General features: G+C 43.1%; 1 protein-coding gene across 1 annotated transcript; it reads right to left on the bottom strand.

Moving 5' to 3' along the window:
• Positions 1 to 29332: 29332 nt before the first annotated feature.
• thbs2a (thrombospondin 2a) lies at positions 29333 to 63116 on the bottom strand. Its single transcript, XM_042333190.1, has 22 exons — positions 62943 to 63116; positions 62472 to 62552; positions 61596 to 62149; positions 61265 to 61343; positions 57028 to 57224; positions 56776 to 56916; positions 53326 to 53419; positions 47145 to 47315; positions 45767 to 45943; positions 45463 to 45636; positions 44874 to 45001; positions 44635 to 44787; positions 43782 to 44000; positions 41341 to 41448; positions 41065 to 41224; positions 40261 to 40379; positions 38876 to 39110; positions 37311 to 37538; positions 36765 to 37036; positions 34718 to 34815; positions 33339 to 33478; positions 29333 to 30971 (listed from the first exon to the last, which is right to left on the bottom strand). The coding sequence occupies exons 2-22, from the start codon at positions 62545 to 62547 to the stop codon at positions 30964 to 30966; spliced, it is 3531 nt and encodes a 1176-aa protein (XP_042189124.1). The 5' UTR covers positions 62548 to 62552; positions 62943 to 63116; the 3' UTR covers positions 29333 to 30963.
• Positions 63117 to 72089: the final 8973 nt, after the last annotated feature.

Below are 72089 nucleotides of genomic sequence, written 5' to 3'. Positions count from 1 at the left end.
AGTTCCTCAAAGCCCTTAAATATGTACAAAATGGGCAACTTGTTAAAGACCATAGGACCCTCAAGAGGTCAGCTTGTCAGAGGTGTCCCATTGAATCCGGAAATCAGGCAGTTGTGTTAGATTAATTCTTCACATCACATTCCTCACAGTGACGAATGTGGAGAAATTCCAGATTCAATCTTGTTGGCTTAGAAATTGATAGCAGATGTAGAGGTCAGTAAAGCATGCAGGATGAAGTAACTAAAGGGATTACATGTCTGCAGGTCATCTAGGCCAGATGGGATCCACCCCAGCACCATCAGGAAATGAAGGAGGAAATGGACAGATCACTGTTTAGTATGTTTTACGAACTCTATAAATGCAAAGGTTACGACCAGAAGCTTAGTGAATGTGGGGCCAATGTTCAAAAGAAAATTGAGATAAGAATATGGAGATATAGACAAGTTAGTCTGAATGCATTAGTGGAGGAATGCTTAATATCATTCTACAATGATAACAATATTCTTCTAAAGAGCAAAGAGTTGATACAGAGATGTCAGTGTGCATGTAGAAGCAATAGGCCATGCCTCTAATATGGTGGAATTCTTTTGAGGAGGTAACGAGGGTCATCCTGGTGACAGCATGGCTCAGTGGGTTGCACTCTCGCCTCCAGGTTAGTAGGTCGTGACTGTGAGTTCAACTCCATGTCAGGAGTTTAAACGCATATCAAAGCTGGCAGTGCTAGAGGAGCACTGCATTGTCTGTGATGCAGTCTTCAGCTTGAGACATTAAACCGAGGTTCTGTCTGCCTGTTCAAATAGACGTTAAAGATCCAATGGCATGATTCAATAAGAGAAGGGAGTTCCTCTTCATGTCCTGGCCAACAATCCTCTGGATAAAATTGATCACTCACTTCATGGTTGTTGGTGGGACATTGCTATGCACAAATTGACTGCTGCATTCTTCTATAAAATAAAAATAATACAACACCACTACCAAAATTACATTTATATAGCCCTTTCACGTCAGGAGGATGTCCCAAGGAGCTGGACAAACAGAGTTTCAGACCCAAGCTAGGGTTCGGGGGTCAGAGCGGGTGGAGGGCAGGGGGGAAGCAGGGAGATCGAAAGCACGGTCAAAGAGGAGGGTCTTGAGATGGGTCTTGAAGGTGGCAAGGGAGGGGACGAGGCGGAAGAACTGTGGAATAGAGTTCCAGAGGGTGGGGGCAGAGTGGCAGAAGCCCGCCCATCAATGGTGGGGCGAGCGAGGTGGGGGAGGTGAAGCAGGCTGGAGCCCGTTGAGCAGAGGGAGCGAGCAGGATGGTAGGGAGTTAGGATATCGGAGAGGTGGGGATGAGCAAGACTATGGAGGGCTTTGAAGGTGAGGACCAGGATCTTGAACTGTATCCTTTCTGCAATGGGAAGCCAGTGTAGTTGGGCGAGGATGAGGATGATAGGGTCGCAGAGCCTAGTACGGGAGAGGACACGGGCTGCAGAGTTCTGGATGATCTGCAGTCTGTGGAGGGAGGAGTTGGGGAGGCCGACAAGCAGTGAGTTTGCATAGTCAAGCCATGATGTAATGAAGGCATATAAGAGGGTTTCGGCAGCCTGCGGTGTGAGACAGCGGTGGTGCCGGGCGATGTTGCGGAGGTGGGGGAGGGCAGAGCGGATCATGGTGCAGCGTGGGGTAGAAAGGATAGTTGAGAGTCAAACAAGACGCCAAGGTTCTGGACTGGCTTAGCAAGGTGGAGGGTGCAACCATAGATGATGCTGTCAGCGCCTGAGGTGAGGAGGCGTAGACAGGAGCCAATCAGGAGAGCCTCGGTCTTGTTGACGTTGAACTCATCCAGGACTTGATGTCCGACAGACATTCTGTCAAGACGGGATGTTCCTGGAGTCAAGGGTGGAGGCAGAGAGATAGAGTTGGGTGTCATCCGCATACATGTGGAAGTTGTCTGTGGATGATGTCACCAAAAGGGAGCATATAAATACTGAAGAGGAGGGAACCAAGGACAGAGCCCTGATGAATGCAGCACAAGACGGTGCAGGAGCTAAAGGAGAAGCCATTTGTGGAGATGAAGTTGAGGCGGTGTGAGAGGTAGGATCCGAACCAGTCAAAGACAGTTTGCGAATAGAGATGGATCCAGGGAGGATTTTTTAAGGATAGGAGTGATGACGGCTGTTTTTAATGGGGTGGGAACAGTACCAGAGGACAGGGAGAGATTTATGATGTCAGTGAGTAGAGTGGCAAGCAGGTGGAGATGGGAGGCAAGGAGAGTGGTAGGAATGGGGTTGAGGGATCAGGTGGTCAGTTTACCTACAGGTTACAGTGGTGATGAGAGAACGGGGAGACAGGTTCGAAGGTGTGGAGGGAGGGATGGGTAGGAGCCGGGGTGGGAGGGGGAGATGGTGGGCGGAGGAGCCGGTTTGTGATGGAGAAGAGGAGCTTAGGGTTGTCCTTAGCCTCCAAGATAATATTCTTTGCATTTGATATAGCACCTTTAACATTGGGAAGAATGGCTCAAAACACATCACATGACTTTACTGTGAAGCATAATGACTGAAAAAATCCTATAGAGGTATATATGATGCTAAATGGAATAGAGAAAATAAAACCAGAACAATACATTCAAATACATCAAAGCAATTGGAAAAAGGCCAATGGTACTGGGATCATGAAAGGCAACTTTAGAACAAAAACAAACAGCAGCAACAACTACTTGCGTTTATATAGTGCCTTTCATGCAGGATAGCATCTCGGAGTACCAGGAGGTATTAACAATTGGCACATGTTTCCACACGAAGGGTAGTTGAATCCAGAACATTGGACTCATTTTAAAAGCAGCTTAATTCTGTAGTGGAGAGAAAGTAGAGTGGGTATTGGGGAAGAATGAGATTAAATGTGCTGAAGGTTCTTCTTTGTATCTCTCTTGTGATCTCTTGATCTATATTCTATACCAATCTAGTGATTCTTTGTGATTTATTTATTCATTAGTGTACAGGAAAGCACAATGGTTTTCCATTGAGGCTCAGAGGGGGTTTGGTCCCTGAGGCTTTTCTCAGACTTCACTGGCTTCTGGGATTCGCAATTAATTGCGTTGTGAATCTCTCAAATCAAACAGATTCCATTACTCGGAATCCAGAAGTCACAATGAATGACACAAGCCCAATTTGTGAACATCACAAATTATACCCCACCGTCAATGTAATATGAAACAGAACCCAGAAACGCTGACCAAAAGAGGCTGTTTTGTGTCTTCATTTATAACAGGGGCTGATATAATCTGGATCCAAACAATCACATTAAAAAAGGATTCCCCTGTGAAAAAACATTAAGACTGCTTCATTTTTAGTTTGGAATTCCAGTCTGCTACTTATCCCTATTGCACATGCATTTTAGTAAAGGAGAATCCAAACAATAAAAAATAAACTAAGCATTTAATGAAAGTTGGCATTCACTTCTCTAACAATCTATCTATGTGTTCTTTTAAACAGAAAGATAAAACCATGAGCCAAGGGAGTATCATAACTGCCTGTTGTGCCACAAGTTTATTTGCCTATAAAAACTTTGCCTCAGTGAAGAAGAAGCACTTGGCTCCTCAATATGTGGGACCTGTTCCTAAATGTGCAACAAAGGAGAAATCAGAGCCAGCATCTCCCACCCACATCTCTCACCAACATCTCCCACCCACATCTCTCAGCAGCATCGCTAACCATGTTTCCAACCCACATCTTTCACGACATCACTCACCACATTTCTCAACACATTTCTGATCACATCTCCCCTACGTCTCTCACCAAATTTTCAACCTGCATTTCTCACCATATCTCTCACCAGGTCTCTGACCTACATTTCTTGCCACATCTCTCACCCCATTCCTCAACACGTTACTCAACACATCTCTCACCAGATCTCACAGGAATCTCTCACTAGTATCTCTCACCAGCATCACCAGTTGTTAGTTGAGGGGCGGATCAATTTTCCGGGGGGTAATAATCTCTTAAAAATAATAAAACAATAATAATTTGGTCACTCAAATCCATGACCGTTTGTGGGACACTGCTGTGCATAATTGACTGCCGCGTTTTGCCCATATAATATACAATCAAGTCACTTTACAGTATATTCTGTGAAGCGCTTTAAGACATCTAAAAGACATGATAAAGGCGCTATATCAAATGCAAGGATTATTTTTATTATTAATATCTATTCCCAGTAAAACATATGCAATCAGACATTTTAGGTATACTGTACAATGGAACCTTGAAAGTGAACACATTTTGAACACCATAAAAACATTTAATTTTTACAAGAAGATTCATTTAGACTCACACTGGAAACCTTTGGGTTTAATCTTGAAAATGTTTATTTTTTTTAAAGACCTTTGCAAGTCTCAACTCTTCCCCTCCACACAATAGCATGAGCAGGCGCACATGGTCCAGAGGAAGTGAGGATGGTATTATAGTGCTGTGCGGGTGAGTATTTGCATTTATGGGGAACCATATCACAGTCTTTGCCAGACCTGAAATTCAGCAAACTATTACAGTAATGTCAAAGACCAGCAGTATTGTGTGAGAATCAAACATTCTCAAATTAACCCAAATGCTGCAAACTCCATTCCGTTTGCAACAATGATAACAATTTTACATTTATCTACACCTTTCATGGCAGAAGGAGTCTGAGGAGCTGGGAGTGGGGGAGCTGAGGAAGTTGGGGGAAAAGGTCACCAAAAGCGAGGACCAAAAGTCTTACGTCGAGTCTTCTAGTTAGGTCTTGTATTTTGTTCACTGGGTAACCCTCGTCATTGTAGAACAACTCTTCTCTCAGATTCTCCTCTATGACACACAGCTAATATCTATTGATGTATGTGATACACTTGACACGGTCTGCCGGGAGCCAAGCAGGAGCGCCTCTGTCTTGCCAACATTGAACTGGGAAAGCTAGCTCTTGTCCAGGACTTGATATTAGTCAGACAATTAGCTAAGACATCAACGGTCCTGGAGTCGAGGGTGGAGGCAGCGAGATGGAGTTGGGTGTCATCCACATACATGTGGAAATTGACCCCATGCCTGCGGATGACATCACGGAGTGGGAGCGTGTATACATTGAAGAGGAGGGGACAGAGACTTTGGGGACGTCACATGTGACAGTGCGGGGGTGAGAGGAGAAGGCGTTGGTGGACACAAAGTGCAGACAATGGGAAAGGCAGGGTTGGAACCAGGCAAGGACAGAACCGTTGATGTACACCTGAACAGACTGACAAGACCTTGATTTAGTGTCTAATCCGAAGGATGGCACCTTTGACAATGCAACATACCCTCAGCACTGCACTGAAGTGTCAGCCTAGATGACATGAGTTCAAATCCTGACGGGGGTCTTGAACCCACAACCTTCTGACTCTGAGGATGCCAACTGAGTTAGGCTTAGTCTAGTACCAAGGTCTCTGTATTTGCCTTTTGCCTACAAAATATACTGTCAATTCACTTTACAGTATATTTTGTGAAGAGCTTTGAGACGTCTAGAAGACATGAAAAGCGCTATATCAAATGCAAGGATTATTATTATTATTATTATTATTATTTGATAAAGTGTCTTGTTGTTGAAACATCTCAAAGTGCTTTACAAGTTATTCTATAAAGTAGTGCGACTGTATGTTTTGTGTGCAATTTTCCTAGCTCAGGAACTGGACTACCAAGACAGCTACTGAGGCTCGGCTCATTTCTGACATTCCATTGCCAAGCATGTCAGCTTGGAGCCAGTTGAGCTCCAAGCAGAGACCTTGCTTACTCCCCCACCAAGGAGGATAGTTACTAATTGGTCATTTGATATTCGACAAACGCACGTTTGAATCCCCACTCGGTGGATGGCAGATACCAGGAACTCCTGACATCAAATGCAAAGAATACTACTATCATCAGTAACAAGGATGATACCAACAGGACAAGCAAAATCAGACTCTGACTATAGCACCACTCCTATTAAAACCATGAAGTAGTACAAACCATGATCTCCAGTTTTGTTGGAAATCTTTTACTTCCACAAGTACTTGGACATACAAGTCTGTGTATACTTCGTATTATTTTGCAAAGAAGACACGTTATATCAGGCGTTATATCAAATGCAAGGATTATTATTATTAACGTCTCATGGGGTGTTCCTCAGGGCTCTGTCCTTGGTCCCCTCCTCTTCAAAATCTATATGCCCCCCCCCGCCCCCCCCGGTGAAATCATCCGCAGACATGGGGTTAACTTCCACATGTATGTGGATGACACCCAACTCTATCTCTCTGCCTCCACCCTTCACTCCAGGAGCATTGCTGTCCTGACAGAATGTCTGTCAGACATCATGTCCTAAATGAGAGCTAACTTTCTTCAGTTGAACGTCAGCAAGACCGAGGATCTCCTGATTGGCTCCCATCAGTGCCTTCTCACCTCAGGCGCTGACAGCATCACCGTCCATGGTTGTACACTCCACCTTCCTAAGCCAGTCCGAACCTTGGGGTCTTGTTTGGCCCTCAACTATACTTTCTATCCCACATCTGCGCCATGACCCGCTCTGCCTTCCCCCACCTCCGCAACATCGCCCCGTCTCCGACACTGTTTCACACCGCAGGCCGCCAAACCCCTCATACGTGCCTTCATTACATCGAGGCTCAACTATGCAAACTCACTGCTTGTCGGCTTCCCCAACTCCTCCCTCCACAGGCTGCAGATCATCCAGCAGATCATGCAGCCCATATCCTCTCCTGCACTAGGCTCCACAACCCTATCACCCCCATCCTTGCCCAACTCCACTGGCTTCCCATCACACAGAGGACACAGTTCAAGATGCTGGTCCTCACCTCCAAAGCCCTCCACGGTCTTGCTCCCCCTACCTCTCTGTCCGCTCCCTCCGCTCAGTGGGCTCCGGCCTGCTTCGCTCGCCCCACTATCGGTGGGTGGGCCTTCTTCCACTCTGCATCCACTCTCTGGAACTCCATCCCACAGTCCCTCCGTCTTGCCCCCTCCCTCGCCACCTTCAAGACGCACCTCAAGATCCTCCTCTTCGACCGTTCTTTCGATCACCCTGCTTGCCCTGCTGCCCTCCCCCACCCCGACCCTCAGCTCGGGTCCGTATCTCTGTCTGTCCAGCTCCTTGGGATGTACTCCCGACATAAAAGACGCTATACAAATGTAATTTTGTTATTGTTGTTGTTTATTGGAGGAGCTACAATTTCAACTCCAACGGCAGCTGATTTAGTTTATTAGTAAAATGTTGCTTTTGTCTGACGTAGCTCCAACTGCCAAGTGAAACTTCTTCAAAAGAGGCATTGCACTGACTGTGATAATTTTAAGCGAATTTTAGTGGGTGGAACAGGGATGGAAGGCAACATGCATTAAACAGGGAGAACATTCAAACACACGGAGACAAGTAAAGTGGAACGGCTCATTAATGTTAAAGCCAGTGAAAGATGTAGTAAAGAATGAGTTAAAACATTCTGAATGGGAACAGAGACCAAACTGAAAAGTGGATAGAAGTAATGCAGTGATGTGAGAAAATGGAAAACATTGACGTAGAAATCACTTGTGCTTATTGGTAACCAGTGCTGCACGGTCTCTTAGAGACTCTTAAGCAGCTCCATTTATGTAGCTGCATTGTAAAGCGGCAAATGCTGAATAAAGCCTTTATGGTAGCGGTGCTGTGACTTCTCAATGTACACTGCAGTGACTGGAATCTTTGTGTGGTGAGGTAAAAGCTGGAGCATTATTTAAAGAGCAGGATGTGCTTGTTGGGTGCAATTGTCCTGTCTGTAATTACGTACATTGATTGCTCGGTTCCAGTTAAAGCAGATTCCAGATTTGATCAATGAGCTGTGCTTTTAAACACTTTATTCCTGTTAGAGAGAAGGCTTGTTAAAATTCCATCTAAGAAGGTGTTGATATCACATTGTAATCTGGAACATATTTGGTTGCTGGAAACTGCATCTGTTCCCAATATATGAGAGCTTGCCTTAGTCTGTATCCCTGAGCTGCCTGCCATCCAGATTATTGAATCAATGTTCCAGTTCTACAGTTCTCTTAACCTCCTCTCTACAGATACTAATTCAAGACTGTTTGTTTCCTCACCCGTGACAAGGAAGAGGGGAAGGGGGGTGAGGGGAGTTGAGGGAGCTGGAGTGGGGCTAGCTTGTTTCCACTGGGCACAATAATGTGAAATAATTTCACACAAAGGAGTTAATTTTGCACTGTTTTCTAGCAGTATTTTTTTGAAAAAGAAATTACGAATGAAGACTCTTTCCAATAGCCTGAAATATACCTTGTCATAACAACTCAAGGAAAGCCTGCTTTGAAAATAGGCTCAGGATGGAGAGTCAGTGGTGCCAGGCGAAGATGGGAGTAATAGGCTCAGAAGCCTAACTGCAGAGTTCAAGATTTTCTGATCTTGTGTCTGGTGAGCAAAGAGTCGACATAAAAGAATACTTTTTCTGGCAAGACATTAATTAGTTTGCCTGCGTACTCTGCCTCTCTGGAACCCTCTGTCCTAGACTTCCCTATTCTGGCACGAGTTTAGTACCATTCCACCACCTGATGGAACTAATTCAAAGTTAGCTCATCAATCACTGCCTGTAAAGTGTCACTTGTGTGGATTTTAGGTAGTAGGTGTTTGTGGACATTCTTAACCTATCCAGCACTTCTGGCATTAGATTTAAACAGAAAGTGCCCTTTTACACCCACAAAAAAGGATTTGAGATTAGATATTAATCACTCACTGAAGATTTCCAGGCAATGTAAAGCTGATGCCAGCCTAGTTGATCATACATTATGATCAAATTCAGATTTCCAGCATCTGCAGTATTTTGCGTTTTGATCATATATTACGCCGGACCTTTGGGGCGTTTGGCAATAAGTTGAAAGAAGTTATTTTAACCTTGACTAGATCATGAGGATAGATGCAGACAGAGAAATACAAATATTCAATTGGACACAGTGGGGGGGTGGGGGGGAAGCATTTATCAGGGAGGACCTGGTGGAGTAAAACATAATAATAAACTGTACATTTAATACAGACCTTTCGCATTCAGAGGAAGTCTCAAAGTGGTTCACAGGATTTACTGTAAAGTGAAGTGACTGTGTATTCTGTGGCAAATGCCCACAGATATTGGGACAATGAATGTCGTATATCAAGAATCTCTTTGTAAAAAGCTCCCTCATAAAGTAATGTTAAAATGTGCAGTGCTGGACCTTAAGAAGGAGGAAAAAAGGGAATCAGTCATTCTTTCTAGGTCTATGTGACTTTAATAAGCACATGCTGTGCTGTTCCAAGTTGCTCTGATGAATGTGGACAGCAAACATTATTATTTTGGACTGACACAGGCTTTCACAGGAATCCGGATGAAATTGGAGGATCAGAATGATTACTTTGGATCTTTGTACTTATTGCCCTTCCTCATGGTGCCCTGCAGAGTAGCAAAAGAGTTTCCAGATGGTTTCAATTATTTTCTACTTGTGGTGTTTTAACAATGTTACTTAAAAATTGTACTTCCACATGTTACTGTCATTACCTCTTGTGCGATAATGCAGGCCCATTGCCCTGGGACTGACCGACTAGCATTTACCTGGAGCTTCAGCAAGACACATCCAGGAATGCATATTTGTAACTTGAACCTGCCACTCAAAGCATTGCCTTTGTTTTCCAATATGACCTGAATCAAAATAGTGTTTCCCAATCACTTTTAAAATCATCCCAAGCACTCATAGCACGTCATGCATAAGAGCACAGGTCTAGAAACGCTTCCTACAGCAGGTAGCGAATATATGCTAGGATTCATCTCATACGTTGATACTAAATAGATCTTTGGTGTTAGTTGTAGATATTGACTAGTTCCCCCACCCCCACCCCCTGATCCACACCTCCAATTCTTGTATATTTCATGCACACCTTGTGCTTTTTCAATATGGTCATCACTCCAGAACTGAGTGACACAAACATCCTGAAGTGTTATTAACCAAAAGGTGGTCGCACAATTCAAGAGGAACAATGTCTCAGTGGGAATATTTCTGCTGCTGCTTTTTGAATATCAGAACCACAGTCTCTGTCAGTTCAATTTAACTCTCAATTCTTGGAAGCCTACTATCACGTACTGCCCAATTGAGTCATTTTAATCAAATCTGTTTGTGACTTCCTACAAATGGAATGACTGGACAAAAGTTACAGATTCGCTGTTTATTTATCATATTTTAAACAAATAATGTTTCTGGTTTCCATCCAAATTTCTCAGCACGTGCACAGCATTTGTTGAGCAGTTACAGTATTTGTAAGACTCATTCAGTAATAGAATTTCATAACAAATAGATGAACCCAGGAATAATAGTCCTTACATTTGATATAGCGCCTTTCACATCAGGAGGACGTCTCAAAGTGCTTCACAGGGTATACTGTAAACTATAATGACTGTTATTATAGGCCATATGCAATATGTTGCTCTTTCCAAATCACTTTACAACATGGCAGGATTCTTTGGGTTATATCCATCTTCAGAGCATAAATAACACTAGGGCTTTTGCCATCAATGCTGTTTGCTATGGTTTGCAAAGCGTCTGTGCCTTTTAACCAAATGTAAACCATTTCACAAGTTATAATGATAAATGTCCCACAAAATTCAAGAGAGGCTTCATTCCTATCTCCTTGGATGCCAACTCTATATTTATTTTCATAGCATAAGTGCAGGAAATAAATCATATTACTGTATTGAAGTGAACTTGCAGACGTAAATCCCCATCATCGGAGAGAAATACTATTGTTTGGAACGATTGGATTAAGCAATCATCCCATCATACCCATTACTTGAGAGTTGTTTATTTTCATACATCCTTCACTTGAGAGTTGTTTATCTTCATTTATTCACAAAACACAGTCACTGTACTTTATAACAAATTCTAGGAAATGCTTTGCGATGTCCTTTTGACTTGAAAAGTGCCATAGCAAATGCGAGAATTATTATTATTATTTTTATTATTTTTAAAAGGGATATTTTGAGGGTGTCAGTGAATGGTGGGGAGCATTGACAGACCTAAAACACCAAATGCGGTTCTCTTTTTCCAGAAAGGTAACCGAGCCATAGGCAGCAACTACAGACCCATTAACTTGACCTCAATAAATGAGAGGTTAATGGAATAAAAAAAAATTAATTTGGTCACTCAATCCACCACTGTTTGTAAAACTTTGCTGTGCACAATTGGTTGCCGTGTTTCTCCTACAAATATAAAGTCAATTCACTTTACAGTATATTCTGTGAAGCACTTTGAGATGTTGCAACGATGTGATAAAGTGCTAAAGCAAATGCAAGGGACTGTGGAATCAGACAAGGAAGTTTATAAGGAGTGATACAACATAAAAACAGGCCATGCTGGTGCTTATACTCTTGTTCATATATTTTACAGAGAGATGGATACAAAGGATACATACTTGGGTTGATCACTGACAAATGCAGTTCAATAAAAATACATAAAAGGTATTACACATAAGAAGTAAAAATAGGAGGCACGTGTATTCCAATGGATGGTACAGAATGTGAGAAGAAGGAAATTGAAAGCTATCTAGTGATGTTAGTTGACTCATTGCTCAACATTTTAAAAAGCGGCAAAAATAAATAGGGCAACAGGATGCTGGGCTACATTGCCAAATAAATTGAGTTGATGGGTTTGACAAATGGGATGATTTAACCTCTGCCAAGACATCACAATTGCTTGAGTTGTAATGATCCAACAAGAATCTATAAAATAAAAAACAGTCTAAGGTTACGTTGTATTTGAATTGCAATTCCATTTTTTTCTAACTAGTGATACAACTGTCATTACTTTCATGGAAACTATTCATGAAAGGAGGGAGGGAGGAGCAGACCACAGTACTGTAGTGTTGATTAGTTGTAAAATTGAAATTAATTCGCTTTTTATTAATATTTAATGCAATTCTTTCTTGCCTGGAAAGTCAATGTCTCAAGCTCTGCTTCGCATTCATTGAAATTCCTGAAGGGCATTGGGAAACCTGGTGTTTTTGATTACAAATCTTTGCTTGGAAAATATTACAGTGTGGAGCAATGAGAAAGAGCTCTCCACTCTTTCTCAATAACCTAAGGCAGCACAGTACGTTTCACAGCACCAATTGTAATTTAACTTCTAGAGATCAAGCAAACACATCTCCTCACTCTATCAATCCTAACAGTCCCAGACTCTTTCCATTCCATTCTGAGCATTGACGATCTCCTACCTCCTACCTCTCCCAACTGTATATTTTGTGGGTGAAACGCAGCAGCCAATTGTGTACAGCAATGTCCAACAAACAGTTGTGGATTGAGTGATGAAATTCTCATTACTATTTTTTTTGAAGGGATATATAAATATAAAAATATATAAAAATATAATATAACCCCCAGAAAAGCAATCCACCAAACGACTAACAACTAGGTTCCTACTTACTGCTAGGTAAACAGAAGCACGTGGAGTAAAGAAACTTGCCGAACATTTCCTAGGCAGCGCGATAATCCCTTAAAAAAAATAATTTGGTCACTCACTGCGGTGCGCAATTGTCTGCCACCTTTCACTCACTGTGAAGTGTTTTGAGATCCCCTGAAGACTTGATAAGGTGCTATATCAAATGCAAGGATTAATATTACTTAACCAACATTTCTATATGATAATCAAATTGGGTGCAATAAAATAGACCTAAAATATATTGCACCTAATGCTTCAATGCAAAGCTTTAAACATATATATTGACTTCATTGACTTATGTGCTTTACAAATGTAATTTTGTTGTTGTTGTTGTTGTATACTTCACTGAACTGAAGTCGGGAGTGGAGACAGGAGAGCGCGGGGTGGAGCCAAGACCTAACTGCGGGTATAAAGCCCAGCCAGGTGAGGAGCCACTCAGTCAGGAGCGGAGTCAGGAGAGCGCGGGGAGAGGTACGTGACGGGGCGGCGCAATTCACAAGGTGACGTCGGCGTGACGTCACAGATTTTAAAAAAAGCAACAACAACAACAATGGCCTGGCAGCCACTGTCACTGCCATCCTGGCCATGACCGTCCTGCTGATGGCTCGCTCCCGGTCTCTGTGTGCGCATTTTGGCTGCCGCCCGACCCGAGCCTCCCCCTCCACTCTAAACGTCTCCCCTCCCACCCCCCTCTATCTGCTACTCAGCCTTTGTCCTTCTTTCCCACCGCCCTCCCTGCCTTCTCTTTCTCCTCGACCCCATCATCACTTCCCTCTGTTCCAGCCCAGGCATCCTCCGCCGGGCCCATCGTGGCTCCCGGCACTGGCTGTCCCAGAGCAGCAACCCCACGTAAACAATCATTCACTGCCTCCGCTCAAACCGTCTCCTTAAGGCAAACCCAACTCCCCCTTCCCTCATACGTACCCTTCCCAACTCTCCACACACACCACTCTCCACAACCATCTCTCCTGTACACCCCAAAATCCTCTACACATCACTCTCTCCTCCCTCCCCTCCCTCCAGCAAACCCACCCGCATTTCCCTCCAAAATGTCTGTTCCCTCTCAAACAAAGCCCTCACTATCCATGACCTCATCCTGGACGAGCACCTTGACATTCTTGGGCTCAGCGAAACCTGGCTCTCCCCTAATGACCCCGTCCGCCTTAGTTGAAGCCTCCCCTCCAGGCTACACCTTCCACCACACCTCCCATCCAAACCAACGCCTCCCCTCCTTCCACACAGACATCTCTACCCTCCTCTCTTCCCTGTCCCTCTGCTCCGAAAGCCTGTTCATAATGGGCGATTTCAACCTTTACCTAAACTCCCCCTGCACCACTTCTGCCGACTTCACTGCCCTCCTCTCCTCCTTAAACCACTCCCTTCACATAAATTCAGCAACCCACAACCGTGCTCATGCACTTGACCTTGTTATCACCCACGGCCTTGACATTTCCGACCTCAGCATAGTGGACAAGGCCATCTCGGACCACTTCCTCATCTCCTTCTCTCACATCCCTCTCTCCTCCACCAAGCGCTCAACCATCCTCTACTGCCCTTGGAAAAGGCTATCCCCTGAGACCCTCACAAAGGCCCTAACATCATCAAACATCCTATTTCTCTGGCCTTCCACCCATGGAGATCCTGAAGCAGCCGTCCAGCTGCTCCATGATCGCCTCTCCTCCACCTTCATCTCCCTCGTCTCCCTGAAATCTAGGACCATCTCCAAACCCACCCGATCCCCTGGTACAACAACCATCTCCGCCGCCTAAAAACCCAAACCCAGCTGCTCAAGTGCAGATGGCGGAAAACTGGCCTGACAGTTCACTGCCAACTGTGGCTCGAGCATCTCCACAGCTACCGCCGTTCTTTGACTCCTGCACAAACGGCTTTCTACTCCAACATCATCTTGGAGGCTAAACACAACCCAAAAATCTTTTTTTCCACCACCCACTGCCTCCTCCGTGTCCCCCCCTCAGGCCTCCTCAATCTTCATATCAAATGCCAAGTGCGAGGAGGTCATGGACTTCTTTTCAATCTAAAATACACAACATCCGCCAGGCAGCCTCATTCACCTGCCTCTTGTCACCCACCACCATGCCCTCTCTGTCCCCCTCATCCTCCCCATCATCTGCTCCTACCACCACCCCCATCCTACATTCCTTCCTCCCCATCTCTCCCTCCTCACTCTCACCCACCATCACCTCCATGAAACCCACCACCTGCTGCCTCGAACCCCTCCCCACCAACTTGCTGGTCATACAGCTCCCCCTCCTCTGCCCACTACTGGCTGACATCATCAACCAGTTCCTCTCCTCCAGATCAAGTTCCTGCCTCCCTCAAAACTGCTGTCACCACCCCTTCCTCAAAAAATCTTCCCTGGATCCCTCAAACCCCAACCACTACCGCCCTATTTCTAACCTGTCCTTCCTCGCAAAAGTCCTAGAATGCGTTGTTGCCAATCAACTCCTCACACACCTCTCCTCCCACTCTTTCTTCAAACCCCTCCAGTCCGGTTTCCGCCCACAGTACAGAGACTGCGCTTGTGAAAATCACAAACGACATCCTCTCTATCTGTGACCAGGGCTCCCTCTGCCTCCTTGTCCTCCTGGACCTCTCTGCCGAGTTCGACACAGTCGATCACGCCATCCTCCTCCACCGCCTTTCCTCCGTCATCCACCTCAGTGGGACCGCACTCGCCTGGTTCGAGTCCTACCTCACAAACTGCCAACAGTACATCTGCACAAACGGCTTCTCCTCCCACTCTCACCCGGTCACCTGTGGGGTACCCCATGGATCCATCCTTGGCCCCCTCCTCTTTCTGATCTACATGCTCCCTCTTGGGGATGTCATCCGCAGTACATTTCCACATGGATGCGGACGACACCCAACTCTATTTTTCCACCTCTCTTTGCGACCCCCAGTCCCCTGATGTTCTGTCAGCCTGCCTGTCAGACCTCAGGGGCTGGATGAACGCAAATTTCCTTCAGCTGAACGTTGACAAGATGGAAGCCATACTCTTTGGCTCTCGTCAACTTCTAAAATCTCATGGTTCTTACCTCCTCTACCTACCCGACCTCCCCTTAAAACTCTCCAAACCTGTACGCAACCTAGTTGTCAGGTTCAACGTCCAAACATCCTTCCTCCCCCACATCCAGTCCCTCACCAGTACCGCTTTCGTCCACCTCCGACGCATCACCTGTCTCCGCCAATACCTCTCTCCGAAAGCCTTTGAAAACCTGGTCCATGCCTTGGTCACCTCTCGGCTGGACTATTCAAATGCTCTCCTCACCGGTCTCCCCTCCACTACCATCCATAAAATCCAGATTATTCAAAACTCTGCCGCCCGCATTCTCACCCGCACCAAACTCCGCTGCCCGATTACCCCAGTCCTTGCCAGACTGCACTGGCTGCCTGTCCCAGAGAGGATCGATTTCAAAATCCTCACCCTTGTCGTCAAATCCCTCCACTCCTCCTACCTCTCTGACCTCCTCTCTCCTCAAAACAGTGCCCATTGACTTTGTTCCTCCGGGTCTAGCCTCCTCCTTGTCCCCCGAGTACTCCGCTCCACCCTCGGCGTCCGTGCCTTCAGCCACTATGCTCCGAGGCTCTGGAACTCCCTTCCTCACTCCATTCGCCTCGCCCCCTCTCTTCCTATTTTCAGGTCTCTGCTGGAGATCTTTCTTTTCGACCACGCCTTTGGTCACCTTCCTCCCCCTCCCCCTGGCTCGGCCCCAGGATCCGTTACTGTGAAATGCTCTGAGATGCCGTCCGGCATGGAGGGCGCTATATAAATCCAAGTTATTGTTGTTGTTGAACCTCCTTACTTCATCTCCTTTTATCCTGCAGCTGTGTGGAAAAGCAACTTCCACCACCAAACGCCCACCCCTCTTCCCCCCCACCCACCTCCAGCCCCCAGCAGGTAATTCCAACCCGTTGTCCTCGTTCAGGTTCTTGATCTAAGATTCTCTACGGTGCTTCTGATAGTTTTGAAACCCACCAGAGACAAACACTCACAGACCTCAATTTCCCTGCATTAACATTTTGTCCCAAACCCCAAATGCAGCATTACCATACAGACTCCTTTTCTGCAGCTTTGTGTCTATAACTTTCTTTTATAAGGCAATTTTGGTTTGAAATGTAGGATTACGCAGAACTGTGGAAGATGCTGATATTGAGTTTTTTTTCTCTATTTCTACATTTCTGAAAAACAACTGGCTTCTAAATGAAGAATATTCACTTCTTGTGTGCACCTCTAAATTCTAAGACAAAAATGGTCTCATAGACTTAAGTCTAAGTTGAATTTCGGGCCTCAGCTTCTTGAGTTAGAAACTGTCTTCTCCCTCAGCCTGACTAAACTGCTTTAACACTGAATGGCTCAGGGATTTTCTTGCTCCGCTTATCCCCTGAAGGTGCTGACCGCCGCTTCCTTCCCCAAATGTTCAAAAGGCTGTTCTTCATTTGTGACCCTGTGAGTCCTGGCCCAGATAAAATTTACCGTTCACTTCACGTCTGTTTGTGAGACACTGCTTGTGTGCAAATTAACTGCCTCATTCACCTACAAATACATAGTCATTGCATTTTACAATAAATCCTGTGAAGCACTCTGAGACATCTTGATGAACGTGATAAGGTGCTATATCAAATACAAGGATTATTATTATATGTGAACAGTGTAAGGAAACTTTGTATCTATTATTATTGAATTAATGATGAAATAATGTGTGCACAATTTGGATGTTAAACAATTGTTTCCTTCATTATATTACAGTTCCACAGTTGATGATTAGCAGTCAAAGAGCATTGTCAAAAAGTAATAACCCACCATTGCAAGACGTAATAATGGTATCAACCAGGTTATCAGAGAATTAATCATCAATCCTTTACCTATACCTGGGAGAGAAGCAGGCAGCTGGGTATCTGTATCTCTTTGTTCCTGACCGAACTTTTTTTTTGCTGATTGGTTATTATATAAAGCTAAGACCAATCAAATAGTACACACACCCTTTGTGGTTAAAGCTCATAGCCTGATACTGTAGGGCATGCTTACCAGCCAATGTTCAGACCGTCAGGTGTCCACATGATGGATGCCAACTAAAATATTTTCTTCCAAGTGTTCTCTGCACTTCTCCTTATCAGAAGGCACATTCCTGGCAAACAAAGTCAAGGCCTCGGTGTATTTTCTGCAGTTAACATTTTATGTTATCTCTCTACAGCCGTGAGTGTCTGCATACTATTTGATGTTGGGCGGGTGGCACATTTAACTGCGGGATCACAGATGTTCTCACTCGATGACCACACATGTGTGAACATCCAGCAAAGGGAGGAGGGATACCATCGGATAATGATCAGAAGCAGGAATCCTGGCTGATTCTCACCTGCCTAATCCTGGTATGCTGAGGCCAGTTGGGGCAGCCTAATGATTTTCCGCCATAGATCAGCTAACTCAGCAGTTCTGCTTTAGTTTTTCAGAAGCTGAATTTATGGGGAATGTTACTTTCGTTGTTTCCCTTTGTTGTCGTAGCCTTGAACATTTGCAGACCTTGACGTAATAAGAACAAATCAGTCAGGATTTAAAGGTACAGTTGCCTTACATATGGCTGATTTATTGACTAAGTGCTTTCATATCATCGCAGAGAGTTGTTGTGCCAAGTTAAATCATGTTGCTCTATAAGCAAAATACTGGATGAAAGATGTTAGCAATAAACTAATATATCACTTACTGTGTAATGTATCCAACACTATAGCTGATAACAGACTCAAAAGACTAGAACTAACCTTAGCCTGTAAAACGATTTTTTCTTAAAATTTAAGAATATGCAAAATTCTTCAATTAAGTCTTAATTTGAAAGCTTTTTTTAAATAACAACAGAAGTTCCAAGTGGAGATTGAATTGAAGAATTTCCTACAATCAGCTTTAAGATAAAGTGATCTTGCAGGGTAAGACTGGGTGGAATTTCAGGCATAAATTCAAGTGACACTTATTCCTCTTACCTGGAGTGACCCCTTGCTGTGGAGACCTTGCTTCCTAGCTGTTATTCTATATTGATGTGAAACCATTAATCAGCATTGCATTTTAGTGCTTCACATGATGGTCAACAGACGTATACTGGGAACTGAGACTCTTCTGACTCGGCTCCTGTTAATCCTACAAGATAAAGTTAGGGTGGTCCTAGCTGGAGGACGCAGCAGGAAGCTTACCGGTCTGTGTTTTCAAAGAGGCATGATTTTAGCAGGTTAGACTCCAGCAGTACCCCACCTCACACTCTGAGCTTCCCAAGCCTTAGTTCTCACCAAACTGTGCTCAGTACTTTCAGGAATTAGCTATGCAGGATCTCTTCCTCTGGGAAGAGAGGGCACATTTCATTATAGATACAGAAAGTGTTCATGTTTAGGAGGTACACGTGGAACTCTTAGTTTGGTTTGGATACTCATAAGCATGATATGTGTTTTTGGGTGGCTGAGCAGAAAAAATCAGCAGGTCACATTAGTGCTCAAGTCATTAACAGGCACTGAAGGAGCTGGAAGACTTTTGGCAACACTCTCTGTGTCTGTCGGGTAGCAATCACACAGCAGCGAACTCCTGCAAGATGGCAATCATTGTCAACAACTAAGGCTCTGAAGTTACACCGGGCACATCTCATGGGGGTGGGGGTTGGGGGTCTCGAAGAGCTTTATGCAGCTGGCTGGGCACCCAAGCCAGGGTCTGGGGTGGGGAGAGACATAGGAGAGATCAAAGAACCATGGAAGTGGGGAGGCAAACTCCTAAATTTCCAGCAAACTTTACATTTGATAGTGGTGACATTGGTAGTGAGTTTCTGAAGCCAGTAGTCATTTAGATGATTTTGCAAGCACTCCTGACTTCTCTCTTGCAATGATCATTGCCTTGACTCTCCCTCTTATTGTGATATAACCAGTATTAGAACCGGCACCACTGGACAGCAGCCTCAAGTGCTGAGTCTTAAAGAGAAAACTGTCTTGACAGGAGGTTTTGGCTACAGAAGCTTTGACAAAGGATGAAATACTTCTTTTAAAAAGATGCCAGCTTACTCCCTGCTGAACACTCGCAAAATTTAGAGAATTGAATGTCCTATAGACCAGCCAGACAGAGTGTGGTGGTTTTGTCTGATTTCATGCATTCCTGGGACCTATTGTTTACACCAATTCCCAGTGTCTCACCACTTCGCCATGATCTGGCAGAGCTGTAGAGTTATCCATATTATTCTGCAAGAACGCTGGAACAGTTTTTTTGTCGAAGGTTCAGCCAGGTGTCTGACACATGCAGAAACCCATCAACAACAGAACAACAAATTACATTTGAAAAAGGCCTTTCATGTCAGGAGGACATCCCAAGGCACTGGACAGCCAGGGATTTGGCCTCGAGCAGGGCATTTGGATCAGGAGGGGTGGAGGGTATAAGTAGGAGGGGACTGAAAGCATGGTCAAAGAGGACGGATCTTGAGACGTGCCTTGAGAGGGAACAAGGTGAAGTAACTGTTCTAAAGGGTGGAGGCAGAGAGTCTGAAGACCGGACCACCAATGGTGGGGCAGGCTGGGCGGGGGATGTGGACAAGGGACGGAGCTTGCTGGGCAGAGTGAGCGGACAGGTCTATATGGTATTAGCAGGTCACTGAGGTAGGAAGAAGCAAGGCCTTGGAAGGCTTTAAAGCCATATGCTTAAGAGTATCTAAACAAAATTGAGAATTACATGCATCCCGCCTACATGTGGAAATCCCAGAGATAGATTGTTGGAATGGAATGTACACTCTTTCCCTGGAGGGATGCATCCTGCTTACCTAATTGCGGAAAGTATTAGGCGCAGGTTGGCAAGAGCCACCCCAGAGTGTACATTGGGGGTACTGCTGAAGTCTAACCAACTAAACCCGCATAGCTTGCCATTGATAACGCTGTTTGGCAAGCTTTCCCGCTTCTTGTGCAGCTAGGACCATTCTACCCATTTGGCTTGCAGGTTTAGCAAGACCTGGGTGGGATGACTCCCCTACCCCCATGACTAGTCTGAAGAAAGAGAGAGAGAGAAAGAGAGAAGGAAAGAAAGAAGGTATTCAGTCAGGATGGAAAAAAATTGTTTTTTTATTTCAAGTCTGAATGTGTGACTGACAGAAATTATTCTGTGAGATGGGAAAGGTTTTAATTAATAGAGATCAAATACAGCAAAGGAACTGGCTATTCTCTTAATATATCACAATGTCATAAAGAGGCAGCAGTGAGTAAAGCCTCTCCAGACAGCAGCAAGTCTTAGTGGGTCCCTTAGGATGTAGTGGGCAGATGAATTTGTATGTGCATAGGGTAATTTAGAATTGAAAGGCTTGCATGTGCTGACATAAGCAAAAAGGACAATGGGTGCACTGTCACACAGGGAAAAAGGCAGCTATTTAATATTTGTAATTTCCACTAGTTTAATTGTAATGTACACTGATACAATTGGAGATCAAAGAAGTTGCTATTATTCTCGGAATGTGGGGCTGCTCCCCGAACGTCTGCTGTCAGGGCAACTGTGTGTGATGTGCACAAAAACCCTGAGAGCTGAGCTTTCACAGAATGTGCATCAGCTTAACTCAATCCAAAAAACAAATCAGAGTTAAGATGTTATCCCGCAAACTGACATTCCAATTGCTGTGGGTTGAAAGTACGATGGCAACACCTCGGTTTAATGTCTCATCTGAACGATGGCAGCACCTCTGACAATCTTGGGCTCCCTAGTACTGCACTGAAGTGTCAGCCTGGACTCAAGTCTCAGCATAGAGGCTTGAACCCAAATCCAGTAAGCGAGAGATTGTTTAGTTGCCAAGTACGTAAAAGCATGAACAACTATTTAAAGTACTTCAGAGATTCTGGCAATAAACAAAAATAATTCTTTGCTTTTTTTAAAATCTGGAATATTGTAAATGAATCCAGGGACCTTTTGTATACATGAGATAGTTAATGGAAGATTTCACTTCACACATACTTTTACGTATACTTTGATTATGAGTCAGTAATATACATTTGCAAATATAACTTGCGCAAAATAAAACTGGCTAAGAAATAGGTAATGCAAATTCCTTGCGTGGTAGTAAGTAAGCACTGTCTGTCACAGTGTAAATTATATGTGCTTTCATTATACCTTATGAACAGGGGATCAGACTGCTGCTCAACTGTTTTTCAATTCATACTTTTTTCCATTCTCACTTTCTGGCACAAGTGCAATCCCCTTCTGAGGAATGAGGATAAATCCTTCAGGAAAAAATGTGTCCCAGTAAGAGATATCCTTTCAAACTCCCTCAGATATCATTTATGGTTTTTGAAAGAGATCACGGAGATTTTACAGGGAGGAATGTCCAAACCCCGGATCATTCAGCAGGCGAGTTAAGAGGCCCCACAGCACTCCACAGGATACAAGCTACTGAGCGGGTGCTCACGTTTTCCACTAGGCTCTCCAGACTGTCCAGCTAGGTTTATACATTCAACTATGTGTAGCTTGGTCGGGCTAACTTATCAGAGGAGGTATTCTGTAAAACGACCTGGCACCAAAACTTTGGCACAAATTGTAATGTGCAAGGAATCATTTTCAGCTTAAAAAAACAAGTAAGTCATAATGGGACCACTTCTTTCTCTCTTGCTGAAGAAAAGAGAATCAGGATTCTCATTAATCAATCTATAGGGCTAGATATGGATCTATATACACAGATGTATGTACAGTTTAACAGAGTTAGATGTGTATTCGTATAATAAATACATGTACAATATAAGAGAATACATTCACAATGTACGTGATACATCTACAGTGTAACAGACAGAACTAGATATGGGTCCATACATATTGGGATATTGCACAACAGATTCATTGTGATAGAAAGATGCCTAAAACTGAACACAATACTCTCAGTGCAACCAAACAAATAATTTATGAATTTGCTTACAAAATACACAGTCACTGCACCATACAGTAAATCCAGGGAAGTGTTTTGATATGACAGGTACTATATAAATGTAAACAGCATTGTATATCATTACGATTACTTCCTTGCTCTCGGGATTCAGTATCCTGATTCTCTTCTCTTCAGTACCTAAAATTCCATTTCTTTTTTTCATGATCTTGTCCACTTGCACTCTGTGTATTTGTAGTCCTATGTGTCTCTGTACTGTCAACTTTATTACAAATATTTATATTTACCAATTGATACATCAGAAATTGAATGTAATAGTGATCAAATTGAAACTGTTATGAAACATTGGAATGAAATTAGCAGTGATTCCTAACTATTATAGCAAAGACATTATGAAATTATTCCAATTTCACCCCCACTGAAGTATAATATAACCAAATTCCTTTCGTATCCATTTCAATGTAAACTATCCATACCTAATAAATAATAATAAAGGACAGCCCAAAGAATTTCACTGAATACACCATAATAACTAATGGGCAAGTTGTTTGAGTGGCACAGTGATATTACGTATTGATCCCATGTCAGTGTTGGTCTAATTGTGCTATCCAGGGAGCTGCCAACTGGAAATAGGCTATGATTCGGCCATTGCCTCACCATGATTCCAACCCCCGGCTCGGGTCTAAATCCCTTACTGTCCAGTGCCTTGGGACGTCCTCTCGACGTGAAAGACGCTTTACAAACGTAATATGTTGTTGTTGTTGCCTCCCACCCTGGCACTGACCCACTCCTTGCTGTCTTAGTAGTGGAGGAACCTGGCCAAAGAAAGTATACATTTTCAAAATAAAAATATATGCACACATGTCCTTATGTTTATTTTTCGGAAAATAGTATGATTACTTCAGGCATTAACATCAACATCTTGAGGCTCTGTCATCTGTTCCAGCAAAATCAACTGTATGTGAAGTAATTTCATTCTAACAAAGATGATAATAAAATCAGCGGCAGTGGATGTCTCTGAGCCATCACTGGATAAATATTAATGTTTAATGAAGTGGAGATGACAGCGAGGATAGAAGACTTTTATTAAATACAGAGGAGGACTGCAACAAATTACAGCAAGACATTAATGAGCTTGCTGAGTGGGCATTTAAATGTAGAAAAGTGTGAGGTGGTACATTTTGGTAGAAGGAATAAGGAAGTCACGTACATCCTGGTAAATAAAAACCTGAATGAGGTAAATAGGGTACACATACACAATTCATTAAAAGTAGCAACACAGGTTAATAAGGCCATAAAAAAGGCAAACCAGGCATTGGGTTTCATTTCTTGAGGGATAGAAATGAAAAGCAGGAAAGTTACGGTAAACTTCTATACAACCGTGGTTAGCCCACACTTAGATTATTGTTTGCAGTTTTGGTCCCCACGTTATACAAGGGATGTAGAGGAACTGGAGAGGGTGCAAATGAGATTCACAAGGATGATCCCAGAACTGAGAGGTTATACTCATCAGGAAAGGCTGAACATACTTGGAATCTTCTCTTGAAAAGAGGAGGGTAAAGGGTGACCTGATAGAGGTCTTTAAAATGATGAAAGATTTTGATAAGGTAGACATAGGGAAGATGTTTCCACTTGTGGGGGAGACCCAAACCAGGGGCCATCAATATAAAATAGACACAAATAGATCAAATAGGGAAGTTAGAAGAAATGTCTTTACACAGAGAGTAGTGGGAATGTGGAACATGTTACCACAAGGAGTTGTTGAGGCAAATAGCATATATGTATTTAAGGGGAAGCTATATGGGTACACGAGGAAGAAAGGAATAGAAGGTTATGCTTGAAGGCTTAGTTGAAGAAGGGCAGGAGGCTCATGTGAAATATAAAGACCGGCATAAATCAGTTGGGCCGAATGGCCTGTTTCTGTGCTATATATTCTAATGTATTCTAAACCTGATGGACTGTTATGCAGAATGTCTCTCCACAAATAGCCACTGAAGCCGAGCTAAACTTCCTCCAAAAGGTAAAGGGTAAACGTTGGAAGAAGAATATTAAATATAGCATAGTAAGAATACTATGAATGATTTTCGTTTCATCTGAATTTTTGTTAGCACAGGGGAGAGCAGGAAAATTATATTAAAGAAGGTGGGGAGTAAGCTCCAGTCCAGACATGATGGCTGAATGGCTTTGTTCTGTGCAGTCTACTTTCTATGATTTTCTGTTCTGGGATGAGTTAGCTGTTCAAGCTTGGAGCAGCACTGAGAGAATTAAAATCAATCTCACTGTGCCATAGCTTGGGTGTGGTGGTGGTGTGGGATCAATCAGGGCATCCAATTACCATCCAATGGCCCCCACTGTAAAGTGTGGAGATCTGGACAGAATGGTTATAAATGTTGTCCCTTGGTTTTGGCTTACAAATGAAGACTGCCCATTTGGGAGGACAAGACAGTGGCTGTGATTTCCAGCATCAGTTTGCTCCTTCATGAAATGAGGTGGGAATTTCTCAATGGAAAAGGAAAGTAAGCCCACCAGTGAGATCCTTGTACATGTGCTTTTAGAGCCTTCAAACATGTACCTGTAGACAACCCAAAAATAAAATATAAGGGTGTTTCGTAGAGTAGTTGTCAGAGCACTCACCTTGCAAACAAGAGGACATGGGTTCGATTCCCCGCAAAATCTTAGGCAAGTTTCTTTACTCCACACGTCTCTGTTTACCTAGCAGTAAATAGTCAATTGATGGATCACTTTCCGGGGGTAATAACCCCTCAAAAAAAATGGAGTCACTCAATCCATGCCTGTTTGTGGGACATTGCTAAGTGCAATTGGCTGCTGCATTTTGTCCACAAAATACACAGTCAATTCACTTTACAATATATATTCTGTGAAGTGCTTTGAGTCATCTCAACGTGATAAGGTGGTATATCAAATACAAGGATTATTATTATAAATTTACATTGATGAAGCACCTGAGCTGGAGGTTGGGAGTCGGGGGAAGGTGGGGGTGGTGGGGGGTGGGGGGGTGGAGGAGGGGAAAGATGACTGAAAATTAAAATTAATTATAATTAAAATTGATGCCTAAAAATTAAGATGAAAATATTTTATAGCGGAGCATAATTGGGCCTGAATATATTGCTGGTGATTTGGAAACCTCACCATTGTTCTCTGGCTTACATTAAATACTGAGCAGCTAATCATAGTAACATGGGAAGAGGAGGAGGCCAGTCAGTCCATTGAGTCTTTTCCACCAGTTTATTAGATCTTGGTAGATCATTTAATCCCAATGCACCCCCTACCCCCCAAACCATACCCCTTGATATCTCTACTACCTCCCCGGACCTGGGTGGCCAGGCAATGTTGTTAAGCACTTTGGGACGTCCTCCCAATGTAAAAGGCATTATATAAATGCGTATTGTGTTGCAAACAACTTTCTGTCCATCTATCTTTAAACATTCCTATGGATTCCACCTTCTTCCACATGTACAGAAACCTTGGGAGAAGGACCTTATTTATTTTCTTTAAGAAATCCCTGTAACTCATTATAAAGCAGAGAAATAATTGCTATTATTAGTGACCTTGTTTGCTTTTAGAATGTTTAGTGGATCTTATGTTTCTTCCGCAGATCTTGTGTGTTTCGTCCGCTGTTTGTCCTCAAGTGATGACCACATAGACTCCCCACTTTGGTCTTTATGCGTTTTTGACTCTCAGACTTCGCCAGTGGCAAACGTACAGTTAAAGACGTTGCTGATAGTTTGGTGTTGGTGGCAGGATCATCAAGAAGAAATGGTCTCACATTCCAGTCTTCTCGCCTCAGAGCCTGAAGGTTGTGGGTTCAAGCCCCAGTCAGAATGTGGAACTCATTTGGTCTAGGCTGGCACTCGAATGCAGTGCTGGGGGTATGCTGCAATGTCGGAGGTGCTGTCCTTCAGATGAACTGAGGTCACACCTACCTTTCCAAGTGGATATTAAAGATCCCATGGCATTATTTCAAAAGAGAAGGGAGTTTCTCCTGGTGTCCTGGCCAAAAATCTCCCAAATAAAATGTATCACTCACTCCATGGTTGTTTGTGGGGCATTGCTGTGCATGCAATGGCTGCTGCGTTCACCCACAACATACACAATATCAAGCCATTTTACAGTATATCCTGTGAAGCGCTTTGACGTGTCTCAATGACGTGATAAGGCACTATATCAAATGCAAGGATTATTATATTTCTCTATTCTATTTAACAGGATTGACTGAAGGTCGGCACAGTGTCCATACACATACACACATGTTGGAGGTGCAAACATGCTACAGCAGTAGAGGAGATGACACCTATCATGCCTGCATTGATCTCAGACATACATTGGAAAGTGAACTGTGGAGAGCTTCTCCCATCTTGTAGCCACAAGTCTCAAAGAGCAGCGCTACTTCCTTTCTGGTCAGTTTTGACCACTGGTCTGGGGAGATGTAGAGAACGGATCAGGAAGATTGTATTTTTAAATGTTACGAACGTTGAAGACCTTTTGTATTGTCTGGTTATTGTTTTGTTCAGTGGCAGCTTTAAACTTGTATGAATGGAAAACAAAGGGTTAATGCACTCCTACATTATCCATATTGAGCTTCCATTCCTATGTGGTTTTGTAGCCGGTGAGTCAGGGCAGGTGGGGATTTCATCTAGTGTGAAAGAACCACTCTAGCATGTCTTAATGATTTTACAATCCAGTGCTATCCTTCTCTCCTCTCATCAATCATGTCTCAGACATGAGTTGGAGCAGGTTTTATTATTACTGGAGGCCAGCTTGGCTTTACAAGTATCTCCCACATTAGGATGTTGCCAGTCAGGAAAAACTGAACTGAGGTTTTTATTTTTGCTCGAGAGCTACCGATACAAAATGGAAGATGCTATACTGAAGCTTAGATCACTCTGATCTTATAGACACAAATAGGGGCCATGTTCCATACAAAGGCTGCTTGACATCCTTCCTCAGTGCCACTGAATGAAGCATAGCTTGGTATTGTCTATGTTACAGGGAATATTGGGAAAACCAAGCAGAACTCAAGCAACCATGGAGACTGGGTCCAATTTACCCTGAAATCTGAGGGAATTTCTATCTTGTAAAGTGAAGTTTGGCGGGAATGAGCACACAGGAAACTGTGAGAGTAAGGATCAACTGAGGCTTATGAGTTTTCTATAACATTGAGATCTAAATTGTGAGATATGTAATAGGATCACATTGAGACTGAGCTCACAGTGTATGCTGACACTCCAGTGCAGTGCTAGGTGGAGTGCTGCATTGTTGGATGCGCCATCCTTCAGAGGTAAGGTTAAAATGAAGTCCCACCTGACTGTTCAGGTGGCCATTAAAGATCCCAGGACACTGTTTGAAAAGAGAACAGAGGTTCCGTCCTGTGAAAAAATACTAGATAAAATTGGTGATTGATTTGTGGGACATTGCTGTGCACAATTTAGCTGCACTGGGCAACACAACGGCTAATTTGCAACAGCTAATTAGTGGAGTCCTGTAGTGGAGCTCAGTGGTTAGAGCACTCGCCTTGCAAGCGAGAGATCTGGGTTCGATTCCCGGCAGAGTGAAACCTTAACAAGTTTCCTTACTCCACACCCCTGATAATAATCCCTCAAGAAAAACAACAAAAAATTGGTCACTTCAATCCACGACTATCTGTGGGACACTGCTGTGCGCAACTGGCTGCCGTGCTTCACCCACATATATACAGTCAATTCACTTTACAGTATATTCTGTGAAGCGCTTTAAGATGTCTAGAAGATGTGAAAAGCGCTACATCAAATGCAATGATTATTATTATTATAATTTGCAGCGTTCCACCCAGCACTGCACTGGAGTGTCAGCATACACTATGAGCTCAGCTTAATCCCTGTGAAGTGCTGTAACTGCTTGGATGTTTCCGTGTCCAGGAATCTTTAATGGCCACCTTAACATTAAGTCATTTTAACTTCATTTTAACATTGCATCTGCGGCACTCTACCCAGCATTGCCCTGCAGTGTGAGCAAACGCTGCGAGCTCAGCTCAATTCCTTGGGAAGTGCTGTAAGGTCTTGGATGTTTCAACTTTGCAGGAATTATGTGAAACGTGAGGATTATTATTATTAAGGATTAACAAACAGCTAATATTGCACGCATCCAGATGTGACATTTTGCAACTTTATTCATTTGCCAATCTCTGTTTCAATTTCCAGATTAAGGCAGGGGCACACAGCAGGAGATCTGTACCTGAGCGTAGATCCAGATTTGCAAAACCCTTTGCAAATCATGCAATTTAGCGCATGCAGCAGAGCCTTCTGAGCCACACAAACCCAGCAACACTCAGCTTCAATCAGACAAGATGAATTCAGAGTCAATACGGAACCAAGCCAGAGTAAAACTACAATTAAGGAATAGCAGCATTGTTTCCGAATGGCCTTGGGACAGAGTACGCAAACTATAATCGATTCCAGCACTACGCGCCCCCCTAAAAGCTGTTTGAACTCATTCATAATGTTGTTTTTAAGATAACATTTCAAATACTCGTGTATCATCACAGATACAGATTATCAGGGTTTCATTTCTTCTTAATGACTGTTAGACAGAATAGTTTCCCAGTGAAATAATCGGAGCTTTAACAAAGAAACTGCAGTCTAGTGTGATTTTTTTTTACACTGAAAATGTGAATTTGCCACATGCTAACACTGAAGGGCTGGCCGCTGGCCAGAGCCTTTATGGGTTGTTAAGTGCATATTTACTGACCTGAAAATACTCTGTTTTATGATATTCTGTGAATTATTGCACGTTGACTGGTTTTATGAAAACAATGTATTAATGGTGAAAAATTACAAGAAGTGAGAAGCAATGATGATCTGTCTCAATATGGTTTGGGGATGTTTCCCTGGTCTAAACACACTTCTGCACATGAACCCTCCCCTCCTCCCCCTATCACGACCCACCGAGAGCCATAGATGCACGGGTCAAGAGATGTTTGTGCTTAAATCTAGTACAAGAATGTTAAAGCATAAATCTAAGCATTTTATTATACACTTCATGAACAGACTGCACCCTCTAGCTATGTACAGTTCATATATGGTGAGCTTGCATTTTAAAAGCGTGACAAAAATAATCAGCCTTGTGACCTGAAAAGGAGACAAATGATCCTGCAGCACTCGACAACAATGCAATGTGCACAGAAACGTGCAGCAACATTGCAACTCACGCATGACACGGTGACTTGATGGTCCTGCCGTTCCATTGGGGTACTCCTGTGAACTGACTGCAAACTGTTCAGGGCAACTGAAGGCTATTAATAATGGGATGATGGGAAAACTGGGAATTACCTGTTAACATATACCAGTGGTGTTTACTGAATGCTTTAGTTACGCAAAGGAAGCAACAGAGACCAAATCTATTATTCATCCAGATAACATGACGTACGCTTAGCTGTTAGGCTACAACATGAAACAAATTGTTTGAACTCACAGAACACTGTTTGAGCCTTTTTTTGATCATTTATTTTCCTATCATTAATCCAAAATGAAAACTAGGGTTTGATGGCTAAGATGCTCGTTCAATTCTGAAATTACTTCAGTGTAAACAAATAAATAAATTATTTACAATCCTTGGCTTCCCACAAACATTTTAGGAAAGAAAGAAAAACATAAATAAATTAAATAGGAAAAAATATACAGTCTAAATATTCACATCTTTTCCCCTCAACAAGTGTGTTGTTCTTTGAAAGATGTCCACATTCCTTGACGACTTGCATCTATTTGGAGCTCGCCCCGTTCAGCCGGGGATACAGGAAGGTCACAGGAATGAGTCTGCGGCTTCTCAAGTCAGAAAGAACTTCTTAAAACGTAACTAACACTGAAAGACTCTATAATGTGCATAAAAGCCAAAACAAGGTGTTTTCAAATGATATACTATAGAATATATATTCAGATTAAGCTGATACATTTTTTTTAGTTTCTTTGCCCCTTTACCAGTCCCAGCTTTTACCCAGTTAGTTGTCCCCAGCTGAGAAAAAGCAACCAGTACGTTGTCTGAGAGATTAACCACATGGTACATAAGAGAGTTTCTATTAGATTTGCATGGCGTAACTGTAGTAAATGTGCTATCTGGTATCCCACTAGCAAGGAAGCTTCTATTTACAGTGAAATGTAATAGAAAAAGTTATAAACAAAGTGGTTTTTAAACAGGGTTTGTAATTCATTGTGTTTCTCAGAAAATTAGATTTGTGTTAACATCAATAGTCAATTCAAAACAGTCTGATATTGAGTGTCCTTGAAAACATTCTGATAAGAATAGCAATGGCAGAATTATATCATAGTATGATCCTTTTGTTAAATGACGACTAATCCCTTTATCTGGATATAGTCGCAAGAGAAGACTTCCTGAGGTTCTCGATCAGCTCCCGCTGTGACCTTGGGCTGCTTCTCACATCTATCAGCGTTACAGTCCAGAGACAGCAGGAACTTGTGCATAGGACAAACCAAACCTCCACAGTCAGCTGAGGGCCCAGAGACTGGCCTCAGGAGAAAAGCAGGAAAGAGGGTGGACAGGGCCTGGGACTACCAGTCATACTCAGGTGACAAGCTGCACAGCAATGTACAGGGTTCTCAACTTCTGCTGCCACCCAGTGCTCAGTTGTCTGGAAAAAAACATCAGGCAGGGTTACTTCTGAAATCCTCTCCTGTAGGAACAAGCCTTTCTTCCAATTCATTTACCCTCAAAACATACAGTCACTACTCTTTACAGTAAATCCAGTCAAAGAGCTTTGAGACATCCTCCTGACATGAAAAATTCTGTATCAATTGCAAGGATTATTATTATTAATACTATTATTATTGTAAACACATCTTTTGTTTATGAAATAGCAGTTCCTTTTGCAAACGTGTCCATTGCACTTCCTGGAAGTGGGAGGGAGGAGGCGTGGGGTGGAACTGCATGTAATATTATTAAATGCGGCATATGATTTTATTACATCAATCAAACAATGCTACCACTGGTTATCCCTGGCTTTGGGGTGAAGCACCCCACACCTGGGATAGTGAGAACTGCAGTGGAAACTCAGTACAATGATGGTTCCCTTAGAGCCAATTATTATTATGGTGATAATTGAGGTGTGGTCCCCAATATTTCCCTACCACAAAATATGCACAGAAAGCTGCCCGCATGTTTCAAATTGCATTACCTGAGGGGAGAAGGAAGGGATTTTAGGAACTCCGTAATACTGTGGTGTTATCTTACTGTATCAACTGATTTGTACCGCATTTTGCAGTTGATGCGACAATTATCACTGGTGATAATATCACATGCCACATTCCTTACCCCCACCCACCCCCAGCACACCAGTTTGCTGTTTAACAGCTGTTTAACCTATCATTCAAACACAACCATCTGAACGGATAAAATCTACTTTCTTTCCACTGAGCACAGAAATGTGGTTTCTATTTTGGTTTTAATTTGCTGAGCAAGGGAGTGGGGCAGTGAGGAGGAATGGAGGCCAGGTTTGAATCATAAAGACGTGGGAGTGGATGGATATTCTGGAGACTTTACTTCTACTTCAAAAACTTTTGGGCTCAGGAAATATAAGCGAACCATAGAAACCAGAGAGGACATTTGGCCCTGTGGCTCACTGAAAGGCATACCTTCAACCATTCTGCCCCATGCTCTCTAGTTATTTAATCTTATTCTCCTGCCTTTCTAGTTTCCCCCCCTTACCCCCATCCCATATACTTTTATATTTCTGCATTTTAGACATTTATCTAATTCTCTCTTTAAGGAACCTTCTCAAACTCTACTGACCCAGCCTCCCCCTTCACTCAGCAGCACCAGCCAGCTTCATGTCCCCACCCTATCTACCCCATCTTCTATGAGTGGGCTTTCAGCCTTTTTGTCCCCATTCTCTGGAGCTCCATTCAACTCGCTCCTTCCCTCACATCTAATGTCGGTTTCATCTTTCCCCTCCCCACCCCACTTGGCTCCCAACCAGGCTCAAACGCCCAGAGAGTGCTTTGGGTCATCAAACCGATGCGAAAGGTGCTGTATAAATGTAAATTTTTATTGTACAATACTTTCACAGGAGTCTACAAATATGCTGCTTGAAAAGTAATTGCTATAGACCTGAGAATGGATGGGGTGATGTCTGTGACAGAATAGGTTTGAATGGATGTGAAATCAGTGGCTTGGATGAAATTGTCTGATCTGAACTTGCTCTAAAAAGGGTAACAACATCTTCTTCGCTTTATTTACCTCAGTTACTCTTTGTAGATCTGTCAAAACTATCATACTACAGCACTCAAGCAAACAGTATCCGCGATGTAAGGCAAGCACTACATACGCAAATGAGCAACTGGCTGCCGTGTGGAAGGATGGCTACAGTAAAGGATTTCCAGTGAAACAATACACTGACAGAGTGAAGTCTGAATCATCGGAGTTCCCAGATTGTGTTACTGGCTGAACGCAGTCCCAGTCAAGTGTGATTTAACAAACTTGTACCAGAAATTCAATCACTTAGGGACTTAATCACTCGTTAAACAGCTCCTACTCCCTCTGCCAAGTTTTCCAATAAGGAGCACATCACTTGAGACACAGGGACAATGTGCCAAACACTGTGGTGAGTCTCCTCTCTGACGTTGGGTATGTTATGGCTCCGTAGCCTCTCCCCACCCTATCTCTGCAGCCTCCTGAGTCGCCATTGTCCCGGCCACGCTCTCCAGACAGCAAACATCGGCCTGCTTCACGTGCCTCAACCACTCCACCCCACCATCAGTGGCCAAGCTTTTGGCCATTCTGCCCCACTTTGAAACTCAATCCAGCAGTCCATCAGCCTCGTCCCTTCCTCTTTACTTTCAAAACCCATTTTAAGACCCTATCTTGGATTGTGCTTTTGGACACCTTCCTTTTCCTCTCCCCCAGCTCTTCCCCCATGCACCCCTCCCACCCACTCCCTCCCCACATAGCTCCGGATCCAAGTCAGTTGTGCGAAGCGCTTTAAGACCTCCTCCAGACTTACCTCGACACTCATATTTCAGGTCAGAGAAGTAAACAGCTTCTTGGGAGAAGACAAAGAGCCCTAGTCGTCCACCAGCTAATGTCTTATCGTAGATAGGACCCGAGTCAGACATAATTTGTTTACCTTCATACACTACGACCCTGTGCAAACAGAACAACACTGATGTTTCTGCCATTTATTAACATTATATACATACTATATGATATCTGCAGCTATTGCTCACTCAGAAACATATAAGACTTACTTCAGTGTGCTGTTGATGTATAGAGACCCATAGTGCTAAAGCATGTTCACATATTTCTGTGTGTAACAAGCACCTTTGAAAATAAACTTATGAATTTGCATTTTTAGAGCCCCATTATGTCGAAGCAATATTCATGGGAATCACACACACCAGCATTTGCACTGAAGGATTGCTCTCCTATCAAAGGCACAGTTGTCACTGTTATTCACTTTACACCAGTCACCTCGCATGTTGCATCACTCAGGTTTTCTCCCTTCCACTTCCACTCAGAGTCTTTCAACTTTACACAAGATTGAATTCACTTGGGTTGATTCTCACTCTACATCACAGCTCAGTCTTGACATCCAGAGTGGCACACAGCTATAGAGGTGTTTTAGAATGCTGAAATGAGTTTCCATATCAAGGCTTCAATCACCCTAAAGCTTGGGCTCTGCATTAACCAATATCTAGGTGAGTTTCATAAAGCACCTCCTGTTGATTCTTGTACACTGGGGATCACTAATATTCTATTGATATTACTGGGATCCCTTCAAATGACTTCCAGTGTAATGTAATCCAGTGTGATTCCATATAAACAATGTTTATATTTCCTGCTCTGAAAGGGACTGGGAGAACCATCACACACTGCTTAGATGTTAAATATCGCCTTGGACTTTCCTCCTGATTTGAAAGGTGCTGTATAAATATAAATTTTGTATTGCATTATATATAATAATCGGTGCCATTCACCTGCAAAATACACAATCCCTATACTCTACAGTAAATCTGTGAAACTCTCACTTGGTAATTGATATGGAAGAGCTTTGAGATGTTTCACAAGTGTAACAGGGTTTTCTACAACTCTTAAAATTATTTACAAAAAGCTTCAAAATGAAGGCTGTATTTAAGAGAATTGCACTTCCACTGTATTTAAGAATTGGGCAGTTCTATTCTGTGTTGGGGGGGTGGGAGGGTCATTAGTTTCATTCCTACGTTGCTTGTGATGAAACCGCTGAGCTGTTTATGGGAAGGAATGCTAGCAACTATGCTGGATATTTGAGAATTTGTTTCAGTAACTGACTGCTACACGCCATCTCTCTGAGGTTTTAACAAACTCATGTTACAGTGTTACAGTATATGTTCCCGTGGTATTTACCTAATAAAACCTGTTTTGGGCCGATGAATCAGGTGCCACCTGTAAGCACTGTAGTCCTTCCATCCAATGTTCTTAGGGTCATGCCACAGGGTGCGAACCTGGAACAGAAGCACAGCAGGTCTGGTGACAAAAACATCATGCAAAAAAAAAAAAACCTTCAGTGATATAGACTTCCATAAAGTTACAGGTGCAAGCAGACGACCCTGACTTACTGACCCTAACCGTGGTTTAGGTGGAACTTTCACACCAATGTCACTGCACATTGTACAGAAGTACGCCAATTCATTCTAGCAAACAGCATCCTTTTCTTCTTGTCATCTGACAAGATTTATTCTCAGTTTTGCCTCATAATTTTAAAACCCATTGTCTGTCATATGATGCAAAATAAAACTTAGCAGCCATAAGGTCAGAGGGAAGAAAAATTAGCATGGTGTTAACTTAAGACTCAAAGTCCAGTGAGTGAATTTACTCAGGAAAGTGACCCAAAATGAAAAGAAACACAGAATAGTCTTATATCCAGGCACTGAATACAAGAGTAAGGAGGTAATGTTAAATTTGTTTAAGATATAGGGTTTGGCTGTAGCTGGAATGTTTTGTCCATTTCTGGGCAATTCATTACTGAGAGGGCAACACAGCCATGGTGTAGAGAGGGCACTGGGATGATAGTTATGTGGAAAGACTTAAAAAATTGGAACTGTCTATACAGGAACAGTGAAGGTGAAACAGCAATGACATAGAGATTTTCAAAATCATAGCAGGTTTTGATATGGGGAGGAGGTGTTGTGGCCTTGTGCCCCATTCTCACCAGTGTGCTATGCTCTTGAATAATATAAGTGCCAATTGCATTTGCTTCTCAAATACAAGGTTTGCAGCCAGTGAACTCTTTCTTCTTATGAAAAATAATTATTAAAATAATAATGCTTATTATTAAAAATAACAATATATTTGCCCTCAGTAAAACAATGGATTGCAAAAAAGTCCCAAATAGTTATCAGCGAAAAAGCAAATCCCTCGGTCATTATCGGTCCTGGATAAGTCACATTTTTCCTATTAACAGACATATATTAGCTGCAGGACGCAATTGCCTCTGGCTTCTAAATCATTTTTTTCCCCCACTGCAGCTAAAGCCACGGTAAAGCTGCTGTCTTCTGGGGTTAGCACGCACAGGCGTGTCTCTCTTCCAGTTCACTATGTCAAAAATTCTTTTGTAGAGTGTAGCCCCTTTAGGCAGCCTTTTGCCTGAACCAGCTGGTTTTGTTTTTCTCACAAATTTTTCAGCCAACTCCAACACTTGAGGCAGTGCATGCGTTTTGAGAGTGATTCCAATTGTGCTGAAATGCAGCCTGTTCACACTGCAGGCAGGTAGAGTCACCAGCCAGACTTCAATATCATACCATCCTAAACACAGCCAAAGGAAGGAGCATTGTGGAGTCCTGTAGCTCAGTGGTTAGAGCACTCGCTTTGCAAGTGAGAGACCTGAGTTCAATTCCAGGCAGGGCGAAACCTTGGGCAAGTTTCCTTACTCCACACAGAGCCTAATAATAATCCCTCCAAAACCAAAAACAATAATTAAATTGGTCATTTTCAATCTACGACTGTTTGTGGGACATTGCTGTGCGCAATTGGCTGCCGCGTTCGCCCACAAATATACAGTCAATTCACTTTACAGTGTATTCTGTGAAGCGCTTTGGGACGTCCTCCTGACGTGAAAAGCGCTATATCAAATGCAAGGATTATTATTATTATTATTATTATTATTATTTCCTTTATCTTCGCAGTAACCTGCCTAAACAGTAACACGACCTTGCAGCTGCACAGGGGAGGAATGAAGAGAAATCGAGCTCTCGGAGATCACACTATGAAAGGCAGGTAACTCAACAACAACAACAACAACAAGCATTTATGTAGCGCCCCTCATACAGGGTGGCGTCCCAGAACGTTTGACAGTGACGGGGCACAACGCCGTGCCTGGGGGAGGGGGTGCGTGACTGTAGGCATGTTCGAACAGGAAAGTCTCATTGCGATTTTGAGGGCTGCAATATCTTACTTGTCCTGGAGTGTCTCCAGTGTGCCACAGTGCATTCCTCAGGTGTTTTCCCCGCCCCGTGGTCGAGTTAGCCACTTTGAGAGAAACACCTGCGTAACCATGGGCTTTTGATGGCTTCTCCTCCCAGTACGTCTGGGTAACCTGCTTCCACATGACCACGTAGAAACGACTGCTGGACTGGTAGCCAAACACAAAGCCGGCATAGTCATCATCGCGATCCGTGTTCACGTAGAAAGTGCCGCTGAAGTCTATGGCGTTGAACTCATCAAAACCTACAGATCAGCAAAAGAGAAGTTCCCTCAGGTCAACTGTAACTTGGCTGCAAAACAGATTGTTTGAGAAAGGCTTTCTGTATCAGGTTCAAAAGGATGGATGATGGATGGTTTAAAACTTAATATAGTTCAGGAATTTAAGAAAAAAAAGAGCACCATGGTAAAATTGAACACAGTGTCTTTAGATGAAAACTAACAAAGGCGTCTGATCTATTTCATTCAGATTAGGAGGTTGTGAGAAGGAGAAACCAAATGCTGTGTCATTAGTACTTACCAACAGCCAGGCCTGGATCAGAGTTAGCAGTTTGCAACAGCTCCCTGCCCTGATTTCGCACCACCCAATTGGGATCAATCTGCGTTGTTCCCTTTGGATCCAAGTGGACCATCTGGAATTTCCTGAAATCTGTCTCGCTGATAGCATTGTTCTCGGGACACACGTCATAGATATCAGGGATACTGTCATTGTCAAAGTCATCCTTGCAAGCGTCTCCTCTACCATCACCTGTCAAGTACATTTAGATTTGTCATTACTTTCTCTTTCAGCAAATAAAAACAATAGAGCTATTGAGGTATACAATACTAAACCTAAATAATCTTTACATTTGACATAGCACTTTTCATGTCAGGAGGATTTCCCAAAGTCCTTCACTGGATTTAATGTAAACTGTAGTGACTGTAACTTCTTGAAGGCAAATGCAGCAGCCAATTTGCACACATCATGTCCACCAACAGCCATAGAGTGAGTGACTAATTCTATTTGGAGGATTGTTGGCCTGGACACCAGGAGAAACTCCCTTTTTTTTTTAATAATGCCATGGAATCTTTGAAGTCCACCTGAACAGGCAGATGGGAGCCTCATTTAACGTCTCATCTGAAGGACGGCATCCCCCACAATTCAGCGCACCCCTAGCACTGAAGTGTCAGCCTTGACTGTTAGCTCAAAAACCATTGCCTATTTGCCCATCCTCAGCAAAATACAAATAGGGGAGAATAGCAACAACAACTTTCATTTATATAGCACCCTTCAAGGGAGGTGGCATCCTGGAGCACTTCCCAGAGAAGTTGCAACGTGTGATAATTACTGGTGATAATTAACACATCACAGAACTTGTTGCCATTATTTATCAAATGGTGTGACCTCGATTCCCCCCAAAAAAACTGTGACATTGGTTGGGCCTGAAGCCAGTCCACAACCAGTTGTGACGAAAGGTCATAGACCTGAAACGTTAACTCATTTTTCTCTCTCCGTGGATGCTGCCTGACCTGCTGCATGTTCCCAGCGACTTCTGTGTTTATACCACAACCAGTAATGTACTTGCCAGACACAGTAAAGCAGCATTGGTAGTGACAGTTAGCGGGATATCAAATTCACTCAACAACAATAACAACAATAATAACTTGCATTTCAATAGCGCCTTTCACATGGCATCTTGTAGCACTGAACAATGGCATAGTTTGATGCTGAGCCAGGGAGAAAGAAGAAGTAAGAGGGTGGAGACTCATAATGGGGTATAAACGGTGACACAGACTAGTAGACACAAATGGCTTGTTTCTCTATGTAACTCTACACCAAAAGTTATCCATTATAATCCCAATTCCGTCTTTCCTTTTATATTGTTTTTCTTTGTATAAATATCCAATATCCTTTTAAATGTAATGGTTTGAGCTTCAAAAGCGACTTGTGGCAAAGCAATCCATGTTTTAATAGCTCTGTGTAAAAACATTTCTTCCAAACTCCCCTTTTGCCTTATCCAGTGGCAATCTTGAGCTTGTGCCACCCTTGCTACCAATTCACCAATAATTGTTCCTAAGATTTGAGTACTTTAGACATGGCCTCACCATCAGAGTCCAGCTGGTCAGGGTTTGGCACAAGGCGGCAGTTATCCTTATCATCAAGGATACCATCATTGTCATCATCAGGGTCACAAGCATCTCCTTTTCCATCCTTATCATGATCGGCCTGGTTTGAATTGGCGATGTATGGGCAGTTGTCCAGGTTATTCTGGTGACCGTCCTCATCAATGTCCTGGTTGTTGTCACACTGATCACCCACCAGGTCAGAGTCAAAGTCTGTCTGCAGAACAGGACAAGATATAACACAGGTCAATCATTATTAATAATAGTAATAATAATAATAATCCTTGGATTTGATTTAGCGGCTTATCACGTCTTCGAGATGTCTCAAAGCGGTTCACTGAATATACTGTAAAGTGAATTGACTTTATATTTTGTGGGCGAAACGTGACAGCCAATTGTGCACAGCAGTGTTCCATAAACAGTTGTAGATTGAAGTGACCAATTTATGATTTTTTTTTGAAGGAATTATTAACCCCGGAAAAGCGATCTGCCAATCGATTAACAATCGGGTTCCTACTTACTGCTAGGTAAACGGAGGTGTGTGGAGTAAGGAAACCCAACATTTCGCCCTGCCGGGAATTAAACCCAGGTCTCCCGCTTGTGAGGTGAGTGTTCGCACCATTGAGCTACAATTTATGAAGTGATTTATCACACTTTAAAATCCTGGATAAATGTGAGGGTCTGAAATGCTACTAAGTCAATAAGACCTTTTTGTTCATTTGTTTTGGTCAACTGGATGTCTGACTGGGTGCAGATACCTATCGCCATGCTTAAGAGTCTCCAAAACAGACTGCTTGGAACTCTAAGTCTGGTTTGGATACTCTTAATTTACCTGCGTTGCTGAGGGGTTTCCCTATGTGTCAGATACCCGATTGACCCCCAAAAAATCAGTTTGACTTAAATGTCAAGATCATACACAGTTATAATAATCTTGGTATTTGATTTAGCACCTTATCAAAACACAGAGACATCTCAAAGTGCTTCACAGGAATTACTATAAAGTGTACCGACTGTGTATTTGTAGGCAACAAATTGTGTGCCCAGCAATGTCCCACATGAAGTGAATGATGAATTGTAGAAAATTCATAAATTATGTCTTAATTTGAAAAATGGTTCTTTTTATAATTGTGGAAAACCAGCTGCAAGACTGAAATTGAAGATTTTAAACGTTAAAATTAAGAAAAGGGAGATTCTCCCAGTGTCCTGACCATTATTACCCCAGATAAAATTGATCATTCACTTCATGGCTGTCTGTGGGATATTGCTGGTGCAAATTAGGTGTCGCGTTTGCCAACAAAATCATTGTTAACCATATCTTGTTTGCTCCATTGCTACAGGATTAACAACAGAGTCTCATTGCTCCTTACCTGGTCAGGGTTATGCACAAGTGGGCAGTTGTCACACATATCTCCAACGCCATCCTGATCAGTGTCCCGCTGGTCAACGTTGTAAACGTAGGGACAGTTATCACTCTCATTGGGAATATCTGTTAACATAAGAGATCATTAGAAATCCTGACAATGATAGTACAAAACAGAAACATGTTACAAATGAATCAACTTCAGCTCCCAATGGGGTTGATGAAGCATCTGAATGATAAAACCTCCCTGTTCCTGGCATCTTAGGCCGAGAAACACATCTCACAAGGGAAATTGTGCTTTTTCAACCTAAGGAACCCTTGTACGGCACCCTCATTTCACAAGCTCTCGGCTTTGACCCAAGACCACCTTGGAGCTGAGGTGCTCTGAGTTGGAGCAATGTTTTGAACATAGATAATCTGTACTGTGCATGGTCACTGTCTCTGTCATTTTCACCCCCTAGAGTGCGCTGATCATGGCTGAAGCTCCATTGTAAAGATGGGGAAGCTCAGGCCACACTTGACAACAAAGAGTTTATTTGTGTGTACTCAATCAGTTCTTTACAATGGGCTGAGCAGGTGGGGAAAGAAGGCAGTATTTGAGTACTCCCCTATTATAAAGAATGCTCAAACCCTGCCCCAGTCCTCCTTATAGAGTCGTGCAGTTATCCTATTTTCAGTTGCACAAAAATGCCATTCTTTGCAATTGGAGACAACAAATGGAGCAGTGAGTGACATTTTTGGCCACAACCACTGTACAAAGTCGAGGTGGGGAGGTCTTTAGCACAATGGTGAGATTCTAAATTACACTCACCATCACCGTCAATATCAATCGAGCAGGCATCACCCTCACCATCACCATCAGTGTCAATCTGGACTGGGTTGTGGTCATAGGGACAATTATCGCAGCGATCGCCTACCTCGTCCTTGTCATAATCAAACTGATGTGGATTGAACAGCAAAGGGCAATTGTCCTGAAAGAAAAAGCACCCTATTTGATCCTCGGTGGCTCAAACACTTCAGTGGAAGTTTGCAGTCAATGTTAAAACACATTACAGTTCAAAGGATGAGGGATAGTTCCTATACTTACTCTCTCATCATTTCTGCCATCATTGTCATCGTCTTTATCACAAGCATCACCCTCTCCATCCTTGTCAAAGTCCTCTTGTCCAGAGTTGGGCAGAAGAGGGCAGTTATCCTGGCAAAGAATACGTTACTTAGATTAGAACTATGAGATTTCGGATGAATCTGCCTTATGAAGTGAACTTGCACATCGCAGAGGAAATTTGTTTGTAACGTACAACATATGAATACCCTTCAGCAATCTGAAACCACGATTCTTGGATGCATTGACTTTATGTTGTTCCATATTTTCTGTTAACTGCAGATTTTACACGAGGTCATAAGGATATACAGGAACGGAACAGATCACTTTGGTCCATCTGGCTGGTCCTTATTTATTATAATATTCCCTTTGATAATATTCTCCTCTTTCTTTCTCTCCTGAAGATGGAATGGAACTGATTTTATGGCACAAATTATTTATTAGCAAAATATTCTGCAGATTGTTTCCCTTTCAATATCAGTGTCTATTAGAGCAGTATTCCGGTTTGTGAATGCTGCAGTTTCAACCCCAGTATCGTATCAGTATCTACAGAATTGAAATTCCACCTTAGTCTCAGTCTGTCAAGTCAGTTTGTAACATGGAGCAGAATTGTGGAAACTAAATTCTTAATTGTGACTTAATTTGGAATACGGTTTTCTATAGTTCTTAAAAAGATCGCGGCTGTGAAATTAGGAATTTGGACACAATTCTTTGCAACCTAACCTCACTTTTTTTTCAACCAGTTCCATTAAAGTCAACAAAACAGTTAACAAAAACTGCCATATATGATTTTAATGTAACATTTCTGTACCATCACTCTTCACAACTGCAGGGAACTGGGTGCTGAATAAGTGCTGAAGTTCCACCTACTTTTAGCTTGTTTTTGTGCATAATCGCTAAATTCAGTCTTAATTTGAAATTGGGGTCTTTTTTAGGACCTACAGAAAAATGGTTCCAAATTAATTTGCAAACTGGAACTCTGCACCAACAGCCACTTCTAGTCTGTCACCAGAATTGTGAGATTTGCGACTGTATTCTCTGAAAAAATTCTAAAATAACAATTGTAGTCCATTTTGCTTTCGGACCTTTGGTGCGAATATTTGGCCCTTTTTGAAGCTGAGATTAGGTCTGAAGATATCCCAATCCCGGCTGCAATCCCAAACCAGTTCCAAGTGCAGCAATTTGGAATTTTCTTTCAACACTTTCAACATTATCTTCTCGGACCATAAAAGTTTATCTCAACCATGAACACTTACAGCACAGAGGGAGGCCATTCAGCCCATCATGATGTACTGGTTCTCTGCAACAGCTAATCTTTTGTTCCCATTCCCTTGTCCTTTCCCCATAACCCCACTGGAGAAAGCATGCATCTCCTCACAGAGCCGTGGCCCTCTGTCATATATCAGAATCGCAACTCTGAAAAGCAGCATAGATATCATTCATGAATGCGTTCCCATTCTTAAATGTGTCAGACAGTAGTGGTATATCACTGCTCCAGCAACAAAGCTCTTTATTGTTAACCTTTCAAACTCTCGATTTAAGGGCTTTCTCTATCATTTGTAAACCAATTGAATTCCAAATCCCTTCTTTTTGGCTACCAGGACACTCATTGGGCTGCATTATTTCAAAGTTCAAAGCATAAAGTGAAATTCTGAAGACATAGTAACAAGCTCTTGAAATGTCTTAACACTACACAGTGACAAGTCATCACAATGAAAGGCACTGGGAAGGTTTAAGTTAGCAGGATAGGACAGAATTGATGAAACATTAAATATTTTCCAAGTATAACTAATGTCTATGCCACTTGGCATCTGATAAAACTGAATTATGAGAACTATGTGGCTATTAGATTGAAAGAATCTGTTAGAATAGATTAAAAAAAAACTTCTCCTAGCTGCACAATTTAGCTCTTACGATACAGGCTCTGTGTATAGAGTTACTGCCTGCGGCAAGATTTGGAAGCTGCTTGTGAGAAACTCCAGCTATGTGGCTGAGGTCATGCATTTTCGTACAGATGCATGTTCATATCTTTCCCCTTCTAAATGCCAAAGTTATTATCAATGATTTCATTCCAAATTTTTAAAGGCTCAAACAAAGTGCATGCTTTTTTTTCAACACAATAAAAAGAATGGTCAAATGATTTACTTTAAAATGATTTACTTTTCCAGTGAGGTTCTTTTGACCGTGAAAAAAAATGTCTGAGTGTCTCAAAGTTAATGTTTTGCCCCCGAGCTTAAATTCTACATAACTCAAATCTGAAGCATGATATCGCCTCTCGTAATTCAGGCTAACCCCATAGAGGAAGATAAACTGCGAAGCAATGCCGATGAAAGCCTGTGTTGCAGCTCACAGGCTCAAGAGCAGGAGCTGAGAGTCACTTTGATTTTTGATGAACAAGTCCCCTTTTCCTTGGGACATTTCGTTACCTTCTTACAGTGATATGAGGCATTGGCCACACAGCGGAGGTTCTGGTTAGGCCAACCATCCAGATCGGAGTCTTCCCCACAGATGAGGCCGTCCCCAGCGTATCCTATTCTGCACTCGCACTTGTACATGGGCTCGCTGAACAGGCCCAGATAGATACACTTGGCAAACTTGTGGCAGTTGTGTGTGCCATCTTTGCACGGGTTGTGAGGCTCACAGACCTGCAGGAACAAGTAGCAATTTCTCATGACATTTCCTGATGCTGGTGAGTAATGATAGCAAAACAGCCAAAGAGACCTTATAGAGAACAAATAGTTGGACAGGAAATTGTAAGATGTAGAACACATAGTTGTCTTAATCTGTAACTTACTGACGATATTGCAGGTGAACAGGTTAGGAGTGTAATGATAGAAGTGTGAGGATAGGCAAACGCAAATTACACATGACACCAATGCACACATTGCAACAGTGAATAACAGTAACAACTTGCACTTATACAGCACGGTTCAAGTAGGATAATATCTGAGTGCTTCATAGAAATGTGCCGGACGCAGAAAAAAGAACAGGCAGAGGGAGGAAGGGGGCAATGACCACAGGCGTGGATGAAGAGGTAGGTTTAAAGATGGGATTTAATGACATAGAGAGGGGTAGAGGGAGGGAGTTCCAGAGGTGAGGGCTGAGCAAAGGGTCGATAGGATTTGAGGAGGTCAAACATACATATTACACATAACACACACATATTACATACAAATGCAAAAGTGCAAGTTGTTATTGATGTTGTTGAATGCTAGTTAGACACGATTAATCTACAAGAGGCAAAAAATAAGATCAACGTCATTGACATCTGAGCCTTACTTGCTTGTCTTTCTTGGCTGCTTCAATTCCAAGACCAAAAGGCTGGTTTCCTCTGTAGCGAGGTGGGCAAGGCAGACAGTGGAATCCCGGGTCTGTGTTTTCGCATCTCTGAACACCGTTCACCTTGTAGCACACGTCAGAAACCTCTTCACACTAGCAACAACCACACAATCAGCAGGTTAGCAAGTATCCTCGGGAACAGTACAGCAAAATCCAAACTCTGGAGCTCTGTCTCTTACCTCATCGATATCCTCACAAAACGTTCCATTGCCACGAGTACCAGCAGGGCATGGGCCACACTCCCAGGAGCCGTCAGGAGAGCTGTTGCACTCCACAGCAGCAAAGCATGGATTGGACAGGCAACCATCTAGTAAACAATACACACGCTTTTGCAATCAGAGGCGGGATCGACTGTACCAAGGACTCATAAGATCATAAGAGATTACAACTTGCACTTATGTAGCACCTTTCACATCGAAAAAACAGTAGGGACCATAAGCACAATGGAAGACAAGAGATAGGTGCGAGGTGTCCAAAGGTACAGTCAAAGAGAGAGAGTGTCTTAGATGGGTTTTATAAGTAGATTATGTGGTGTGTACGAGACAGAGGGTTCAGAGAAAAATCCAGAAAGCAGGGAGGGGGACAACCTCCTCATTCACAGACAGAGTAGCTGTGGGGTTGGAAACTCAGCACTGCCAGGCTCAAGACCACATAATCAGCAGTCACAGGTCTGGTTTACACCAATTGTCAAAAACGGTGACTTTTCCACACTTTGTCTTATTACAATCAGTACAACGTAAGCCCCAAATATTATATACTTCCACCTACCGATAGGACAGAGGTCTTTATTGCAAATCTCACTGACTTTGGCATCCCCCAGGCATTTCTTTCCTCCAAACTTGGGCACGGGATTGTTGCAGCTTCGCGTGCGTTGATGAAGTCCACTCCCACATGTGGCTGTGCAAGAAGACCATGGGGACCATGGGCTCCAGTTTCCATTGACTGGAAAAAGACCAAATAGTCAGTCTGACTTCGGTTCAGGGGTAGAATTACACTCAGAGAGACGTGGATTACTTCCCCTTACCAAAACCCGACAACTCAACAGCAGAGAAACCACACTTGAAGGACTTACTGGGACATGCAATCTTTATGCATTCTTTGGTCTCCCTTCCACTACCCTTGCAGTTTTTGCCCCCGAGCTGTGGCACCGGAGAGTTACAGAGACGAATGCGGGTAGTTATTCCTTCTCCACAGGTGACAGTGCACGGAGACCAAGGTGACCAATGACTCCAGCCTCCATTCTGACGGACTAAAGAGACAAGATATACATCAGGACTAATTGCACCATGGACCACAAGACATATCTGGGATGTGACAGGGAGAGGAACAGAAGCAGCACCAGACAGAAATAATTGGCCTGTGTTCCTCCACCAAGTTATCAATAAGATAAAAAAACACATTGTTCTACATAAAGCTTGAAGTCTATTTTTGTGACACTCAAATATGTGCATTAATGGTGAAAATGGGATTAAATTTAAATGTGTAGAGGATGAGTTTGTCTCCCCTTATAATGCAAATGCTTCATATACTCAGTACAGCAGCAAGCAGAATACATTTTGTTTGTAGTGTCCAAGGAGATGAAACAGGCTATGACTGGAGGAAGCACATGGAGGCACCTCCATGAATTTGAAGTCTAAGCTTCACACGCAACCTGTCAAAGAGATTGATGTTCAGAGCTTCAGAAGAGCAGGTTAGCTGCTGCCTCGACTGAAATGCTTGGACGATATGTTGCCTGGAGCCTTTCACACCCACTCCCAGGTCATTTCTGGTGTGCATTCTGATCAGCTGATTAAGATCTTCGAGCTGCCATCCCAACTAGCAGCTGAAGCCCGCCAGATCATTTGACTAGATTTGACGGGAAACTTTACAAAATACTAAAATAATAATTGCATTTGATACAGCATCTAAAACACTGAAAATGTCTCAAAGCCCTCCACAGAGTTGATTTTTTTCTGTAAAGTGGAGCAACTGTGTATCTGTAGGCGAACATGAAAGCCAAATTCGGTACATTAATGTCCCACAAACAGTTAAGTGAATGACCAGTATAAGTGGTAATTGTTGGCCAGGACACCAGGAGAAACTCCCTTCGCTTTATGAATAATGCAATGGGACCTTTAACCTGACCAAGCAGATGGAACCTCAACAACAACAACAATAAGATTCCATTTATTGAGCGCCTTTCACGTCGGGAGGACGTCCCAAGGTGCTGTACAGTTGGGTCAGGACCCGAGCAAGGGGGAAATGGTCAGGGTGAGGGGAGGGAAGGGAGGGAGCGAGGAGGGGGTAGAGAGTCGAGAGGGGAGCTGAAGGCACGGTCAAAGAGAAAGGTCTTGAGACCGGCCTTGAAGGAGGAAAGGGAGGAGGCGGCGAAGGCACTGGGGGATGGAGTTCCAGAGCCAATAAACCTCGGTTTATTGTCTCATTCATTTCAGCCAGAGTTCAAGACTTACTTCGTTTGTCACACTCGGACTTCTGGCAGGACTTGGTTTGGATCGATGGGCCTTCGCACCGGCTGCTGGTGGGATCACATGACCTTCCTCGCTGCTGTGTCCCAGTGCCACAAGTGGCAGAGCATTCTGTCCATTCAGACCAGGGGGACCAGCCATCTTCACTGTCCTTGACTGAAAAGAGAAACCAACTCCTAATGTACGACGACAGCAACAACAACTTACATTTATGTGGTGCCCGTCACACGAATAGCATCTCGGAGCACTCCGTACTCGCAATAATGTTAACAGTGTCTTACAGTGAACAGGAATTTAGATTTGTCATCTACCATCCATATTAAATGGTTCATACTGAAAAGTACTAAAGTGTAAACAATAGCCATTATTCCAGGGAAGAATCTGATTGCCCATTCAATACAACTTGCACGTATATAGTGCCTTTGACATAGTTAAATTTGTCACAGCTCTTTGCAGAGATGGAGTGCAAATCCAAGCAGGGTTTGAAATGGGGGTAACAGGCAAGAAGCAACCCGAAGCACAGTTAAAGAGATAGATTTGTAGAAGGGTTTTGAGAGCGAAGAGGGAGGGTGCAAGCTAGAAGCATTTAGAGAGAACGTTCCTGAGAGCACTGACTGAAGACTCCTAGTGGTGATTGGAGTGAGTGGATGGGGGAAATGAAGCAGTCCTGAGTTGGCAGAGTGGGTGCATTGGGTGAGGGAGTAAGACCACAGACGATCACAGAGATACAGCGGGGCAAAGGACTTCATTAGACTCATTACTACATCATTTAAGATTAATTTTATTCTCATTTTAGTTAACATTTCTAATCTGTTCCTTTCTTTTAATAGTTAGGAATTTGGCATTAATCCTAAAAATGCCAGTTTTTTCTGCTCTTTTATGTCCCCGATTTAAGAATTTGGAATTTGTTCTTGAATCTAATCATCTAAACCAGGAATTAATGAGTGCTGGTCAAGCAACTTGAGTCTCAGCGATGCACTAATCTTTTACTTTGTATTCACACGTGCATTCTCAGACTGTTTCAATCTCTCAGGAGGGGCATTATTAATGCAATCAGCTTCCTGATGATATCAAAGCCAATTTGACTGGGCTTTTATATGGATGGTGAGTAATATGTTTTATCACTGCTTAGTTTTTCTCAATATTAATACAGTCACCATAAACACCAACCTCAGTACTTTCTAATGTTCTCAGAAACCAGTGGAAGCCTCAACATTGTGACCATTTTGTGCTTGCCATCGTAACCCAAGCTTAACAATGACGACTTTATCAATGTGTTTCATTTGAGATTTGGTAATGTTGTTTCAAAATCTACATGTAATGTTTTGTATGCCTCATGGTTGTTCTTCTTAAAATGCTGGCTTTATCCACATTTGATTATCTAGTTTTATTGGGTACTTTCACCTGTTCTCAAAAGCACGTGTAAGTATGAAAGCCAGATTCACAAAGAAACTCTGAATAAAGGAGGGAAAGGCAGAAAGGCAGCAGGGATGAATGACACTGTTGGAAAAGCCACAAAGATGAAATAAAGCAGGGAGGGTTTAAAGCAAGGTAGCTTATTTTGCTAAAAAAAATGTCAAATGATCCCAAGGTTTGAAAGTTAAGCAAATTATCTCATTGGAGGTTCTATCTGCTTTCTCTGATTTTATGAAAGAGAGAGAGAGAGAAAATTAATTACAACATAATCTTTGGAGTCAGTTCGCAGCTAACTTCAGTGACCCTGAATCCCAATTCCAAAATAGTCAGTGCCTCCAGAAGAAGAGTCAAATATAACCTTTTAAAAGAAAAATCTAAAAGGCGAGTCTGAAACATAATTGAAATGATACAATAGAGAATTTTAGAAATCCAGCAAATTAAAGCAATAATTGTTACAAGCATATTCTAAACTCTAGAATTAAGATGCATGTTTTTAAAAGGTTTTACTCTACTGAAAATATTACAACAAGGGTACTCCCGCCTTCAGAGTGGATTTTTGACTGTAGTGTTAAGGACGTTTTTCCAGTGGTGTGAAAAATGCAATGCTTCATAGTAGAGTTGATGTGATAAATAGCACATCAAAGGCCCAATATTCTACCTAGTCTTTGAGATAGTGCAGAATTGTGGAAATTCTTCAATTCAGTTTAAAATCAGAAGCTGACTTTTAAGAACTACAGAAGACTGGTTTCCAAATTAAGTTTCTCACATTTCTGCACCAATTCAAGTTTGAAGACAAAATAATCTTACAGACAAAGTCTGTGTGGAATTTCAGGGCTTGAATCTGCTATGGAACATTATAATTTTCACCCCATTTTGTATTTTTTGATTTGAGTTGAAATCTTAGAAAGCTGAGCAGGCTGGGTTTGGGATCATCAAGGCTGCAAGTAATCAAAAGTTAAATTCCATCTGAAAACCATTTCGTTTTGCAGTTAGAGGTTCAAGCAGTTTAAATTTGTTATCCGAAAATGATAATTGATTTTTACTGACAGATCATTTTGCAGCTATTAATAGCAGTAATGAACGTGAAGGAATTCATAATAAAACAGCTGCAACTTACCAAGAATGTAGCCCGACTTCCTCTGTGCAAAATCAATCTGCCCCCAATTCAAATTTTAAGATAAAATACGGGCAAAGTGGAATTTCACAGCCCCAGATCTGCTATGCATCATTATAATTTTCACAAGCATTATTCATTGTTGTCTGTATTGCATGAGCTACCCAGGTATAAAATAGAATATCCTCAGACTAGAAACACAGGAGCAACAATTCACAACAGAGCAAAGACATCAGACTGAGGAATGAATACAGTTGGCTTGAATTGGCTTGTGAAGTAAGTGGGTAGAAATTCCACCTTACTCTATTTACCCTATTTATCAGCATTTCAGAGCTTTCAGAATTTTGCAAATTCTTAAATATAAAGCCTTAATATTGAAGTACAACTGGTTCTGGAGTCAGAGTGAAGTATACATAGTTTGGAGTCAGAATAAATTACATCTAGTCTGGATTACTTAATTAAGAAATCCTATTTGTAATTGTTGCATTTTACTCTTCATTGTTCACAATTCACAGATCAGGACTCTCTAAATCGTTATTACAATATATCGCATGTTACAGTCCTGCAGTATTATTACTACCACGTGTTATCAGGAACCGGTTAGATCACCAGATGTGGACCATTATCTAATGAAAAATGACAATTTCACCTCCACAGCAATGATGATGACACAACATCAATGGGATCCCGATGCTGTATGAACTCATCAGATATGAAGGGAAGACCTGTTCAGTCTTTATGTTTTACCTTGATTTGTACTATCACACGCGATTCTCAGACCATAACCTAGAACATACGATTTTAAGAATTGTAAAACGCTTGAATAACATCAAATTCACTTTTGTTTGTATTTTTACACACTTTCTTCCTCCTCTGTTGAGTATGTTACATTTGGTGAACATTTGGTGTTCGGCTCTCATTTGAGCCCTGCTTTCAAATGTCTTGGTCAAAGCTCAGAATAAGGTCTTACTTTATAGGCCAATTCTCTATCTTACGAGGGGAGGTTATGACAGAAGTTGATCTCATCTCAGAAAGCCTGTCTCTATGAGAAAACCTTTCTCATCCCAGAAAGCCTTTCTCAACAACCTTGCTCTATGTGAGGCAGTCACATTTGCAGGTGACACTATGGAATCAGAGGAGGCAGTAAAGGTCTTATGAAGAAAACTTGATACAGTAAATACATGGGATGATACCTGCAAATGAAGGTTAATGAAAATAAATACAAGGTATTACATATAGTAATTTAGAACAGGAATACAAAACTCAAGCATGCTATGGTTGGGATAGAACTGGCCAAGGGGGAAGCTGAAAGAGATCTAGGGGTATCCAATGACTCATTGGGTCAAAACAGTGTGAGGCAGCAATATACAAGGCAAATAAGATGCTGGATTTTATTGCCAAATATGTTGAATTCAGATCCTCAGACATCATATTCAAGCTACGCAGGGCTCTGCTCAGGGCAAACTTAGTGTACTGCATGCAGCTCTGGTCACCCATGACAAAAGGAGATTCCAGACCCTAGAAGCAGTGCAGAGGAGAGCAACAGGATGATCCCCAGTGTTAGATGAATGAGTTGTGAGCAACAATTAGCCAAACTAGGACTCTTCCATCTTGAAAGGCGATATATCAGAGGGGAATGGGATTTTAAATGGGATTGAAAAAGTAAACCCAGAACATACTTTAAGATATACCAAAACAGTAGAACGAGAGAACAACTTTAGGACGGACAGCAGCATGTTTTTCTTTACCCAAATGACTGAAACAGGTGGTCGGGAAGGGTAGTTGAGGGCAGGACACTGGATTAATTAAAAAAAAACAGTTGGTGCTAGGATTGTGGGATGGTGGGGTGAGTATTTTGGAATGAGGAGATCAGATGGACCGAATGGTTGGGCTTTTTTCATCCTTGTGATCTTGCGAAGTGACTTTTCAAACAGAGTTGACTATGATGGTTAAAGGGAATCAGATAAACACATGAAAAATAAATATATAAAAAGTGACTAGAAAAGAACGGGGAATAGGGATTAGAGTGGATAGCTCCAGTAGGGAGTTAGCAGGCAATGGACCAAATGACCTCCTTCTGAGCAGGAAGTTCCATGTTTCTAATATAGAACAGCAATGACATCAGTCAAGAGATAGCCCAGGATATCGCAGCCTACTGGCTGGAGGAGGATGATATGAGAAAGCATCAAAGAGATGCACAGGAAGAAGGAAACTGCAAATAACATTTTTTTAAGGAAAAACTACTGAAACAGAGGACTATTCTCAGTTTTCTGATGGTTTAGCAGACTGAATCTCTGAAATCTTCCTTCATTTCTGATCCCACTCTTCTATATATTGCCCATGGTATTCACAGCCTCTTGTGTCTATTCTCTGATCTGTTTCAACTTTGTTCAGCTTCCTCTGCTCTCATGGTCTTCTCTCCCACTTCCCTTCAGCTGTTTCCTGTCTAGCCCTCAGCGACTCACAAGTTGATGAAACGCAGGGAACACATCCAGCAAAAAACTGCTCCGTGATTCAAAGGATCCACACTTAGAGATGTAAAACTCTCCAAACTGCCAGCACAGCAATACTCTCAGTAGTCTGTCTGGACTTAACCTGATGTCCCCCTTTCTAAGCACACTGTAAATGAAGAATTCTCTCGGTACATAGCTATCCAGTACAGTACTCTATAGTAATGGGATTAGCCAGCGAAGAGCAATACAAGTCCACCACCTTCTGGAAAATGTAGTTTAAATGGGAGAGGCATGCAGACTGGTAATCTGAGGATCAGTTATGATTTGGGTCTCAAGCCCGAGTACAAAATAATTTACATTTATATAGTGCTTTTCAAGCTAGGAGGACATCCCACATCTCATAAAGTATGCAGTTTGATATGAAATAACCCAGATGCCTACCTTTGAAATATAATGGTGGATTACTAACTGAGCACATTAATGTGGGAGGATCTCTAGTTCCAATTTACAAGTAACACTCATGCACAAGTGCAGAATCCTCACAGGAACACTACCACCTCCTCCAAGTTACCCTCAAAGTCGCTCATAATCCTGATTTGGACATATATCGCAGTTTGTTCACTGTCAGCATTGCCCACATCCTGGGACAGAGTAAAATAAAAGAAGTGAGATGAGGAAGATTAGAGTCAGTGCCTGGTGACCAGAGCTAATCAAGAAGGGAAATTTGAGAGAGAGGATACTCAGAATCCATGACAGTGGCTGACATGACAGCCAGTACTATCTAGGGGTCCAGTAAATCTTTTTTCCTTTTCTTTGTTGGAAACCAAATGCAGCCTAAGTTGTATCATAACTCACAGTCAGCAGAGGAGCCTTTGATCTGTTAAATCTGAACTGTTGATTCTAATAACGGTCAAACCACTCTTAGGAAGGCTACTTTCATGATGAAGGCTTTATTCACAAAGGCAATGTTTCACATTACTTCATTTATATTAAACACATTTCTCTCTTTACCACTGTCCCAAACCCACTTAAATGGAAGCAACTGGTTTGCTTTCAACTTATTTTGTTTCAATAACTGCAGTACTGCGATGTGCAGCTCTTTACTGTGCTATGTATGGCACCACAACATGGAACAATCGACTGTAATGCAACCAGAAAACAAGTGCTCAGAATATATACTTACGGAGACATGAAGGGCAGCACTCTCCTTCAATGAAAGATGGATTGGCACATGATACTGGTGGGCAAGTAATTCGGCGGCAGATGATACTGAAGTCCTGCGTATTGAAATAAAATACTTTTCTGTCAATAAATATTTAAAAAACTATTTGCATTTGTTATGCACTTTTTTGTCAGGTTCCGCCACTGTTAAGCACTCTGAGACACTATCCTGCGTGGAGGGTGCTATGTAAGTGCAAGTTGTTGTTGTTGTCAAAATGTGTTTCATCTTATAAAACTGTTAGCAGTTGTTTGCATCCACTAATGAATAGATATTATAACTTTCTATGTTTGTATTTGCCACACCCTTAGTGTTTGCACACAAAAATATAGCTACACTTTACAGTATATTCTGTAAAGCGCTTTGAGACCTCTGCCCTTCTGAAATGAAATGTGCTATTCAAAAGCAAGGATAATAAGTATTATTATCAATCTAGTGATCAAAACTAAGGCAGTTATAACTGAGGTCAGGAAGCATTTTTTCACAGAGGGAGAGGGTTGTGAAGATATGGAATCCTTTGCCCCGGAAAGCTACATAGATGGAATCATTAACATTGTTTTAAAGTGAGATATACAAATACTTAATTAGTAGAGATATCAAGGGATATAGCAAAAGTGCAGGGACTAATATTAAAAGCACTGCCGATTTATAATAAACTGGGCTGAATAGCTTCCTCCTATGTCTGTTTGCCCATCTTTCTAAGATTAGTGCCACTTTAAACAGAAAATGTGGTCAGTTCCCATTGCTCATAAGGAAATTGCTTGTGGAGAGCTGTGCAAACATTTATTAAAATACTTATCTCGGTTTTACTTGACACTTGACAAAGACAAAGAAAATATTTCTACTTGTGAGGAATCGTGACAAATACAGTTTATAATCTTTGGCTCTGCTCTTAATAGGAGTGCAGCTCTTATGAATGGGGGAAGAGTACAAATTGTTTGCGGCACACTGGCCCCACTCTGCCATTGGCTTGTGCACGAGAAACAATAGAGGAGAGATGATTTACTTGCAATGCAGCCCTTTCCAGAGCAGCATTACTAATTAAACACAGATTCTGCCTTATGCCTTGATACCTAACACTGCCAAAAACTATTGAGTTTGGCTCTTAATAATCCAGCGCATTGTGTTTGAAATGTTTCAAAGATCTTAATCACACATTAACAGATCTTGTTCTAAGAGTTATTCATAATTGCTGCTGTTTTACTTTCCAATCTCAAAGTATTTATATGTTGATACCATCTAATTTCAGTTCTCGATAGTTCTTACGATCCAATTTGCTGATCATATGATATTAATTATTTATTTTTATTAAGTAAGGACTGAGAAGAAAAATATGCCAAGGAACCTTGTTGGAGCTGGAATTTCACTCAAGACAAAAGGATCTGCACAACCTCAAACTGAAACGAAATGGGACAGGAAATAAAGGGAAATATAAATGGAACTGAGACTTAAGGAATATTGCACAGGATGAAGAGTATAAAGCATCCAGAGAGTCTACAAGAATCTGAGACAATGCAAAGTGAGGATGATGCACAAATCATTGACTGTGATCCTTTAGTTGGACTTTTATGATTTTAGATCTAGAAATTGCTTGAGGCATCTGAATACTTTACCTTTGGGAAAGGCAAAGCAACCCATTTGTTGGCTCCGCTAAAGAAAAGAATGGTTATCCACCCAGCTTTCAGTGACATCCTGAATGCCATCTCCAGTTATTTGAGTGAGTGCCAGGGCTGAACTGAAGAGCCACGTCAGAATCAATAAGGGAAAACACAATTATGTGAGAAATTAAGTTACAATATTTTGTTCCAACCAGATTAAAGTGCTTTGATACACAGAAACTGGGGTTATCTATGCTTGGGCACAACATTTTGTTTGAATGGAGAGTGGGAAGAAGCTTCAATCCTGTTTAGCAATGCTCAAGTATATGCTCTATTAAGAGATGATAGGTTTATGAGAAAGGTGCACACCACAATATAATCTGTCTGAAGAACTTTTTCCTGTGGGTAAGTCTTGTATTGCCATTATGTAAAAATACATGTGAATCTCATTCTGTGTGTCCTATCAGTTACTGTTTCTAAATATCAGTGACAGGAGTACTTTACAGCCTTTAGATCAGGGCACTAGGCCATTCTTATTCTAACATAGTTTGTATTTGGCACCAGATAGTGGGTCCTGTCATATTCTGAAGGATCTGTAAGATACATTGTATTTAAGAGATATTCATTGTAGATTCCCTTTATTAGCATGTTAAAGGGCTGCTGTCCTCATGGAAAATGTTAAATAAACATTTTTCTGAAGTGCAACACGACTAGGCAAGTAACACCTTGTCAAATGCCTGTGGTGCCTTGGAGATAAAACACTACACAACTGCTAACTGTCTCTCCTCACAAATCAAAGAATGAAACATTTGCCAGATACTATTTTCATGAAGACAGTAAGCCATTAATGATGTGTTTATTTAATAAATTGACATAATCATTCGGTGCATTATAAGATGCTTGAGAATGACTGAATGACGGTTGTTAAAAAACGTTTATAAAACGCTTTCCTTTCCTAAAGACATTCTCACCTTTACTTGTGGTTACAAAGAAGAAACCTCCAGCTCGTGCAACTGAAGTGAAGACTTCACAAATATCACAAATGGGTTACAATGCTATCATGTGAAGCACAAGGGGAGCAATGACTTAGTCTATTTTCTTCGCAGTTCAGAGCGCAGAATTTGACAAATGCTAATTCAGTCTTAACTTTGAAACCGATTTCCTGTAAATTATTCAATAATAATAGAAAAATGGCTTCAAATTTAAGATTGAATTCAATATTCTGCCAAATTCTGCATGAACCACAAAGAAAATACAATAAATCTGGACCCGGGTGGTTTCTTCCTAAACGTGTGAAACTTAACCAGTGGAACTGAAAATCGTGGTTTCAAGACCCACATTGGGTCTTGGACTCACAGTGTAAGCTTATGCTCCAGTAGACTATCGGGAGGAGCACTGCATTGTCAGAGGTGCTATCCTTCTGTCCCTTGAGGTGGATGTCAATGAACACAGGACACTCACTGTTCAAACAGAGAAAGGAGTTTCTCCTGATGTCCTAGTCAACAACTGGCCATACTAATTGGTCACAATCATTCCCTTCACGGCTGTTCATTGAACTTTGCTATGTGCAAATTGGTCACACATTTTCCGATAAATTGCACAGTCACTATACTTAATAAAAATGACTGTAAATGTTTTGAGACATAGGTATTATATAAATTGATTTTTTCCTTCCTTAGTTTTTCCTTTCTAATGATTGTAACCTGCAAGTTAGCTTCCACATGTAACATCTGTGATATTATCAAGGGTTTCAGGGACAACTGAATAAGTCAATGGTGAAGGTTGAAGAAAGCCCCAAGAATGCCTTTGCACTGACCTGACATGTGCACTTTGTGCAGCTATCCACAGTCCACTCTTCCTGGTAATCAAAGAGACGTCCATCGTGCCAGCATTGGCCTGGCTTAATTTTATAATTACTTTCTTGCAGGATTTTGTTAAATAACACATTTTCTTCGGTCTGCAAAAGATTGGCACAGGTTCAAAGATGACTACATTCATACTGCATTCAAACATTCTGTGGGTGTAGTGTTCTAAACGTTGACATCAAAAGGTGATGTGTGATACATACCACTTTCTGCAGTCCATCTGCCAGATTGCTGACTACAACCCTCAGTCCTTGCAGCTCTTTAAACATGTTTTGAATATCATTGCAGGAGTGGTCACAGAAATCCACCACTTTATTCATCTTATGCTCGAGGAAATCACTCTTGGCCGAGGTGCCCATGTCAACAAATTCTCTGCTTTCATTACTGGTCAACACTTCAGCTGCGGAGTAAACGTAAATGGCACAGTATTGTTATTGGCTTGTGCGACCCATTGATTGAATCACCTTTTCAAAACACATCTGGGGGATGAGGAAATGAGAAAAGACTCTCAACAGGACTCCTAACTTTCTTCCTGAGGATTGTTTTTACAGATGACTTCAGCTACACAAGTCAGTACCAATTTTATAACCTCATTGATGATATTTTATTGACAGCCTCCTTATTATTCAGAAACGCAAATAGCACTAAACAGAGCAAACAATACATTAGGACCACAAAGTTATAGAGCAGTATCCAGACTGAGGTTTCACGCCAAAATAATTATTGTTAATGACTGGAATAAAGAATTATGATGAGGAAATAATGCCAAGGTTTTCATTTGGGCTCCAACTGCAGAAGTTTTGAAGTCACAGACTGCTGTGCTGTAAACTGTTAGGAATTGTACACAGGAATCTCTTGACAATTTAGCCCAGTCAATGCGCTCACAACATTACATCTGCAAAATCTGACACTGCAGATGTTCTTTGTGGTTTTACAGTGAAGGAAGTACAGCTAGCTAGTACAAAGGCTTTCTGAACCAAGTGAATGTGTTGATCAAGGGCTAACCCGTTCCATTCATTCATTTTAGTTGATTTGCTAATTTACTCTGGCAATTTCTAATGGGGTTCCTTAATAAATAAACCTGAAGTGTGCCACATCTAGTTGTAGGAATTTTGGTCCAACGCAATGTACTTTCGGAGCAATATTCCCATCATTCAGTGGGTGTGTATGATGTACTTCCAGTTACTAGAAGGAATCCCAATTTGGATTCCTGACTATGAAATCCATTTAGAAATCTCCACAAACTGTATTTCTAATTTACAGTGCCATTATAGTTAAAAACAATAAATGTTACTGTGGTTACCTATAAACCCACAATGACAAATTGGCTAAAATGACCAAATGGAGAACCCTAGTGCACATTGCACACAGCAGTGTTTCACAAACAGTCGTGGACAGAGTAACTAAATTTTCTTTAAGGGATTATTACCCCCGGAAAAGCAATCCGCCAATTGACTAACCACTGGCTTCCTATTTACTGCTAGGTAAACAGAGGCGTGTGGAATAAGCAAACTTGCCCCACATTTCGCCCTGCCCAGGAATCAAACCCAGATGCTCTTGCTCGCGAGGAGAGTATGAGACAGGACTCCACAAACATTCTTTTGTGTCAAAATCTAATATAATAGCATGAATGCCTGACAGCCCTTCAAGCTGGTTATAAGACTTGCTAATTCAAACGTCTTGCTGAAAGTGTAGCAATGGTACTGCATTGGCAATGCAATTCAAACAAGCTGATTTCCCTGCAAGTCCTGGTATTGGAGTGACATCCAGACAGATTTAGTGGGGTGGATCAGGATGACTCCACCTTCAACACATGGTCATTGTGTCCTCATCTTCAACACATGCTCAATACATTTCCATCTTTAACATATAATCAGTGTGTCTCCATCATATGGTCATAGTGTTTCCATCTTCAACACATGGTCATCTTCAAAATGTGTCCGCTGAAACTAATAACTGAACCTTACTTTGTCTCAGTCTGATTTCACTTGGAATAAACTTACATTTGAAGCAACTCTCCCTGTAGATTATTTGGTGTAGTGAACCTGTTGAAATTCCCTATAATACAATAATTTGATACAGTGCAAATCATTGTAGTTCTGAAGTTGTACTGCCTCAGATCAGTGTGTTAAGGGCTGAAATGGCAATGAAATTCCTTGATAATTGTTTGTAACAATCTACCAAGCAAGTGAATAGAGGCACTGGAATTATTCAATGTACAAATAGATATCTTGGGAGGAAATTGAATAGAGGGAATGAGCATTGATAGGGAAAATGGCCTTTTCTCATCCCCATGGAATATTCACCATGAATAAGATTGCAGCATCAGTAAACATTGGCAACAACGGATATATCTTTCACTTGTATGTTTTGCTGATGGGATCCTGGCAATAACACTCATGAAGTGCATTGTGGTTATTGGCAGTGATTATCACTGTCACAGCTTCTTCCTCACTGAGCAATAATAATTGGATTGTGTAATAATTGTGATTGTGCAATAATGTGTCACAGAAATACCAACATTCCTCTTCCAGTTCAAAATGTGGAAGAAAATCAATGAAATGTTTACACACTAGACAAATGTAAGTATTTTGTTTGTAAAGGAACATTAACAAATTGGCTTAATTGCCCAGAATTGCCCAAATTCCATAAGTTAACATTAATTATATTCTAGCAGTCAATGATGATGCACCTACAATATTGTGTTATTGATATTTCCAAAGTCATTAACGAGCCAACTGGGTTCCGCAAAAAGTGAAATGGCTGTAAGGCTTGGAATCCATTGGAGTAAAAAGCTCAACACTGACATCTGAAGGCAGAGGTCCGCCACATAGCTGATCAAGATTTGGGTGACAGCTGGTGGAAGGCATTACCTGGAGTCTGAGTTTGTGAATACATGTTTGTATATCCAGTGCCTAGAATCTACCTTGGGGAGAGGCAAGCAGCTGCTGCTTAAACTCTGCACCTTCAACTGGTGGAACCATCGCTCAATGGGAAGGAACGTGTGCCCAAGCTGCGTACAGGAAGTTGATGGCAATGCACGAATTTAATGCGGAGCTGTGTTGCCCACCAGGAAGCGCATAGAGAGTTCCTGGTACCCACCATCAACCTAGTGAGGGCTGAAATTCGGACTTGTCCAAATAGTGACTATCCTCCTTGGGGGGAGGTAAGCAGAGTCTCCTTGAGGCTGAGCTGGCTCCAAAGTGACTTGTTTGGCAACGGAATGTCTGAATCGAGCCGCCCGCTGTGGTGGTATAGGTAGTCCGGTTCTTGAGTCAGGAGGGTCTGCAGTATTCCAGGGCACTGCTAATGACAGCACAGGCTCATCAGGAGGGCCTGAAAGGGCAAACCAGTCACTGGGGGGCAGGGAATCCTCCCATTCAGTTCCCATTAACTCTGTAAGCCAAAGCCCCAACTGATAGGGTAGTTCTAGCTAGATAAGCAGCGGGAAAGCTTGCCAGACAGTGCTATCAATGGTAAGCTTTGTGGGTTTAGCTGGTTAGATTCCAGCAGTAGTACCCTAACACACACTCTGGGGTCCCCAAGCCTTGGCTCTTGCCAACCTGCACCTAATACGTTCGACATTAGGTAAACAGGATGTGTCCCTCCAGGGAGAGAGTGCATTCCATTCCAACAATCTATCTCTGGGATCTCCATGTGTAGGTGGGATGCGTAGTATTTTGGATAGGATGCTTTAAGCATGGTGATGGGTTTCTGCATGTTTCGGACACCAGGCTGACCAAAACAAATCTCACAGCCCATGTTTACAGAAATCCTGGCGTGGGCTGATGCACATAGTAACAGAGAGGCTGGGGAAGGAAGCTTCACTCTCCATGTGGATGCGGTTTAAACAGACAGAACTAATCTGACAGCTGACTCTTTTCCTGGTTTGTGACCCGAGCAACAACTCCAACAAACCAGCAATGCATTAGAGACTTAAGGTTGAAGGGAATCGGAGTCGTTTAATAATAATAATAATAATAATCCTTGCATTTGATATAACGCTTTTCACGTCGGGAGGACGTCCCAAAGCGCTTCACAGAACACACTGTAAAGTGAATTGACTGTATATTTGTGGGCGAACGCGGCAGCCAATTGCGCACAGCAATGTCCCACAAACAGTCGTAGATTGAAAATGACCAATTTATTATTGTTTTTGGTTTTTGAAGGGATTATTATTAGGCTCTGTGTGGAGTAAGGAAACTTGCCCAAGGTTTCGCCCTCTGCCTGGAATTGAACTCAGGTCTCTCACTTGCAAAGCGAGTGCTCTAACCACTGAGCTACAGGACTCCACAGAGTTTAAAGTGAAACGTTATCGATGAGCATTTCAATTCGAAATGGGTCTTTTCGGTGCAGAGCAACTTAAACCACTCGGACTTCAATACATAAGGGTTAGGGGAGAGAGAAAGAGAGGTGCAGTGACAGGTAACGTCATCTTACCTGTTTGGAGGCAGCCTTTATTCCGGAGGACGTTTTCAAGAGAGGTCCCAAAGATAAAGCGCACATTCTGCAGAAAGCCCTGAGGACCAAAGACATTTATTGTTGAGACAGAAGACCTCACTGAGAGAGCAACAGCTTCGGGCCATAACTGATCAGTTTTACAGTAGAGCCACTGGGAATCAATGAGCTGCCAACAGGGCTCAGAAAGCAGCACATACAAATGTCAAGCGCCAGGCAAGAAGCAATGCAAGGAGCGCCTGCAATCCTGGAAGGCACAGTAGTTTATTATTAGATCGGGAGGGAGGAGGGGAAAGGAATCTCATGTACATACCCTGAAGTGTCTCCCGGGTGTCAGTCCCTTGGTCACATACAGTCTGCTACCGCCTGAAGTGAGCTGCTCATAGAAAGGATCGTCCAGGATGAAGCTGTCAGCCAGGTCACAACCCACGTACAAATAAGCTTTCTCCCCGTTGACTTGGATGGTGACGTTTTTCCATTGGGAGTCGGCGATGTCCACGTCTTGGAAGGACACCAGGTTCTGGGACTTCTCCACCGAGTACTGGAAGTCCAGGGTGTTGGCTTGCCCGTTGGATATGATCTCGAACTGGCGCTTGTAGCCGGGTCCCTCGATGGCCAGGAGGGTGCCCCGGGTCTTTCTGTCCTGCCTCAGGCTGGCCACCAGGATGAAGCCCTCGTAGTATTTCATGAGTCTGACTATATCCTGGAAGCTCTGGTCTGCGGCTGGGGGGATCTTGTCAAAGCGGGTGAACCTGAAAGCCGGGACACTGCGGTCCGGACCCCGGAATAGCATGACTCCCGCAGTCTGTCTGTTTATTTTGCTGATCTCAAACAGGTCAAAGCTCATCTCTTCCTCGGGAATCACATCTGAAAATTGAATTCAACAAACAGAGAGTTAAAACAAATACTCCAATAAACAAGCAGACAAGTCGAGGAACAAACAGATGAACAAACAGAGACTTAAGACAGACGCAGAAAGACACGAATAGACAGATAACACGAACAGGTCCAAGAATAAACGGATATAGCGAAAAATACACGAACAAGTACACGAATGGATGGATAAATAAATAAATCAATGCACGAGTGGGACACACGAATACGTGGGCACATAACAGCGCTCTGGGGGTTCAGCTTTCATCCGTTGCCACAGTAATGAGACGCAGCAACACGTTTGGAGATCTCCTACCCAGAGGGTCAGCAACGATTCCAACAGCCACGAAGACAGGCACCAGCCACCGCATCAGTCCACTCCTCCGCACCATCAGTCCTGCAAAAGGACCCGCAAAATCTGCGGTCAAAGTCACCTCCCGGGTTCGCAACCCGCCCCGCAGCGAGAGCCCGGAGCGCTTCGTACCAAAAGCGGACACTTTTATTTTTTTCTCTCTCTCACACACTCACACACACACACACACTCACACACACACACAGCAACGCGATCGAACCAGATGGCAGTATTTTGCAATATTGCAATAGTGTTTAATCCACCTGTCCCCGGGCTCCGCATTCCGGCTCCGACTTGTCAGCGGGTGTCGCGGTTATCGCGCACGAACGTTTAAAACACCCGCAACCGCACGGGGAGAGAGACATGCAACTCCGCTCTCTTTTGCGGGGAGTTGTTGGGCAACAAAAATAAAAGAAGGTGCAAAGCAAATCCTACCGAGAGGCGCGTTGCTGTCGGCGTGAAAAAGCGAGTCACTGAGCTGACCCTGGCGGCTGCAATCCTCCTGCAGCAACACAGCGGGGCTTCGACACAGGGGTCTGAAGGAGGGATGGGATGGGATGGGATGGGGTGGGATGGATGGGATGGGATCGGGGGGCTTCACTTGCTGGAGGCTGCTGCCCTGCTGCTCCGGTGGCAGCTGGAGCTGGAAATAACCGAGAGCAGCGGCTCGATCCGCCGCTTTTATATGCACTTTGTGTGCGGCGCTGTCAATCAGTCGGGGAGGAAGTTGTGCGCGTTTCAGTCCCTCCAGAGGGGAGTTACACAATCCTTTTCTGATCGCCTCTCTCGCCCCCGCGGCCCCCGCTGTACCTGCCGACCGACCTGAGCTCAGCTCCTGTCTGACTGGCTTTTTTTTTTGCACACACACACACACACACACACACACACACACGCAGGTCAGCGGATCATACACATGTGCATATATATATATTTATGTTTATAGATGTATTTACGCGGGGGGTAGAGGGAGGGATGGGGGGGGATCAGCAGGTCAGGTCAGGAGCAACGCTGCAACCCTCGGGTGCGAAGGAAAAGACACTTTGAAATAAATGGGTGTAATGTTGATAAGGAAACGGCGACGGTGGGACTCACTGGGGGACCGGGACCCTGTCGGGGGGGGGGGGGGGGACACACACGGGCCACGGTTCGCTGGGCGGGTGTTTGCAGCGAAGTAGATGGGGAGGGAGGGAGGGAGGGGGGAGAAGAGGGACTGGTCTGGACGATGGTTTGCAGCCCTGGATCGGGATCGGGGAGCAGCGAGCGGACCAGCAAAAGGGCACAGCGCTCTGGGATCACTTCAAAGACACCTTATGCCCAAAGGGGTCGGCGCATATATATATATATATGCATATGCATATGCATATAAATACATATACATGTATATGCATATATATATATATATATATGGCACTATAGCAGCAGCTGCCGGGCGAAAAATGGGAACTTTTATTTCTTTTCTTTTCTTTTCTTTCTTTCTTTCTTTCTTTCTTTGTTTGCACGAATTTGCAAGAGCTTTATTTATCTCACGCGGTGACGGGATCTCTGCTCCTGCGGTCCCCACAACCCGGGACCCCGCTGTCAGGTGGCGACCGGAGGCCAAAGTGGGCGCTTTAACCATCAGAGAGTAGCACTCGCCGCATAGAGATAGATAACGCAGCAGAAAGGAGCCTCTCTCGTGGCTCCTGAGCTACTGGATATATATGCAACGCCAATTTCGCTGTGGGTTAAAAATCTTGTGGATTATTTTCCGTGGCTTTAGTTTGCGATTCCCTGCACACACACTCTCTCTCGGGAGCTGAGTCTGCCTTCCAAAGCTCACTGTACAATTCCCCGCTGTCAAAGGGAAACTGGCTTTACTGGAGAGGGTTCTTTCAGCCAAGGAGAGCTGAACAAAGATTGCTGTGAAAGTCATCTGGTCCTGGTCCTGGTCCTGGCCCTGGTCCTGGTCCTGGTCCTGGTCCTGGTCCTGGCCCTGGTCCTGGCCCTGGTCCGGGTCCTGGCCCTGGTCCTGGTCCTGGTCCTGGTCCTAGCCCTGGCCCTGGTCCTGGTCCTGGTCCTGGCGCTGGTCCTGGCCCTGGCCCTGGTCCTGGCCCTGGTCCTGGCCCTGGTCCTGGTCCTGGTCCTGGTCCTGGTGCTGGTGCTGGTCCTGGTCCTGGTCCTGGCCCTGGTCCTGGTCCTGGTCCTGGCCCTGGCCCTGGCCCTGGCCCTGGTCCTGGTCCTGGCCCTGGTCCTGGCCCTGGTCCTGGTCCTGGCTGGAGAGCACCGACAACTCCGAAAAGAAGTCTCTCTGGGGCAAAATTTCAGTCTCAGGACAATTTTTTTTTAAAAGGACAATTGCGTTTGCACACACTCACTCACTCACGCTCACTCACACTCGCACACTCACTCACACACTCACTCACACTCACACACACATACACACTCACACTCACTCACACTCACTCACACATACACACTCACACTCACTCACACTCACACACACTCACTCACACGCACACACTCACACTCACTCACATACTCACTCACACACACATGCACACTCACACTCACTCACACTCACACTCACACACACATACACACTCACACTCACTCACACTCACACACACTCACTCACACGCACACACTCACACTCACTCACATACTCACTCACACACACATGCACACTCACACTCACTCACACACTCACTCACACGCACACTCACACACACATACACACTCACACATACTCACACACACATACACACACACACTCACACACTCACTCACACACACACACACATACATACTCACTCAAACACACACACACACACACTCACTCACTCACACACTCACACACACATACACACTCACACATACTCACACACACATACACACTCACTCACATACGCACTCACACACATACACACTCACTCTCACTCACACACACTCACACACTCACTCACACTCACTCACACACGCATACACACTCACTCACACTTTCCTATATTTGTAACGTTAGCCTCAACAGGGAGTAGGATGTCAGTGGATAGGAAAGGATGTCAGTGGATAGGAAAGGAACACTTTTACGCAGCACCAGTGTGGGCATCACACATTTTAAAGTCAGGTCCATCCAGGTGCTATCTGAAGATGAAGCATGAAGCTGAACAAGAACAAGTTTACATTTGTAAAGGCCTTTCGCGTTGGGAGGATGACCCAAGGAGCTGGACAGTCAGGGGTTTGGACCCGAGCTGGGGATTGGGGTCAGGAGGGATGGAGGGCAGGAAACACTCACCTAAGGATAGGGTAGAGATTTCACCTGGATCTAGAGTTACTCTACTTCTTCGCATTTCAGAGGGTCCAGACTTTTGCAAATGTCTCAAATAGTCATGATTTTGAAACCGTTTTTCAATAAGTTCTTTTAAAGACTGCAGAAAAATGCCTTCCATGTTTAGACTGAATTCAACATTTTGCAAAATTCCGCAAACAACAATAACAATAACAAAATTACATCTATAGAGCGCCTTTCACATCGGGAGGACGTCCCAAGGTGCTGGACAGTCAGGGGTCAGGACCCAAGCGTGGGGGAGGGTGAGGTAGGAGTGAGGGAAGGCAGAGAGGTGGGAGGACGACTGAAGGCACGATCGAAGAGGAGAGTCTTGGGACCGGCCTTGAAGAAGGCAAGGGAGGAAGCGAGGCGAAGGGACTGTGGGATGGAGTTCCAGAGTGTGGGGGGGAGAGAGGCTGAAAGCCCGCCACCGATGGTAGTGTCGGTCGGGAGGGAGATGTGGAACAGGAGGGGAGCCTGATGAACAGAGGGAGGGGGCAGGTTGATAGGGAGTGAGCAGGTCAGAGAGGTAGGAGGGGGCAAGGCCATGGATGGCCTTGAAAGTGAGGATAAGGATCTTGAATTCGATCCTCTGAGGGATGGGGAGCCAGTGCAAACTATGAAATGTCAAGAAAATTAAGTAAATCTAATTGCAGCTGGAATATTTATAACTCATTGGGCATCAACTCCACCTTAAAAGCACAACTACCAAACCTGTGAAAGTTTCTACATTTTTCAACGGACCAACATTCTGGTGTGTGAGTTAGGAGCTCTGAGATGCTATCTGGTGTGGAGGGTGCTATGTAAATTCAAGTTGTTGTTGTTGTTGTTGAGTCAGATTGATAGCCTAATGCAAGTTGATGCTGAATTATGGGCAGATTTGTGCTGTAAATCTGTACTAACTAGGAAATGGATTAAGACTGTCCAAATATTATATTTTACAGGGAGTAGGGAAAGATCAGTCTGGGTAGGATTTCAGCCCACGCCCCACAATTGTAAGGACAATGTGCTAACCCACTGTGCCACTCAATTTCACCCCCTCCATTCCTAACATTTAAGTTGATCCAGCTGCTGTCTAGTTAGGCTTAAGCCACATCATGACTGCAACTTTCTGGACTAGATCTCATCATCACAGCTTTCACTGGAGCAGCTTCAAGCGCACCCAAATGGATCAGACTCGTGTGTTGCAATCGTTCCTGAAAGAGCCAGACTAAAGTGGTAAGTCACTCCTGGACCAGGGATTAAGTGAACAATTCGGACTCCAGCTTAGATTAACTGGGATGAATATCAGCTTTGAAGAAACAAACAGATTTAGATAGGAAGAGCCCTTCGGGTGATTATAACCTTCTGACAGATGAATGATGTAAAATAGGCAAATGGTACAATTCCATTTGTAAGTTCCATTTTCCATTTGGTACTTTTTGTTATCAAGTTAATCTGACAATGATTTATTGTGGGTACTTAAAATATGTAGCAGTTAAGTCATTTATCAGCAGCGGCCAATTGTGGCTATAGTAAAGAACACATGACTCATAGCAACAGCAGATTTGTCATCTTCAACTCTTCTAGTCCAGCATTCTTCATGACAAATGTATTCATACTGTACATTCAGTGGCACGATCCTAATGATACTTTGTTGTTAACACGTTTAGTTCAATACATGTAAGAGGAAACTTGATGCATATAGTGTATGGGGAAGAAGGGAATTGAGAGGTATGGAAGTGGGGAGTTGGAGGAGTGAAGATCCATGTGAAGTATAAACACCGGCACATCCTAGTTGAGTCATATAGCCTCTTTCCATGCTGTATCACTCTTTGATACAGCAATTCAAGATCCTCATCCTCACCTACAAGGTCATTCACGGCCTTGTACCCTCCTACCTCTCCGACCTACTATTCCCCTACTTACCCTGCTTACCTGCCCGTACCTTCCGTTCCTCTAGCTCCGGTCTGCTCCACATCCCCCGCCCTAACCGCCCTACCATCGGTGGCCAGGCTATCAGCCTCTCAGCCCCTGGACTCTGGAACTCCATCCCCCAGTGCCTTCGCCTTGCCTCCTCCCTTTCCTCCTTCAAGGCCGGTCTCAAGACCTTTCTCTTCAACCGTGCCTTCAACTCCCCTCTCGACTCTCTACCCCCTCCTCGCTCCCTCCCTTCCCTCCCCTCACCCTGACCAGTTCCCCCTGCTCGAGTCCTGACCCAACTGTCCAGCACCTTGGGACGTCCTCCCGACGTGAAAGGCGCTATAAATGCAATCTTGTTGTTGTTGTTTGTAATTCTGTGTATCTGAGCCATAGTGATCATTGTGAACAGTCAGTACTAAATAGAAGGTACTCATCTATAGCAAGTGTGTTTTAACAAGAAAAACAAGAAACTAGAGTTTAAAAAGCAACACAGAGTTTGCCTAAGCAACAAACTTAGATTGAGGATTTAGATGTGGCAGTAACATCAATACACGATTACAGGTGTTGAGATTAGGAGATCATTGTCCAACTAACTACTATATCCACTACTCTACAAAAACTTGCATTTATAGAGTGCTCTTAATGCAAGGTACTGTCTTAGAGCATTACTACAAGAGCCGTCCCCCCACATTCTACACATGCCCTGCATCTCGCAACATCTCGGTAACAAATAATAATAATAATCTATCTATCTATAATAATAATAATCTATCTATAATAATAATAATGAAATCATCTCGTCTTCCCAATCCAATCCCAATGCAAACACTACAAATTGCAACTACCTCAGCTTCACATTACAACTCCCTCTTTAGGTTCAATACAGAGTTAACCTTTTCTCCCCAGTAAAATAAACGACATTGGGTAGAATACAACAATCTGGAAAGAATTTTTCATTGCACAATCAAAATGTTGTACTTTCTGCGTCATGGCATATTTTTATGGACAGCTTTGTCCACACACACCACCACCTACATTCCTGTATTTGTAATGGTTGTACTCATTATTAATAAATAATCCTTGCATTTGACATAGCACATTTCTATGATGGGAAAACATCTCAAAGTCCTTTGACAGGATTTACTGTAGACACTGTGTAAATACTATGTATTTTGTAGGCACATGTGGTAGCACAACAATGTCCCACAAACAACCATGAAGTAAACAATCATTTATTTTAATTGGAGGGAATGTTGGCATAGGACATTGGGAGAAACCAGTAGAAGGGACCTTGGTTTCAAATCTTATCCGAAGAATGAAACCTCAAAAGCACCACATTGGAGCATCAGCCTAGACCAATGAGGAAGAATGAGAGGAAGAGGGGCGGAGCACGAGGTACAGCCCTGCACTCACTGCCATGCGCTGCCTCGTGCAATTTGGGGAGACACAACGAGCAGTAGCAACAACAAAATTACATTTGTAAAGTGCCTTTCACGTCAGGAGGATGTTCCAAGGCCCTGAACAGTTAGGGATCAGGAGCCAAGTATGGAGGGGCAGGGTTGGGATGAGAGAGGGCAGAATGATAGGAGGCTGGCTGAAGGCATGGTTGAAAAGGAGGGTCTTGAGTTGTGCCTTGAAGGAGGCAAGGGAGGAAGTGAGGCGAAGGGATTGTGGGATGGAGTTCCAAAGGGTGGGGGCAGAGAGGCTGAAAGCCCGGCCGCCGATGGTAGGGCGGGTCGGGCAGGAGACATGGAGCAGGCTGTTGAATGGAGGGAGCGGACAGGTTGATAGGGGGTCAGCAGGTCAGAGAGTTAAGAGGGGGCAAGCCTGTGGAGGGCCTTAAAAGTGAAGACAAGGATTTTGACTTCTATCCTCTGAGGGATTGGGAGAGTGGAGCTGGGCGAAGGTGGCGGTGATTGGGTCATCGAGCCTGGTGCGGGAGAGGACACGAGCTGCAGAGTTCTGGATGATTTGCAGCTTGTGGAAGAAAGAGTTGGGGAGACCGACAAGGAGGGATTTTCTGTAGTCAAGCCTTGAGGTGGTGAATGCATGTTTGAGGGTTTCTGCGGCCTGAGGGTTGAGGCAGTGGCGGATTCATGCGATGTTGCAGAGGTGGGGGAAGGCAGAGCGAGTCATGGCATGGCTGTGAGGGAGAAAGAATAGTTGAGGGTCGAACAAGGTGCCCAGGTTCCAGACTGGATCAGTGAGGTGGAGTGTACATCCATGGACGCTGATGCTGCCAGTACCTGAGGTGAGGAGGCACTGACGTGAGCCAATCAGGAGGGCCTCGGTCTTGCTGACATCCAGGACTTGATGTCTGACAGTCTGTCAGTTGTCCTGGGATCAAGGGTGGAGGCAGAGAGATAGATTTCGATGTCATCTGCATACATGTTGACCCCATGTCTGCGGATGATGTCACCAAGGGGGAGCATGGAGAGGTTCAAGAGGAGGGGACCGAGGACAGAGCTCTGAGGTACACTGCACAAGACTGTGTGGGGGCTGGAAGAGGAAACATTGGCGGAGACAAATTTGAGATGGTGTAAGAAATAAGACCTGAACCATTCATGGACAGAACCTTGAAGGTTGAGGTGAGAGGAGAGGCGGTGGAGGAGGATGGAGTGGTCTACGGTATCGAAGGCAGCAGAGAGGTTGAGGCAGCTGAGGTTGAGATAGCCCTGGTCACAGATAGACAGGATGTCGTTTGTCACCTTGACCAGAGAGGATTCCATTCTATAAGCAGCACGGAAACATGATTGGAGGGGCTTATGCAGGTAGTAGAGGAAGGAGCGAAGCTGGGAAGCAACAACTCTTTCAAGGACTTGGAAACAAAAAGGAAGTTGGAGATGGACCTGTAGTTAGAAAGCAGGGATGGATCCAGGGAAGGATTTTTCAGGATTTGGGTGATCATAGCTGTTTTTAGGGGAATGGGAACGGTGCCAGATGATAGGGAGAGATTGATGGTGTCGGAGAGTAAAGGGGTAGGAGTATAAGCACTCTGGGATGCTACTCCGAGTGAAGAGTGCTACATAAATGCAAGTTGTTGTTATTTTGCAATTCTAAAACTCCAGAACCATGAGCCTCAGTGGAAATGCAATGTAGATATACAAAATAGAGGATTTCTGTGTAAGTGGGAAGTTGATTACTTGTTTATTGAAAGTAATGGAAACCCTCGGTGCCTTTGGTGCTTTCAAGTATGTGAAGGAGTTCAGGGTTTTGCAATTATGGATTAATCTGTTTTGGTTTTATTGAGCATTCTCTGTATGGACCTCCATATGCGGAGTTGATATTTTGTGTTTTGACTTTAATATATTAAAAAAATGCATATATTTACAGCTGAGATGATCATTATTAAGTAATTCAATCACACAATGGAAATACGATTTCTGTATGATTCTATTATTTTTCTGTAAGGGACAAGTAAAAATATTGCGGATGTTTCTCAAATGTGGCGTGTGGCCCTCGACACCCAAAAGGATGGATCACCCTGGCCTAAACTGTGTGAGTCCCGATGTTGGGATTGAACCCACATGTTTCTGATTTGGGAAATTTCTAACAAAAATCTGAATGTTGGACATTCTTCTCTACAGTCAAATAAATGGGTTATAATCCTAGCCTTGATATCATCAAATTTGCACTTTGAATCTCAGAACATCTTGTTATATTTCAGGATGTTTAACACTCATGGAAGACTGTGATGATGCCATGATCCTGTGCTTGTAATTACAGTTTATATTTCTTACTTTGTGCCAAAGCAGATTAATTCACCAAAAGTGATTAGTGAAACCACACACTTAAAAATAGCTGTAAATGAGAATTTGTGTCTGCTTTCAAACTTACAAACTGCAGATACAGTATTGTACCGGAATTTATAAAGTCAAAACCCATACTTCAATCCAGAGCCAATTGACATAGAATCATACTACATTAAATGTAAGGATTATTTTATTATTTTGTCAGCCTGCTCATTGCTATTTGCAATCCTCCTTTTATAACAGTCAGCAACCAGGAATCGTTTTGCTATGTCTCAACTTCCAAAACATTTATGTATAGAATAACTAGTACTGATCCGTGAGGTATCCCCCTATTACCGCCTTCCATGCTTCATGTTCAATTACTCATTGTCAATTTCTAATCCACTTAGGAAGCTCACTTCCCTTGTGTCTTACAACCCCGTGGACCAATTACGTGCCTGTCACTGTGTCAAAGGGGGGTAATGACGGCAATTTTGAAGGAGTGGTTTCAGTGCCTGAGAAAAGGAAGAGGTTGATGACATTGGCTATCGCCAGGGAAAATGCCTCCTTTCAAATCGTACCATAGGATTTTTCACATTCATCTGAAACTGCAGATTGGACCTTGGTTTAACATCTCATCTGAAG

The sequence above is a fragment of the Callorhinchus milii genome, unplaced genomic scaffold, assembly GCF_018977255.1.
Source record: "Callorhinchus milii isolate IMCB2004 unplaced genomic scaffold, IMCB_Cmil_1.0 Scaffold3, whole genome shotgun sequence".
In the NCBI taxonomy this organism is placed as follows: Eukaryota; Metazoa; Chordata; class Chondrichthyes; order Chimaeriformes; family Callorhinchidae; genus Callorhinchus; species Callorhinchus milii.
This window is presented reverse-complemented; position numbering and strand designations above follow the sequence as displayed.

Coding starts and splice junctions, on each gene's coding strand:
- thbs2a (XM_042333190.1), bottom strand. CDS start 62,547: ATGGTGCGGAGGAGTGGACTGATGCGGTGGCTGGTGCCTGTCTTCGTG. Junction 61,344..61,595: donor CACCCGGGAGACACTTCAGG/GTATGTACATGA, acceptor TTTGGTCCTCAG/GGCTTTCTGCAGAATGTGCG. Junction 41,225..41,340: donor ATGGCAGAAATGATGAGAGA/GTAAGTATAGGA, acceptor TTTTTCTTTCAG/GACAATTGCCCTTTGCTGTT.